The sequence below is a fragment of the Meriones unguiculatus genome, chromosome 3 (assembly GCF_030254825.1).
Source record: "Meriones unguiculatus strain TT.TT164.6M chromosome 3, Bangor_MerUng_6.1, whole genome shotgun sequence".
NCBI lineage: Eukaryota > Metazoa > Chordata > Mammalia > Rodentia > Muridae > Meriones > Meriones unguiculatus.
The window spans coordinates 143,914,087-143,986,175 of record NC_083351.1 but is presented as its reverse complement, the minus strand read 5'-3'; positions in this window follow the sequence as shown (position 1 = coordinate 143,986,175).

The window sequence follows — 72,089 nt, the reverse complement described above, 5'->3', positions numbered from 1 at the left end:
CCTTGACAGGGGGAAGTGATCAAAGAGCTGGATTCTGAGTCCATGTCAGAGACAGTCCCTGCTCTCTTTTACTAGTGAACCCACATTGAGAATGAGCTGCCCATGGACTACATTTGAACAAGGGGTCAAGCTCCAGGTCCTTTCCATGCATGGTTCTTGGTGGATTCATCAACTTCTGTAGGACATCATGAGCCCAGATTTTTTATTTTATTTATTTATTTATTTATTTGGCTCTGTTGGTCTCCTCATGGAGCTCCTATCGCCTCAAGGTCTTTCTAACTCCCTATTCTTCCATAAGATTCTCTGTGCTCTGACCAAAGTTTGGCTATGAGTCTTAGCATCTGGCTTTGATACCTTTATAAATCGAATCTTTCAGAGGCCCGTTGTGGAAGGCTCTTGTCTTGCTCCCTGTCTTCTCCTATTTCTGATGTCTATCTTGTTTGCCCTTCTGAATGAGGATTAAGCTTATTTGCTAAGATCCTTCTTGTTTATTTTAATTTATTTTTTTACTTTCTGTAGGACTACAGATTTTAGTATGTTTATCCTACATTATATATGGCTAATATCCACTTATATAAGTAATTATATACCATATGTGTCTTTCTGGTTCTGGGATACCTCACTCAGGATGATCTTTTCTAGTTTCCTCTATTTGCCTGAAAAATTCATGATGTCCTTATTTTAATTGCTGAGTAGTATTTCATTGTAAAAATGTACCAAGGACATATTAAAGATATCATCCATTACAACCAACTAAGATTCATCCCAGGAATGCAGGAATGGTTCAATATACAGTAACCCATCAATGTCATCTACCCTATAAACAAACTAAAAGAAAAAAAACTACATGATCATCTTCTTAAACGCTGAAAAAAAACTGACAAAATCCAACACCCATTCGTTTAAAGTTTTGGAAGATCAGATGTTCAAGGAACATGCCTAAACATAGTAAAAGCAAACTTATAGCCAACATCAAACTATGTGGAGAGAAATTTAAAATAATTCTGCAGAAATCAGGGAAAAGACAATGTTGCCCACTTTCTTCTTAGCTCTTCAACATTTTACATGAAGTCCTAACTGAAGCAATAAGAGAAATAAAGGAAATCAGGGAGGTACAAATCAGAAAGAAAGAAAGAAAGAAAGAAAGAAAGAAAGAAAGAAAGAAAGAAAGAAAGAAAGGAAAGAAAGAAAGAAAGGAAAGAAAAGTATCATTATTTTTAGATGATATGATAGTATACATAAGTGACCCCAAAAATTCTACCAGAGAACCCATTTACCCCTAAACACCTTTAGAAAATTGGCTAGTAGACTTGGAGAGAGGCATGGGAGGAGATGATAGAGGGAGGGTGGAATTGGGAAGGAATGAGGGAAGGGGTACAGCTGGGATACAAAATGAATAAACTAATTAATATAAAAATAAACATTTAATAAAATAAAAACAAAACAAAAAATGACTAAAATAATTGAAGCCCTCCTACATACAAAAGACAAATGAGATGGGAAAGAAATTAGGGAAACAACACCCTTCACAATAGCCACAAAAATCATAAAGTACCTTGGTGTGATTGTAACAAAGCAAGTGAAAGATTTGTGTGAAAAAAATACCTTCAAGTCTGAAGAATGACATTGAAGAAGAAATCAGAAGATGGAAAGATCTCCAATTCTCATGGATCTGTAGGATTAACATGGGGAAATGGCCATCCTAACAAAAGCAATCAACATGTTCAATGAAATCTCCATCAAAATACCAACACAATTCTTTACAGACCTTGAAAGAATGATTCTCAGTTTCATATGGGAAAACAGAAACACCCAGAATAGCCAAAACTATCATGGACAATCAATGAATTTCTGGAAGTATCTTCATCTCTGTAGAACAACAGGAATAAAAACAGAATGCTATTGGCATAGAAACAGACTGGCAGATCCATGGAAATGAATCAAAAATCCAGGAATAAACCCACACATCTAAGGACACTTGATTTTTGACAAAGAAACCAAATCCATACAATGAAAAAAATAGCATTTTCAACAAATGGTGATGGTTTAACTGGATGTCTCCATGTAGAAAAATGCAAATAGATCTATATTTATCATGTTGCACAAAACTAAAGTACAAGTGGATTAAAGACTTCAACATAAAAACCATACCCACCAAATCTGTTTGAAGAAAAAAGTAGGAATAACCTTGACCTCATTGGCACAGGATACAACTTCCTGAACAGAAAACCAACAGCATAGGCTCTAAGATCAACAATCAATAAATGGGACTTCATGAAACTGAAAAGCTTCTGTAAAGCAAAGGACACCATCATCAGAACAAAACAACAGCATACAGATTGGGAAAAGATGTTCACCAACCCTATATCTAACAGAGGGTTAAATCCAAAATACATAAAGAAATCAAGAAGTTAAACCCCAACAAACCAAGTAATCCAATTAAAAAAAATGGGGTACAGAGCTAAACAAACAGTTCTCAACAGAGGAATCTCGAAAGGCAGTGAAACACTTGAAATGCTCAATGTGCTCAGTCATCCAGGAAATGCAAATCAAAAGAACCCTGAGATTCTACCTTACACCCATCAAAATGGTTAAGATCAAAAACTGAAGGGACTACACATGGCTGGAGTGGTTGTGGAGAAAGGGGAACACTCCTCCATTGCTGGTGAGAATGTAAACTTGTACAACCACTTTGGAAATCCATGTGGCACTTCTTAGAAAATTAGGTGCAGTGCTACCTCAAGATCCAGCTACACCACTCCTAGGCATATACCCAAAGATACTCAACGATATAACTAAGATATTTGTTCACCTATGTTCATAGCAGCTTTATTCATAACAGACAGAATCTAGAAACAATCTAGATGCCCCTCAACTGAAGAATGGATACAGAAGTTGTACATAGTCTTCATAGGCTTCTTATATTCACTAGTTTCATCTTTTTTCTTCATTTTATCCTTTTTACAATTGAGGAACATTTTTTTTTTGTAGAATCAAAATTTCCATGACAAAATACAGTGAAAAGCTTTGTTTATTAGAATAGTAGACATGATGATGTGTTAAAACTTCATAAATTCAAACTTTTCTTGTTACTATTCAAAGTAAGTGGATATTCAAATTTCTGCTGTGGTATCTTATTTTCTGTATTTACATGTAGAAAAAGATGCTAAAATGCTAGATTAAATTTGAAATTAAAAATTTAAGGAAGTCATTTTTTTCCTAATGGAAAAAAGACGGGTAGTACTGCAAAAGTGGTGTGAACTAAAAAAAAATAATCCCAATGACTAATCCTATAAACCTCACCTTGGCATATGCATAGCTTTTTCTAAAATTATTAGCCCTGTTTAGTCTTTCTCTTGTGAGTTTGATAAATGATGAGGTAATGTATCTGGTGGCAGTGAACATGCAGAATTTTTTCTCAAGTTGTCTTTCCTGGCACAAAATTGTCCTCCATCATAGTAATTATTTATTGTTTTAATGTGAAACATTTTCCTTTCACAAGTTAGAAAGGTATTTTTCAATTATAATAGCATTCTTGTGACTAACAATACATATAAGAATATATATCAACCACAATTATTTCTAAGCATTTTTTGGTACATGTGGAATCATAAGAAACATAAACTTGAAAAGTATTTTTGTGGTTCACCAGGTCAGTTTGATATTGCTTTTATTACAATTCTTCTGTATACACACTTACATACTTATAATCATGCTTTGCTTGCAAGAGTTTTTTTAAATTTTGGTATTAGAAAAGACCAGGGCCAGATGGTTTCATTGCAGAATGTTACCAGGCCTTCAGAAAATAATTAATTCCAATAGTCTTCAATTATTCCATAAAATAGAAACACAAGGAATATTACCAAACTCACTCTATGAGGCTAGAGTAACCTTGATACTTAAACTACACAAAGAACTAACAAAGGAAGAGTATTTCAGACCAATTTCTCTTAAGAACGTTGACAAAAAAAAATTCACTATAATACTAGCAAACCAAATACCAGAACACATCAAAGATATCATCCACCATGACCAAGGAGGCTTCGTCACAGGCATGTAGGGGGTGTTCAATACACAGAAATCCATCAGTGTAATCCACCATATAAACAAAGTTAAAAAAAAACAACAATAACAACAACAACAAAAAATGTGATCATCTCCTTAGATGAAAACAGAAAATCCAAAACCTATTCATGTTTAAAGTCTTGGAGAGATCAGGGATACAAGGCACATACCTAAACATAGAAATGGCAATATAGAGTAAGCATATAGACAACACCAAACTAAACAGAAACTTAAATCAATTCCACTGAAATCAAGGAAGAGGCAAAGCAGCCCACTCTCTCTGTATCTCTTCCACATAGTACTTGAAATTCTAGCAAGAGCAATAAGAGAAATGAAGGAAATCAAGTGGACAATTGGAAAGGAAGAAATCAAAGTATCACTATTTGCAGATATAATAGAACACAAAAGTGACCCCCAAATAATAGCAAATATCTTCTACACCGGATAAACACCGTCAGCAAAGTGGCTGGATACAAAATTAAGACAAATGGGATGGACATCAGATGTAGAAGAAAACAAGTAACAGGACAGGAGCCTACCACAGAGGGCCCCTGAAAGACTCTACCTAGCAGTGTACCAAAGCAGATACTGAGACTCATAACCAAACGTTTGGCAGGGTGCAGGGAATCATATGAAAGAAGGAGGAGTTAATATGACATGGAGAGGACAGGAGCTCCACAAGGACCAACTATATCTGGCCACAGGGGTCTTTTCTGAGACTGTTTCTCCAACCAAGGACCATGAATGGATACAAACTAGAACCCCTGCTCAGATGTAGCCCGTGGAAGCTCAGTATCCAAGTGGGTACCCTAACAAGGGAAACAGGGACTATTTCTGATATGAACTCAATGGCGAGGTCTTTGAACTGCCCCCCCCCCCGAGTGAGGAGCAGCCCATCTAGGTCACAGAGAAGGACTTTGCAACTAGTCCTGAAGATACCTAATAAACTAGGGTCAGATGAAAGGGGAGGAGGTCCTCCCCTATCAGTGGACTTGGAAAGGGGCAAGGAGGAGATAAGAGAGGGAAGGTGGGATTGAGAGAGAATGAGGGATCAGGATACAGCTGGTATACAACATTAATAAACTGTAACTAATATTAAAAAATTAAAATTAAAAAAGTTAACTCAAAAAAGACAGTAGTCCTGGATATACCACAGACAAAAGGGCCAAGAAAGAAATTAGGGAAACAACACCCTTCAAAATAGCCACAAAAAACATAAAGTACCTTGGTGTAACCAAACAAGGGAAAGTGTGAATAAAAAACTTGAAGTCTCTGAAGAAAGAAATTGAAGAAAAAATCAAAAGATAGAAAGATCCCCCATGCTCATGGATCAGGATTAACGCAGTGAAAATGGCCATCCTGCCACAAGCAATCTACATATTCAATGCAATTCCCATCGAAATACCAATACAATTATTTACAGACCTTGAAAGCAAAATTCTCAACTTCATATGGAAAACAAAACAAAACAAACAAACTAACTAACTAACTAACTAACTGCCAAAACTATCCAGACAACAGTTTGTCTGGAGGTATCTCCATCCCTGATCTCAGGCTGTACTAAAGAGCAATAGTAATAAAAACTGCATGGTACTGGCATAGAAACAGAATGGTGGATCAATCAAATTGAATAGAAGGTCCAGAAATAACTACAAACACCTAGAGATATTTGATTTTTGACAAAGAAGCCAAAACCATACAATGGAAAAAAGACAGCATATTCAACAAATGGTGATGGTCTAAATGGATCTCTAAATGTAAAAAAAAAAATACAAATAGAACCACGTAACCATGTTTATAACCCTGAACAAAACTAAGTCCATGTGAATCAAAGACTTTAACACAAACCAGACACACTAAATCTGTTAGAAGAAAAAATGGGGAAGAACCTGTAATTCATTGGCACAGGAGACAATTTTCTGAACAGAACACAAACAGCACAAGCTCTAAGATCAACAATTAATAAATAGGATGTCATGAAACTGAAAAGCTTCTGTAAAGCAGCAGCCTACAGATTGAGAAAGGATCTTCACCAACCCTGTATCTGACAGAGGGCTAATATCCAGTATATATAAAGAAACTTAAGAAGTTAAACAGCAACAAATCAAGTAATCCAATTAAAAGATGGGGTACAGTGATAAACAGATTTTTCTGTAGAGCAATATAAAACAGCACAGAAACACTTAAAGAAATTATCCAGGTCCTTAGCCATCATGGAGATGCAAATGAAAATGACACTAAGATTTCACCTTACACCCATCAGAATGGCTAATATCAAAAACTCAAGTGACAATACATATCTGAGGTTGTAGAGAAAGAGAAACCCTCCTCCATTGCTGGTGGGAATGTAAAGTTGTACAGCCTCTTGGAAATCAATCTGGTGCTTTCTCGGACAATTAGGAATAGTGCTACCTCAAGATCCAGTTATACCACTGCTAGGCATATATCCAAATATGCTCAAGTACACATCAAGAACATTTGCTCAACCATGTACATGGCAGCTTTATTTGCAATAGCCAGAAGCTGGAAACAACCCAGATGTCCTTCAGCTGAGGAATGGATACAGTAATTATGGTACATTTACACAGTGGAATATTACTCAGTAATTAAAACCAAGGAAATCATGAAGTTTGCAGACAAATGGTGGGAACTGGAAAAGATCATGCTGCATGAGCTATCCCAGGAGCAGAAAGATGCAGAGGGTATATACTCACTTGTAAGTAGATAGAAGATATGTAACTAGGATAAACCTACAAAAATCTGTACACCTAAAGAAGCTGAGCTAGAAGGAGGACCCTGGGTAAGATGATCAATCCTCACTCAGAAAGGCAAATGGGATGGACATTGGAAGAAGTAGAAAACAGGAAACAAGACCAATTCTACCACAGAGGGCCTCTGAAAGACTCCACCCACCATTGTATCAAAGTAGATGCTGAGACTCATAAATAAACTTTGGGCAGAGTATAGGGAATCTGATGAAAAGAAGGGGACTCTTTTGCCTGCTCCCCTGCTCCTTGATCACTTCCCCCTGCTGGGGTGGCCTTGCCAGAAGAAGACAATTCAGGAAGTCCTAATAAGATGTGATAGTCTGGGGTCAGATGTGATAGTTGGGGTCAGAAATGAAGAAGACTCCCCCTTTCTTGGGGGAGGGAAATGGGGGAAAGAGGGAGGGACAGTGGGACAAGGATTAAATGAGAGAGGGGGCTATGACTGGAATGTAAAAAAGATAAATTAAAATTTAATAAAAAGTATATGAGAAAGAAAGAAAAGCAAGTAAGCAAGCAAGCAAGGATAAAATAACCCCTAATTTCCATTTGTCTATCCCTTGTTCAAAATTTGCCAAGACGGGGAGCATGTGTCCTAGGTAGAATATACTAGAATAACAATGTGACAGGTAGAGTGGCTTCCTTAGCAGGTGGGTGTAGTGGCGGTGGTCACCTTTGAAGGAAGCTTTGAGATAGCCTTTCATGAGCATGTGTTCAGGGACAGACGTTTTACTGTAAAAATACATATATAATATATATATAACATATTATATAATAATGTATATAATATATAATATTATATTTATATATATGAACACCTCAGATCTCAAAAAAACACAAATAAAACTTTTGCATTCTAATTCTAAGCCAAGTAGATGGCTTAGCTGGTAAAGAGGTGTATCACACAAGACTAGAGGGCTGGTTGGAACCTCCGGATTAAAGGTGAAAGAAAGAACTCCACATAATTGTCCTTTGACCTCCACATGTATACTAATACTCATGCTGTCTCTCTCTCTCTTTCTCTCTCTCTCTCTCTCTGTGTCTCTCTCCTTTCTCTCTGTCTCCCTCTATCTCTCAATATTAATATGTAAGAATAAATTAAAAAACAAATTTTAGTAATGTAATAATATTGAGGCCATTTTGGATATTTGTTGTTGTTATCCAAAAATAAAATAACTATGTTAGACCCGGGATTGGCTGCTTCATTTGATTTTGTTACTTGGGCATGATGGGCTTTAGAAAACTTTTAGTTTTCTAAGGAAAATACCATTAAACATCATTGCTCAGTAAGAGGAAAATATGTAATCCCAGCCATATATTCAAGGCTCTTATGATTAAGCAGAATACTAATGCAGACTTTTTAGAGGGATGTGAAGTACGCATTCCCAAATGATTGTACAGCACAGGTGAGCTGTGCAGGCTGTATCTCCACTAGGATGTCAACAGGTCAATCAATCATTAATTAGCTTTTTATCCTAACAGAGTTCTTTTTTGTTGACAGACATCTCAGGAGAGTCCAATCTCAATTTGACAGAATGCCAAGTATCCAAATAGATTGTTTATCTGAATCCAATACTCAAAGGTTTCTCGGTTGATATACAGAAAACATTTTGAACACTATAGTTAGTATGGGTATTCTGTCTCATTCTAGCAAAGAAAGCCTGTCAATCAAAAGTAATTTAGAATATTATTTAGTATGTGGAAGTTTTTATTGTTTATCTAGATTTTCTTTTATTCTCCAGACACAAAATGTGAAGGTAGAGATGCCAGTAGGTCCTATTATGGTAAATTTTCATGAAGCTTAGTTTCAACTTTTTCAAATCACTTTTGATTTTAATTTTAATGCTTCAGAATTATTTTCTAATTGACGTATAGCAAGAAGTGACATACCACTTAATAATTATCGTGATTATCATGCATCTAGGATAGAATTAATTTTCTCTGCTTTGCTGGGTAGACAATGTGAGGAATTCAAGGCATGCTATTATTGCCCTTGGTGAATATATAGAGTCAAGCCCAACACTGTCCAGCCTCTTTGGTGAGTTCCAGGCAAGTGAGAGATTCTATTTCAATAAAATAAAATAAAAGATAGCACCTGAGAACTGATCTGAAGGTTGTTCTCTGAACTCCAAATACAGATGCATACTTCCACCATCCACATAATTCACATATGTACATCTGAACACACACAAACATGCAATACAATCAATAGATTTTTCCTGCTTCAATTTACCCATCAGAAAAATATCAGCATAATAATAATATTCATTTTATTTATTCCCAGAGAATTTCCTTCAAATATATAATTATGAGACTACAAAGAAATGAACATATGCATGAAAAGAAAATAATCTACAAAAGAGCAAGGTCATTGTAAACAGGGTTGAATTGGAAGGTAATAAAAAGCTCAGTGCCAACATCTTAAAAAAATCATGATCACCTGAAAGTAGACTGTACGTTCAATGCACATCCCATCTGTCTTTCTAAACGAGGATTGATCATCTTGCCCCACGTCCGCTCAATTGATTATCTTTTTTAGGTGTATAGATTTCATTATGTTTATCATATCTTATAGGTCTATATAAGTGAGTATATCCCATGTTTGTCTTTCTCCTTCTGGGATATTTCACTCAGAATGATCTTTTCTAGATCCCACCATTTGCCTGCAAATTTCATGATTTCCTCCTTTTTGATTGCTGAGTAGTATTCCATTGTGTAAAAATACCACAATTTCTGTACCCATTCCTCCATTGATGGACATCTGGGTTGTATTGAACTTATGACAGGAGTCTACTGAGCGCATCTGAAAGACTCTAACTAGCAGTGTTTTCAAAGCAAAGACTCCTGACCAAACCTTTGGCAGAGTACAGGGAATCATAAGAAAGAAGGGGAGTTAGTCTGATGGGGAAAGGATAGGAGCTCCACAAGGACCAAATATATCTGGGCACAGGGTCTTTTCTGAGACTGACATTCAACCAAGGACCATGTATGGATATAACCTAGAACATCCACTCAGATGTAGCCTGTGGTAGCTCAGTAACCAATTGGTTTCCCAAAGTGAGGGGAACAAGGACTATTTCTAACAGGAACTTAATGACTGGCTCTTTGGCCTCCCCACCCCCGAAGGGAGGAGCAGTCCTGTTAGGCCACAGAGGAGGGCTTTGCAGCCTGTCCTGAAGATACCTGATAAAACAGGATCAGATGAATGGGGAGGAGGTCCCCCCCTATCAGTGGACTGGGAAAGGGGGGGCAAGGTGGAGATGAGGGAGGGAGGGAGGGACTGGGAGGGAATGAGGGATCGGGACATGGCTGGGATACAGAGTTAATAAAACATAACTGATAAAAAAAATTTAAAAAAGAGAAAGGAGAATCATAGACACTGAAAACACAATATAAGAAATGAATTTATTGATCAAAGGAAACATTAAATTAAAATAAAAAAATCTGACATAAAAAAAAGAAACTAGACTGTAAGGTACTGGTCATTTACAATGACCAACACTAAGACTTAACTACTCAGATAAGTATTCTCCAATAATTCTTTTGTTATTAAGAGAAAATTTTTATTCCAATATCAATAGGGAAAAGTTTTATCTTTTTTTATGTTGATTAGAATTAGTGAGAATATGTCCTGAACAATGATAAAAATCCACACTAACCAAGAAAAACATTCGAAATGAGCTACCATAATTCCCAAATTATGCATTCAGTTGGACGACTTATGCCTCACATCTGGAAATGTTGGTTTTTAAAAGTGTGCCATTCTTTGATGCCAGAAAAAAGTTCAAATCTTTCCCCAGTACTCCATCCTTAGCATGAAACTATCATGACAATCTGAAGCCAATTTCATTCTTTTGCTCTCTTAAGGCATTTTTAAATCAGTTCAAAAAAGTTTGGCTGGCTCTCCCCAGAAATCCTCAAATTGATATTTTTATACTCCCTTGGTATATCTATTGTATTGATTCTTGACATTCAAACAATTTTTGATAGTAATCCATCCTGTCTCTGCTGTGGTTTCATCACAAGTGCTTTTTTCCAAATGTTGGAAAGGACTTTACTGAAGAATTTTATAAAAAGTTACATTCCCAAGCCCTTCCCCAAACACAATAGATCTGAAGTCTATATTACACAAAACAATTATGTCAATATTTAATGTAAAATAAAGTAGAACATTATTGCAGAAATGCTTCTTTGTATAAATCTGTTTCTATAAAACTTTGTTTGACTTAACTTATTTCATTGGATAGATGTTGGAAGGAAACTTTATTTATAAAACTAATTTCACTTTTGTTAGAATAAGAACTTAATATTTAAAGATAAATTTGATCAAAATTAGCTAGAATCACATACTTATTTCAACATTTGTCATTGTTGTATTTACTCTTCTATTACTGTGAAGAGACACCATGATCAAAGCAACTCTTTTATAAAAGAAAGCATTTATTTGGGTCTTGCTTACAATTTTAAATGATCACCATGGTGGAAAGCAGCCAAGCATGATGCTAGAGCAGTATCTAAAAGCTCTACCTCCTGGTTCACAGGGAGAGGGTGAGAGTGAAACTACTGTGGACTTTTGAATCCTCAAAGCCCACAGACAGTGACACACCTCAGCCAAAAATGCTACAGTTATTAATTCTTCCCAAACAGTTTCACTGTATTGGGACTCAGCATTCAAACGTAGAAACCTGTGGGGACCACTCTCATTCAATCCACTACAGTTATGTTCATGATTGCATATAAGGAATTATTACGGATAGTTTTAACTGAAGTATCTGTTATCCCTAGCACAATACACCTATACTGAAATGGGGACTATGATTTGTGTTTCTTACTCAATACATATCCTCTATCTGTTACAATGTGGTAGTTCACGTAATAAAAATATTTAAAAGAAGGGAGAGAGAGAAGAAGGGACGAAAGAAGAGTAAGGAAAAAAAGGGAGTCAATAAGCAAAAAACAAACAAAAATTGGAAGAAGACAACACAAAAGAAATGAAGAAACAATATTGGTTTGTATGAGATTTATATGTTTTCAACAGAATTCTGAAATTTCACTAAATCTCTACTCTCATTTTAATCTGAAATGTCCCTACAGATTAATGTTTTGAATGTTCAGTTCCATGTTTTTGGTATTATTTCAAAAGCTGAGAAGCTTTTATGAAGCGAGGCTTAGCTGACAACATGTCACCAAGGGAAAGACTTTGAAAGGTTTTCACATTTCCTTTTTTTGTGAATTCTCAGTTTAGCACTGTACCACATATTTTATTGGATTATTTGATTTGTTGAAGTTTCATTTCTTAAATTCATTTTATATTTTAGATATTAGCCCTCTGTCTGATATAGGTTTGGTGAACATTGGTTTCGTAATCTGTGGGTTGCTATTTTGTTCTATTGACAGTGTCCTTTGACTTACAGAAGCTTCTCAGTTTCAAGAGATCCCCTTTGTTAATTGTGGATCTCAGAGATTGTGCTCTGGGAGTTCTGTTCAGGAAAATGTCTCCAATGTCAATGAGTTCTAAACTTTCCCCAACTTTATCTTCTAATAGATTTAGAGTGTCTTGGTTTATATCAAGGTCTCTGATCCACTTGGACTTGAATTTTGTACAGGGTAATTAAAATAGGTCTATTTGCATTTTCTATGTGCAGACATCCAGTTAGACAAGCACTATTTGTTGATGATGCTTTCTTTTTTCCATAGTATGGTTTTGGCTTCTTTGTTGAAAATCAAGTGCCTGTAAGAGTGTGGGTTTATTTTTTAGGTCTGCATGTCAGTTCCATTCATCAACCTCTCTGTTTCTATGCCCATACCATGCAGCTTGTATTAATATTGCTCTGTAGTATAGCTTGAAATCAGGGATATTGATACAGACAGAAGTTCTTTTATTGTACAGAAATGTTTTGGCTATCCCGGGTCTTTTATTCGCCCATATAAAGTTAATGTTTGCTTTTTAAGGTCTGTAAATATTTGTGTTAGAATTTTGATGGGAATTACATTGATATGTAGATGGATTTTGGCAGAATGGCCATATGTACTATGTTAATCTTACTGATCCAAGAGCATGGGAGATCTTTCAATCTTCTAAAATCTTCAATTTCTTCCCTGAAAGACTTGAAATTCTTGTCAAACAGGTCTTTCACTTGCTTGGTTAGAGTTACAATGCCTAATATCTTTAGCCATCAGAGAAATGCAATTCAAACTACTAAGATTCCATCTTACAACAGTCAGAATGGTTAAGATCAAAAACTCATGTGACAACACATGCAGGATGTAGAGAAAGGGGAATACTCCTCTATTGCTGGTGGGATTGAATTTGTACAACCTCTATGGGAAATCATATGGCACATTCTCAGAAAATTGGAAAGAGTTCTACCTCAAGACACAGCTATACCATTTCTGGGCATATACCCAAAAGGTGTTCCACCATAAAACAAAGACATTTGCTCAACTGTTCATAGTGGCTTTATTTGTAATAAGCAGAAACTGGAAACAACTTAGATATCTTTCAACCAAAGAATGGACATTGAAACTGTGGTACATTTACTCAATGGAATACTACTCAGCTATTAAAAACAAGGAAATCATGAAATTTGCAGGCAAATTGTGGGAATTAGAGAAGATAATCCTTAGTGAGGTAACCCAGATCTAGAATGATGTTCATGGTATGTACTGACTTATAAGCAGATATTAGACCATATGACCACACTACAATCCACAGACCCAAAGAATCTAAGTGAGAGGAGGGCCCAAGTGAGGTGCTGGAATTTCACTCAGAAGGGGAAATAGACTGGACAGCAGAAGTGGATGAAGGTGGGAACTGGGCAGGAGAAGGAATGGGGAGGGAAACAAGGGTGGTCGTCAGCTGTGGGGAGGACTTGGGTGGGAGGTGAGAGAGCTGGGAACAAGAAGGGAAACTGAGGGGGACATCTCTTTCTCAAGCTGGAGGCCTGCAACAGGGTAGGCTGTTGGGAGGAAATGGGTGTGACTGTACCTGAAACTCCTCACAGGGGAGGGAAGCATGCAGACTAAAGTGACCACCTCTTAACCAGGCAGGATTAATGGAAGGAGGGGAACAACAACCTACCGAAAAAGCCTGTGATCTCAAAATTACCCTGACTACAAGAAGTGCAGGGATAATAAGGGAACAAAGATTGAGGGAAAGACCAATCAATAATTGGTCCAACCTGGCACCAACCCCACAGTAGAGATCCAGCCCCTGACACTGAGAATGATACTCTGTTATGCTTGCAGACAGTAGTTTAACTTGACTGTCTTCTGGGAGGCTCCAGCCAGCAGTGGATCAGGACAAATGCTGGGACTTGCAACCAGGCATGGGACTGAGTTCCAGTGATCCTATGGAAGTGTTGGAGGAAAGATGGAAGGACCAGGAGGGGACAGGAATCCCACAAAAAGACCAACAGCGACAACTAACCCAGTCCCATGGGGATTTCCAGAGACTGAAACATCAGCTAAGGAGCATGCACAATCTGGACTAGGCCCCCTGTACACATGTAGCCTATGGGTGGCTTGGTTTCATATGGGTTTCTTGGTGAGTAGGGGGCGAGGGGCTGTTTCTAAAATGGACTCTATCGCCTGCTTTTGGATCACTTCCTCCTGGCAGGGCTGCCTTGCCTGGTGTCAAGAGATGAAAATATACTCAGTCCTGGTGAGACTTGATGTCCTGGGGAAGGTTGATAGAGGGGAGAGGGGAGCTCACCTTATCTGGAGGGAAAGGTTGAAGGGGAGAGGGATGGACTGGGAGGGGAGGAGAGGGGGCATTGTTGGTGTGTAAATTAAATTTAAAAACTTAAATTAAATCTCTGTTTTCTTGTCCATGCTATGTGAATTGGAACCACCTCAATCTACTCATCCTATACCATCCTGCAATGCAGAATGATGTGTATTGGAAACCATAAGCAAAAGTAAACCCTTTATCTTTTATTTTGCTTTCTGTCCCAATGGTCAAAGGCAACTAAACTTGGGCTGAGGTAACCAAAACATTAAATCTGGATCAAGAAGAGGTTTTTATGCTATCTTAAACCTGACCTTCAGAACTGATTTGCACAGAAAATTGGAAGTGTTTGCAGTGTTGGTGACAGATGAGTTGTGCTGTTGTAAGTGGAGCTAAGTGGTCTACTCCAACATCTGTTCAAATTATCAGTTTCATAAGAGAGAAAAAAATGGTAAAGATTTTCCTTATGAGATGTTGTATGGAAGCAAGGGCTCTGTGGAGATTTGAGCTGGAGGAGGTTCATTCTTGTCATACTCTGGCAAAAAAAAAAAAAAAAAAAACATGTCATGTGTCATGTTTGCCTAAGTACAGAAGAAAATTTGAGTGAGGCTAGCAACGAAATGATTTACTTGTAGACAATTTCAAGACAATGTAATTTGCAAGCTGTGGTGTTGTTAATGCTGATGTATTGCAGAAAGATTTGCAGTACAAGTCAAGGCCAAAACAGCAATAGAGAAAAATTTTTAAATGATAAGTTAGGTAAGGAAGAGATGGTGAGCATAATACAGACAAAGCAAGTTCAGGCAAAGCAGTTATGTTTGGTGAAGAGATTACTATTGTTAAAGACAGTCAACATTTTACTGGGTGTACGAAAAAAAGAATGCTCCTTTAGAGTGGGGTTTCACCCAAGGAAGGCTCTCGCTATAAGAATGAAAATTAATTTCATATATTTTAATTTATAAAGATAATGCCTGAAAAGAGATTGCTTCCACGATACCCCACTGGAAAAACATCACATATGGATATGTCTTCTCATGTTCAGCCATTAAGAGCCACAGGTCACTGCAGATGTGGTGCAAAGGCACTCACTCATCTACTTCTTGAGCTAACAGTATATCTTGGCGTAATCTACATGGTGTTGGCTTTGTGTAGTGAATAATACAAGAGATACAGAGTCATAGAAAATTATACCATGTCTCCAGAAAAATACACCGGAGACAAAGTAATGTACAATAGAGTCAGATTCCTTTCCTAAAGCCTTGTACATGAGGGCGATGCCTAAGACATAGTGGAGACCACAGGATATCAAGATGCCAGAAATGTGGTGTTTCTAATGGAGAAAACTCTAGGCGGTGAGTAGTGTCCCAAGGGAAAGACCATGTGTATTTGAAATGACAGGGTCACAGGGACAATGCTTCTGATGCCTCCTATATAATTCTGATAATATTAGCACATTTCTCATATGTGTGACATTCAGTTATAGGATTCAATAACTCTGCTAGGTTTTGGGTATGCTTTTTTATTCCTGGTCTTTCTTTGTTATTTTCCTGTTCTTTTTTTTTAAAATTTTTACTAAAAACAGATGATTTGATCATATAATAATACATCCTAATCACAGTTTCCCCTTCCTGCCCTCCTCCAAACACTCTCCTACCTCCTCTCTCTCTAGATCCATTCCCTTTCGATTTCTCTTCAGAAAAGAGTGGGCCTCCAATAGAAAACAAAGAGGGGAAAACAAGATACAAGACGACAAGGAGAAAGCCCTCCTATTAGGCTGAACAAGGCAACCCAATATGAGGAAAGAGTCGCAAGAGCAGTCAAGAATAAGAAAAATATCTGCTCCCACTGTTAAGATTCTCAGAAAAAAATAGGAATAGCACTTCCTCGAGATCCAGCCATACCACTCCTAGGCATATATCCAAAAGAGGCTCAAGTACACAATAAAGACATTTGCTCAACCATGTTTATAGCAGCTTTATTTGTAATAGCCAGAAGCTATACCCAGATGCCCCTCAACAGAAGAATGAATACAGAAATTGTGGTACATCTATACAACAAAATATTACTCAGCAATGAAAAATAAGGAAATCATGAAATTTGCAAGTAAATGGTGGGAACTGGAAAAGATCATCCTGAGTGAGCTATTCCAGAAGCAGAAAGACACACATGGTATATACTCACTCATATAGACATATAATATAGGATAAACCTACTAACATCTGTACATCTAAAGAAACTAATCAAGAGAGAGGACCCTGACTAAAATGCTCAATTCCTATCCTGAAAGGAAAAGAGGATGGACATCAGAACAAGAAGAAAATGGGAAACAAGTTAGGAACCTGCCACAGAGGGCCTCTGAAAGGCTCTGCCCTGCAGACTATCAAAGCAGATGCTGAGACTTAGGGACAACCGTTGGGCAGAGTGCATAGAATCTTATGAAAGAAGAGGGAAATAGTAAGATCTGGAGAGGACAGGAATTCCACAAGGAGAGCAACAGAACCAGAAAATTTGAACACAGTGGTCTTTCCAGAGACTCATACTCTAACCAAGTACCCTGCATGGAGATAACCTAGAACCCCTGCACAGATGTAGCCCATGGGAGTTCAGTGTCCAAGTTGGTTCCATAGTAATGGGAAGAGGGACTGCCTCTGACATGAACTGATTGGCCTGCTCTTTGATCACCTTCCCCTGAGCTGGGAGCAGCCTTACCAGGCCACAGAAGATGACAATGCCGCCACTCCTGAGGAGATTTGATAGACCAAGATCAGAAGGAAGGAGAGGAGGACCTCCCCTTCCAGTGGACTTGGAGAGAGGCATGCACGAAAAAAGGGAGGGAAGGTGGGATTAGGAGGGGAGGAGGGAGGGGTTTGTGGGGGGATACAAAATGAATAAAGTGTAACTAATAAAAGTTAATAAAATATCTCAGTAGAAAAAAAAAAGAATCCCACAAAAACACCAATATTTTTAATCTGGCAAACACCAAGAATTTTAAAACACCAAGAATTTTAATCTGGCAACATTGATGCTCTGGCAAGGGATCACATTCAAAGAACTTCTAGGTTGATGTGATATGGCTGGAATGCACACATGGCCTTAGTACATACATTTAATCCAAAGCAATGAAGTTAAGTTTAGTTTATAGAAGGAAGCAGCCGTATTTGAATGTGATGTCTAATTGAGGGGCAGACAAAGTTATGAATCAGAAAGATTTGTCAGAATAGGAAATGCCCAACTCTTATGGGACTAGCACAGGAAAAAGAGGCTATTTTAAAAAGCTCTGAGACAGGGAGAGCAACAGTTCAGTTAGTTGAGTTGATTTCAGTCAGTCAGTTAGTTTAGAGTTAGTGAGGAGTCAGTTGTGAAGCAGTCAAGTGGAGTTGACTTCCTGATAGTTCAGTTCATGGAATTCAGAGGCATTCTCAGCAGAAAAGTTCTACAGAAAGAGGTTGCAGAGAGAAAACAAGCTAGACACAGATGAAGACAGTACAAGCCAGAGAATGAGAAGGAACTTGAAGACTAGAACATATTGCCAAAGTTAGTTTGAGGCCAAGTGGAGCAATTAAGTCAGAAGAATAGAAAAGCCACTTTGAATCAGTGAGCTTGGAAAGAAGTTTTGAAACAGAACAGCTGAGTTGACTCAGACAATCAGATTTCAGAAAGAATGAGAAAAGGTGAATATATTCAACATTAAGCCTCTGAGAGGAAAGTTAGATCAAACTAATAAAAGATGCATTTACACCAAGATAAACTGCCAAAAATGTACCCAAAGGACCTGGTGTGACCATCCAGGCCCTGTGCTTGATGCTTTACTCTCTGTGAGCCCACGTGAGCCTCTCTCAGTTACTTCAGTGGACAAGGGTTTCCTGATTTCTCCCATACCCTCTGACGCTTACAATCTTTTTCTGCCCCAAAGGCATGTCTATAATGACCTCCCTTCTTCCTTACAACACCTATGATAGATTCCATTCCATGCCAATAACTCCATCAGCTGGAAATGAAACATTTATTATATATGTCTTTGGAAGGAATCCTAATGCTTAACTGAAAATCATAACGGGAATATCATACCAAAACCTTACACATAAAATTCCTTATTATTGGATAACTTCTGAATTCTTATAGTAAGACAAAATAACGATAAGACTAAGCTCATTTGCCAAAGAAAACTGTCAGCTTTATACCCAAAGTAAGTTCTCAAATACTTAGTTAAATGAGCTGCAATAATAACATCATGATGGTTTAAGGGTCTATCTATTGGTTTTATAGCCTGGCAAGTTAGAAAACTTCCCAAAAGCTTTTTGAAGGTGGTTAAGGGGTGCCATGTAATTTAGAAATGGCAACAGTAATTACTCTGTAGAGAGATGTATATAGTATTGAATTTAATCTTCACCTTCTAGGCCAGGGCTTCTTAAGGAAGAATATTTTAGTCAATATTAATCCTTAAGAATCTCTCCTAGTAAAAATTGAAAAAAAAAATGTAACCCTACAATATTTTCATTATAAGCCACAGCATGAAGTCCTTCCACCTCCATTCTCATAGTCAGGGGTATCTGAAGAAAGGAATAGTCCAGACAAATCATGACAGGAAATAGAATGCAAGAATGAATCTATTTCAAATGGAGCACTCAGAATGAATCATCACTATTTACTTTTGTACTTGTCTCTTTGGATAACTCAAATAAAATCCCAGAATTAGAAAATGGCTTTGATTGTTACTTATGGATTCACATATGGATTTTCACTAGTCCATTTGCTTATTCTAGGTTACTACAACACACCATATAATGTGCTTAATTACCAGAAATTCCCAGAGCTGGGAAATTCTCTACTACTGTCTGTGAAAAATTTAGCCGTGGACTCAGAGTACATGGATTTGAATTCTGATTCAGACTCTTTTGTTCCAAGTAACCTTGAACTTTTCCTTTTTGCAATTACCTTGTGAGAATGAGATAGCAAAAAGACCTGAACATTACCACAAAACTGAGGGAGGCAGATATGTCCCTAAATTACAGGTCAAATTGATGCTTTTTTGGTGAGTTTAGTTTGTAAAGAGGTGTTTCTTATCACCAAATATCCAGATAAAACAATGAGATACCAAAATACACTATATCAGAATGGTTATTAATGCAGAAAATAGACATTTTGGGCAGTGATATGATAAAAACAAAGCCTTGTAAGTTGTTCAGTAAAAGGTAACAGCACAAAGATCATAAAAAATGTACAGACATTTATGAAATATTTAAAATACAACTGTCATGTAAATGTCCATATTCATTTCTAGAATATTTCCAAGAGAATTTATATAATTGTTGGATATTCTATATACATTATAGCATTTTTTCCGTTAATCACTCCCACTAATAAAGCTTTATTTGATAAACTTTTAGCAAAAGAAATGCTAAACCCCATATCTTGTTGATAACATTCCCTCCCAAATTCCCACAAAGCAATTCCCATAATATGAAAACTAACCAACAGGGAGGAAGAGGCTCCTGGTCAGTACCATAGTGATTTATTCACGTCTTGTGGCTAAATTGTGTGGTATCTTCAACAACAGGGCCTTAGCATGAAGAAGGAAGTAAATTAAGTGCAATTATCTTAGCCTGCATTGTTTAGGAGGAACTTTGTGAATAAAATAATGACTTAGAGGACAAAATATGCTTTTGATGGTTTAAATGAGAATGACCCCCATAGGATTACATATTTTATGCTTCATTCCCAGTTGGTACAAGTGCTTAGGAAGGATTAAGATGTGTAGATTTTTGGGAGAGCTTAAAACCTGAGCTTTTAGGTTTCAAAAGTCCATGTTGATCCCATTTAGTACTTTTATTTTCCCTCTCTGACCGTTGGTTGTTGTATCAATATGTAAGCTCTCATTACTGCTCCAGTGCCATGCCTTTTTGCCAGCTGGCATGCTCCGTACCATGATGGTCATGGACTCATCCTCTGTAGCCGTGAGCCTGATTCAATACTTTCTTATAAAAGTTGCCTTAGTCATGGTATCACTTCACACCAATAGTAAAGCAACTAAGAGAGAACTCATTGCCCCAGCTGTGGTATAAAGATGATGGTACTTGAAAATTTTTTATTGGATCTAAAAGCTCCCCAAGTGAGAAGCTCATGGCGGATACTATAAATCTGGCAAAGAACCCAATGTTTGTTAGCTCACAGGTCTTACTACTGTTGTGATACTAAATTAACATACTGTCAAAATGTACTCTAAATTCATATCTGTAAACCTATAGATTGGTGATAATCTGAGATTTCATTAGAGATGTATTACTGTACAGTGAAAGGTATCTAATGCAGAAAATCACAGCTAATCAAAGGCACAGAGAGTAAATATCAGTGGTATGCACACCCACAAATGGGACGTCTGCATCAACCCCTCCTCCACACCGTACATGAGGCTCCTCTAGAAGAGAAACTAGTAAGATTGTAATATTCAGAAATTGGGGATGAACATAATGAATCACAGTTTTCTGGACATGACAGGGCTGTTGTTGTCACAAACTCACAACAACTTTGGTTGCCTGCATAATACTATTCAAGATCAAGCTAGTCAACATTCAATCATGAATGGGGAATCAGCTAATATAAGTCCTCACAATTTAGTAAACAGGTATTAACATTGGCTTCTGGATGAAGAAGACTCAGTTTTCTTTGTTGTGATCCCTGATAGTCTTATCACACTGTTATTTGTAACTCCACACTTCTCAAAATATGGTCACAAATTTGAACCCCTTTATGTCTCTGAGTTCAAGGTCATCCTGAGCTAAAGACTTAGTTTTGGTACAACCATGACTACACATGGAAACCAGTGTCTAATTTTTCACACACACCTCTCCCCCCCATAAAAAGAAAGAAAAAGAAAAAGAAGTTGAAGGAATGGTTAAGAAAGAAAGTTGAACCTGGATCCCAAAAGAGCTAGTGGGAACATTGGGAATACTTAATGCAATCAAAATATATTGTATGAAATTGTAAGTAAATAAAATTATCATATTTAAAATCATCCTGTGTTTCAGTTAATACTTTCCTTGAGATTATTAAAAATGCCACTTTATAGTTTCTGAAAATAAATCCAGTTTAAAAAATTTTTTTCTATTGCTATATCTGTATGTTTTTTTTTGTTTCAGGTTGTAATGAGTTACATCATTTACCTGCTTCCCTTTTCTTCCCTCAACCCCTTCCATGTACCTTCTTGTTGGTTTTCACACATACACACACACAAGAAAGAAAGAAACAACCGAACAAAAGAGAAAGGAAAGGACAGAATAGAAGAAAATGCGGTATTAAAATTAATATACAAGGACAGAAGATAAAATGCCACAAAAAGAAATATTGTTTAAGGAAGGGCTTTAGAGAGGAGAGTCTGGTTATGTCAGGACAGTTGTTTACACAGCACATTTGTGTGTGTGTGTGAGAGAGAGATTCCTAAATATATAGATACAACATTTTGAGTCTATATGATGTTACTTGAATGTATGTTTTCAGGGATGACCATTTGGTATTGGATAACTGATTAGTATGCTCTCTTTCTCTACGTCTCAGCATCTCGGTTTAGAAGTTGAAAATTTCACAACTGGAGTTCTTTGTTTAGGGTCAAGACCCCCTGAGCTTTCCTTTTATGTCAGAATGTCTGTTGGTGTCCTTCAGGGCATGTTTAGGCCATCATATTGGTGAGACTTCATGTGTATAGCTTCTTAAATGAATATTGCCATGAGTATTAAGAGACATTTCAAATCTCCACTTATGTAACTTAGGCATGAAATTGGGGAAGAACCACTCAACTTTTCTATGACTATCTTTTTCTCTCAATAAAGTTAAAGACAGGCAGAACTCCAAATGTGATGCTTCTAACTGCTTCATACACTATTCTAATACAACAAATTTGAAACCTTTATTGATCCTTTATCATTAATTAGCATTTTATGCTTAGAATTTTCTACACAATCATGTCAACATCTATTGATATTTTGCTCGAAGATGTAGAAAAATATGGCACACAGCAGGAGCTTGGAAATATCTATATGCCTATTTCCTTTGTTCTCCTGAAATTCCCTAGGGCACAGACCATTTTTAGCAAAGAGTTCATAACGCTGAGGTCTGAAATTTTTATTATATTGCAGAATTAGAATATCTGCAATCTACAGTGTTTATTTATACTTATGCAACCCAGTCTCCTGAAACAGATACAAAATTCCCATGGAGTTCTGCTCCAGGACAAAGTGCAAATGATTTTAGGCTTAAGCAAAACTTGCTGTGTGGTGCACCATGTGAATATTGGTTCTGCTTCTTTCGCTCCCTTCAGCCAAAGTTATCTGGGGTGTGTATCTTTGCTGATTCAGTTCACATAAGGAAATAAAATATAAAGAAAGTCAGTTTATTCTATCAGCAAGTTTTACATTTGCCAGAGTGTGCCTAAGAATGTTCAGCAAAATTTCACAACGGGTTTAATGTTGCATGGGCAATTAAAAGAAAGGAAGAGAGAAAAGGAAAGCATGGAAGGAGATGTGGAATTAGAATTAATATTAAAAGGCAGGAGATAAAAATGAGTGCCAAGAGAAAGGATACCTAAGAAACACAGTCACAGAGGAGGGTTAGCTTATCTTTAGGACTGTTACTTATACAAGAGAGAGTGGAAGGATTGTAGAAGTCAGAGGAAATGGAGGATACCAGTAGAACACATCAAGCTAAATCAGTTAAGCAGGACACATAGGGCCTCATAGCGACTGAAGCAGCAAGCACAGGGCTTGCATGGGGCTGTACCGGGTCCTCTGCAAATATGCTATGTTAGCTTGCTGTTTTTTGTGTGACTCCTAACTGTGGGAGCAGATGTGTCTCTGACTCTGTTGCCTGATCTTGGGAATCTTTCCCTCCTGTTGGAATACCTTTGGTGTGATGGCTGGTACTTTGTCTTATTTTATTTTGTTTTGTCGTGTTTGGTTGTTGTCTCTTAGACTCCTGTTATTTTCTGATGAAAGTCAGTGAGGGAGTAGATCCAGGGGAGAGGTTATGAGTCAGGGGAGGTTAGGAAGAGTGGAGGGAGGGGAATCTAGTCAAGATATATGGTATGAGGGAAGGAAAAAAAGACCTCCCCACCCCCATACAGCCTGCTGCTGTAGGCTCAGGGTTTAATGGCCCCATAGCTGAGAGCTCAGTAAGCTAGAACCTAGAGCAATTATTGTATACTAACTAGAGAAGCCCCCCCTTTTTTTGGAAATGTAGCCTGATTATAAAGCACATATTCATGGCAGAGATTTTTACAGTTGCAATACTTTTGATATATTACAATAATAACATAAGGTTCTAATACAGATATTATCTGATTTAAATTATTGGCAGTTCTTTAGCTAATAAAATATAGTCTTGATTCCAACTCTTTTTCTGGATGTCCACAAATTAGAAAGGGGGCTGGATCCCTTCATCTTTATCCCTTGTTAGCAGAAATTATAATCCTAAATTTGATAGGATTATAAAAATGATTGTAAAAATCCTCACATTGTTTCTACAACTTTATATGATTATATAAGAACTTTTATATGTTTACAAATGGGTTCAAATAAAAAGTATTAAAGTTCTATAGAACTATAAATGAAAATGTGAATTAAAAGACAAAGGACGTTTTATAAAAAAAGGGAGAAACCCAACAAGGTAAATGGTTTGTGCAAAGTCATGTAGACACATTTCTTTGGTATCACAGTTAATTTTCAACTTCAGTTATAAAAAATATAAAGTGTGATAGTCATAATAGGTAGTGATATTACAATGAAAATTCCTCAAAAACATAAAAGTCTTTTTTTCTGGAACTCACAATATCTTTTTTTTTTCTACAATATCCGAGTACTCAAACATCCATGGCTTAGTATAACATCATTATTAGTAAATACTCTATCAGGCTATTTAATCTTCAGGGACATCAAATTGAGGTCTGATGTCTTTAGCAATTAGGAAGAGAATAGAGAAAGATGGACATCTTCTAGAGCTGTGACATAAGTTCAAATATAGAATGCAACACTTAATTGCCTCATTTTGTATCACAGCTAGCACACAAGACATTAATCTAAGAGCTATAGAGAACCCAAGCTGCTGTTTAGCTGTATTATAATTTTCTTTACCTTGCACTTTTATCTATTTGATGGGTAGATATCAAGGGACATATTCACATAATTGCACATGGCGGCCACAGCGACTATTTATCTATTTCAATTTCATCGTTTTCTGTACACATTGCTAGAGTATAGCTAGACTATAGTTTCTAGATTGACTTGTTTTTAAGCAAAAGTGAATTTGAGCTTTAACAATGTAATGTAGTTGAAGATAATATGCTTCACTTCCAGTAATTACCCAGAATAGTACTCCCTTATGTGAATAAACGTTTGTCTTTTGTCCCTTTGTTGTTGGACAGATGAAAATGTTCAATGTGTTCATATAAGAAGAGAAAAGGAGGTAAGTTACCTGAATCCCATTTGAATATAAATACATACTTTGGAGTTGATTACTTATAATCATTGTAATACATTATATAGTACCTAACTTGTGAGAATCACACATGATGTCTACTGAAAGGATGTATTGAACTTAAAATAAATGACAACTGTTTTAGTGTTATTCATGGAATACACAGCCAATGCAGATAAATGTACTAGTTCTTACATACAGTGTCTGTATTCTTGGAGTTGAGCTGTACTCCTGCTCATCTTGATGCTGAGACATATGCTTCACAATAACAGATGGTCCCAATGGGAGTAAGTTGTTCAGTGAAAAAAATCACTAGCAAGGTTTTGAAATTCCAGTTAACGTCTTATGTGCTGTGTCATAACTTGTATATATCATAACCTTTCAGTATCCAAGTCCAAGTGTTTTTATTTCTATAGGGATATCATTCACTATAACACTCTTAGTAATAGGAACAAATGAACAAATGTTGTCTCTTTCTGCCATAAAATGGGAGCCAAGAAGAATCTCAAATTTTAAATTACTCTCAATGGAAGAACACGAGCACCAGTTCTACAGATAGTGTAATCAAAATTCTTTCTTGCTGGATGCTAAATTACATCTTGAATTTAAACATTCATTTTGCATAATAGAAGACATTTATTTGCCAGCTCTTGCCCTGAATGCGGATCCTGTCCTTCCTTGGCCTTAGAGGCCTTTCAAAATTATTAAGAGATATGCACTGCATTAAGTTAAAAGCAACATTTCATATCTGGTCAATTAATCAACTGATACTTAAAGTTGAATGGCTGATATTTAAACTGTCATTAGTTATAGTTTTACCCAGAACATAGAAATTATGATGTATCATGATTCCATCCAATTCTAATTCAACCTCTAATTCAAACACCATCTAAAGTCTGAGTGAGTCAAAACCAATTAGACTTTAGGATCTTCATCTTTAGAGTTGGGAATTATTTTTCCCCTAAAACCTCCATGTATGTTCTTGTAATTTTCAATACATCTCAGTTTGTTTGTTTATTCACTCTAACATGTGAGATCATATCAAAGTGATTTTCTTGAAGCCTAAATAAAAAGATTTACTCATAACCACCATGTTACTAGAGGAAATTTAAGTTCCATTTGATGATATCTTTGTTATTTTGAGAAGTTGGTATACGATGACAGCACAATGAAAGAAAAAAATCATGAAAATCCAATTAATTATCACTTCTGAGACCTTGAATCAGAGACTAGTGTTGAGGAACTGTATTGCCCTGAACTCTCAGAGTTCTGACGCAGGTGTCCTCTATTTTGACACTTGTGGGCTCAGGTCTTCGAAGGATCAAACTTAGTTTTGAGCTCTATCATGTTTTCCTTAGCTTCAGTGTTCTCCAAACACACAGGAGAATGTTTTCTTTCAGCCTCATTGAGAGTAACTGGTGGATGCTAGACATTTCTTCAGGCAATTGCAGCAATGTGTATCTGGGATAACACAGAGGGACCACTGTATGTCTTTTAGAGAATGCTAATTATACTCCTGTGAGAGGATAATTACCATCACAGACATCCAATCTCTGCGCTTTAAAGGAGTTTTTGGAGGTACAGAAAGTTCATATCTTTTTGGATTCATGAGTATCTTCAGGGAGAGGCAATTCTATATGTCTCAAGAGAGTTAGCAATACCCCAAGACAGCTGCTAAACTTACAATGTCCTCCTTATATTTATCTCATGATTATTTTGGTTGTTCTCAGACTATAAACCAGCTGCTGTGCTGTGTCAAAGCACAGGGCCTTTAAACCAACTCAACGAACAAGTTTTATGTAGGACAAACAATGACCTTAATTAGTTTGCTTAATGCAAAATCAATTTCTCTTTATATGAAATAAAATGCAAATAGCAATTTCATAAACTGTAAATGGTGGATGATTCTAAAAAAAATGTATGTTTCCTTGACATATGTCTTTATGAACCCCATAGTAATGACTGATGAACAACTGAAGGAAATTTAAGGTATTTTCAACTTTAAATGATACTGACCTCAAATTTTCTGGTTCTGTTGCTCTCCTTGTGGAGTTCCTGTCCTCTCTAGATCTTACTATCTCCCACTTCTTTCATAAGATTCCATGCACTCTGCCCAACAGTTGGCCATAAGTCTCAGCATCTGCTTTGATAGTCTGGAGGGCAGAACCTTTCAGAGGCCCTTTGTGGAAGGTTCCTACCTTGTTTCTTGTTTTCTTCTTCTTCTTATGTCCATCCTCTTTGTCTTTCCGGATGAGGATTGAGCATTTTAGCCAGGGTCCTCTCTCTTGCTTAGTTTCTTTAGATGTACACATTTTAGTAAGTTTATCCTATATTATATGTCTATATGAGTGAGTATATACCGTGTGTGTCTTTCTGCTTCTGGGACAGCTCACTCAGGATGATCCTTTCCAGGTCCCACCAATTACCTGCAAATTTCATAATTTCCTTATTTTTCATTGCTGAGTAATATTCCATTGTGTAGATGTACCACAATTTCTGTATCCATTCTTCAGTTGAGGGATATTTGGGTTGTTTCCAGCTTCTGGTTATTACAAATAAAGCTGCTACAAACATTGTTGAGCCCCCAACCAAGTATGATGCATAGGGATAACCTAGAACCCCTGCACAGATGTAGCCCATGGCAGTTCAGTGTTCAAGTGGGTTCCATAGTAATAGGAAGAGGGACTACCTCTGACATAAGCTGATTGGCCTACACTTTGATCACCTCCCCCTAAGGGGGGAGCAACCTTATCAGGCCACAGAAGATGACAATGCAGCCACTCCTGATGAGATCTGATAGGCTAGGATCAGAAGGAAGGAGAGGGGGGCCTCCCCTATTAGTGAACTTGGGGAGGGGCATGCGTGAAGAAGGGGGAGGGAAGGTAGGATTAGGAGGGGAGGAGGAGAGGTTTATGGGGGGATACAAAGTGAATAAAGTAATAAATAAATAAATAAAAGTTAAATATATATATATATAATAAAATACATACCTAGATATAAAAAATGATATTGACCTATATAGGTCAAATGTTTTGTATAACATTCAGCACATTTAACGTTGTAATATTGATGTCATCTGACAAAGAGAAGAGAGAAAATAGCTATTAGTTCATTCTAGGTTCAAAGTGGTAAATCAGAAAAGATATACCCACTCACTCAGAAATACCTAACATAGATTAAAACTTATACTTTGAGAAACATGTACAATGCAATAACTAAACAGCCTCTCAAGAAGCCATGTGGGATTTTCATATGTTTCCCATCTCATTACATCTTACCCTGCCAAATTTGATCATTATCACAGCCTGTGTCATCATTTTAGAATTGTGATACGCTGAGACAAAATATTTACCGTAGTAGTACCTACACATTTCCTATGGAGAGATTATGTATTTCATTTATATTGATCACTTTAAATACAGATGGAAAGAACTATTAGATTTTCCCAAGGATTAACTTTAACACCAAAATGAACATCAGATTTAGTTCTTCTCAATTTAGAGAAAAACACACTCAAATAAAAGTATTTGGCTAGAGAGCAATGAACTTTATTATTCATGTATTCCACCCATATTTCATACATCTCTATCCGATGTATGAAAATAGCTTGAGAATCCTTATATTCTCAATATCTTAAATAAACTCTTGAAAAGAATCTTGCTTTTGTGAAAGTGATACAAAAAAGTACATAACAAAAAGGGGGAACTGTAGAGAGCTGCGGAATGCTATGCCTTAAAGATGGAGCTGGTTTCCGCCTTCCACCTTCCCGATGGTGAGTGCTCTCTGTCACGAACAATTCCACATTTGACTAAGGCTGAGGATCTGGCTTGCTTCCATGTATGTGGACCTATCTGCATTGCCCACGTGGCACGCCTGGGTTGGCTACCCAGAGGCTATTTAAGCTGTGGGCTTTCCCCAGGGTCAGATGATTGTTCAAGGTTCCTGAATAGACTGCATTGAAAAAAATAAAAAAATAGAATTAAATTAAATTAAAAAAAAGTATGAAAAGTCATTTTCCAAATGCCTTTTAAAAAAGTTCTTTTTTTTCTTTGTGTTTTTCTTTTCTTTTTCATTGATATATTTATTTACTTTTCATCTGCATCAGAGTTTATAATTCCTCATTTCCTCCCAGTCCCTCTGTCTCCCTACACCACTATGGCCCTTCCCTTTCTTTTCAGAGAAGGAGAGACCTCCCATGGTTAGCAACACAGCTTGGCATATCAAGTTGTAATGAGACTGGGTATATCTTCTTCTGTTGTGGCTAGACAAGGCCTTCCAGTTAGGGGAAAGAAATTCAAAGGCAGGCAACAGAGTCAGGGACATCCCATTTGTCTTTCTAGGTGAGGACTAATTATCTTACCCCTGGTCCTCTTTCTTGTTTATCTTCTTTAGGTATACAGATTTTCGTATGTTTATCCTATATTATGGGTCTAGTACCCACTTATAAGTGAGTATATACCGTGTGTGTCTTTCTGCTCCTGAGATAAAGCATAATGATGGTTTTTAATATACTGATTTGCTCATTTTAAAATATTGAATCCTTGGGTAATAGCTATCTTCCAGCTTTCAGTCAACTATTCATCGCTGTGTGTCAAAGACCATGATTTGTGGCTTCTTGATACATAAAATCAGACTTTGTCAAATTGGGATGGATTCAGCAAGATAGTATTTAGAGATTGCCTGTGCTTGCTTACTGGACTAAGATGGCTTTGTGGTACACAGTGACATTCTTCCTACAAATATCTGGCAGTTTACTAATTCTTTTACCTTGGTATTTTATGGTTCTTCTCTTCTGTGATCCTTAACAAGATTCACCATGGATCTTACATTTCATTAGTGACTTTTCAACTTGTGAAACCTGATTTTCCTCTCATGTATTAAGTGTCTCCAAAGTCAGTGTTAGAGGGCATTACACTAGAGTGTGAGCGTGAGGCTTAGTTTTTTTGTGAGCCTTTGATGTATCTAGGTTACATGTCCTATTTTGTATATAATTCTTCTGGAATACTGACAAGGATATAATTAAACCAAACAGGAGTGGTCGCTGAATAAAAACACTCTTATGATCCCTTTATCCATGCTAAGCTACAGAACTGATATGACAAACATTTTTAAGACAGAAACCTAAATTTAAAACTTGAATCAAAAGGTAAACTCTGATATGATAGAAAATCAGGTAGTGAGCTATATCTTACAAAGGTCTGTACATAGTCCCAAGTTAAAAAATAATATGATTGTAGCAAAAGCATAAAAAAATTGAAATCCAGAGGAATGTGTGTATATGTATGCACACAGACATGTGTGTGTGTGTACATTTGTGTGTAAAGAGTAGAGAATTGTTCGTTATGGAGCTGAGACAAAATTCTGGGTGATTACAGTATCAAGCAGATCAATTCCAACAGAAGGTGGTTTCTGCAGTTCTCTGATGGGAAGCAGTTCCAAAATGGATGCTGGGATAGTCAAAAAGTTAAACTCAGCAGCAAGATAAGACACATTTTCCTAAGGCCCGGCTGGAATCACTAACCAGGTAATCCTTATAGTATTACTGCGATCTGATTCTCTTTCCACCATAGGATGATCCACTCTTATTTCCTAAAGACATTCGCTTACGCTTAAAAGAGATTTCTTTTACATTTTTAGTCCATTAATTCATCCTTTTAGCAGAGAATTTAATAATAATTGTCAACTAAAAGTTTCTTCTAAAATTTTGGTAAGAAAGTTTTCAAATTATGAATGTACTTTATTTACTAGATTTGAACCTAGACAGTCTAAAATTATATATATATTTCTAAATATTTAACAAATTTCTCCAGAAAGATGGCAGAAGCTGGACAAGATTAAAAAGAGGTAGGTAAAATCATTAGAATAGATTAGGCACAAGTGCAGAGTGGAGGGAAGATGAATTACACTATCATTGAAAGGATGAACTGAAAGTACATCTAATGCAGACAGTGCTTCATAAGCAAAACCCAAAAAAGTATTTTCTAGATTGTATTTTATCAATGGGGGTCTGTAAATTCCATCAACCTATATAAAAATTACCCCTCTTAGGACCTCCCCTATCAGTGGACTTGGGCATGGGCATGCATGAGAAGAAGGGAGTGGGAGGGAAGGAGGGAGGGGCTTATGGGGGGCTACAAAGTAAATAAAGTGTAATTGATAAAAATAAAAATTAAAAGAAATGACTCTTTTATTGCAGCAGATTGTATAGCTCATTGACTATTAAAGCCTACATCCACTGCCATTGCCAGCTTTAATAATAGTAATTGTCATTTAACATGTTTTGATATGTCTGAAAAAAAAATTCTTTACTCTTCAAAGCTTTTGACTATGCAATGAGATACCCTACAGAGTTATATGCTCTATTCGGTAGAGCAGTAGCATGGCTTGACTGGCCACAGCCTTTTGTCTACTCTGGGAAAATATTTTAAATTTCCATGTTCTTTCTATGAAAACAGAGAAAACTTACAAAGGATGTTAATAGAAAAATTATCTACTATGTCATAAGTTATTTAAGGTCTCCATTGATTAGTGATTAGAATAAGAGCTCAGATATAATAATGTACTAAGTTACACTCAAGAAAACTTTAGGACTTAATTTTGTTAATGACAAATATTAAATTCTCTATTATTGTTTTTTGGATGAAAGCATGATTACAATATAGTTGATCTAATAATTTTGGAGACAAAAAGAACTCCCTAAAGCAAATCTTAGTAAAACGAGTACAACTTTATGTTAACATACAGTATACTGAGGCTTCGTAACTGTTTTAGTTATGATTTCTACTGTGATAAAACACCATATTGTGAATGAGTATGATACAGACAGGAGTTTATTTGATTTGTAGATTACAGTCTATCATCAGGTGAAGTAAATGCAGGAGCAAGGCAAGAACCTGGAACCATGGACAAAAGTAGAGGACATAGAAGAACAATGCTCACTGGCCGGTTGGCCATGGCTTGCAGAGTGACCTTTCTTTGCAATCTGCATCCACATGCCTAAGGATGGCACTAAGCAAAATGGGCTTTTAATTACTACCACTATTTTATTTGGGGGCTACAGCTCTTTTTTTAATTTTTAAAATTGTTATTTTTTTATTTTTATTATTTTTTTTATTTTTTGAATATTAATTATATATTATTAACTCTGAATCCCAGCTGTATCCTGCTCCCTCATTCCCTCCCAATCCCACCCTCCTACCCTCATCTCCTCCTTACCCATTTCCAAATCCACTGATAGGGGAGGACCTCCTCCCCTTTTATCTGACCTTGGTTTATCAGATATTTCAAGGAATGGCTGCAATGTCCTCTTCTGTGGCCTAGCAGGGCTGCTCCTCCCTCGGGGTGTGGGGAGGAGGGACACAAAGAGCCTGCCATTGAGTTCATGTCAGAAATAGTCCCTGTTCCCCTTACTAAGGTACCCACTTGGATACTGAGCTACAATGGACTACATCTGAGCAGAGGTTCTAGGTTATATCCATACATGGTCTTGGTTGGAGAAACAGTTTCATAAAAGACCCATGTGTCCTGATATATTTGGTCCTTGTGGAGCTCCTGTCCTCTCCAGGTCATATTAACTCCCCCTTCTTTCTTATCATTCCCTACACTCTGCAGAAGGTTTGGTTATGAGTCTCAATATCTGCTTTGAGAGACTGCTAGGTAGAGTCTTTCAGAGGCCCTCTGTGGTAGGCTCCTGTCCTGTTCCTTGTTTTCTCCTACATCCAATGTCCATCCAATCTGTCTTTCTAAGTGAGGATTGATCATCTTACCCCAGGTCCTCTTTCTTGTTTATCTTCTTTAGATGTATAGATTTCAGTATGTTTATCCTATCTTATAGGTCTTTATCAGTGAGTATATACCATATGTGTCTTTCTGCTTTTGGGATACCTCACACAGGATGATCTTTTCTAGGTCCCACCATTTGCCTGCAAAGTTCATGATTTCCTTGTTTTTAATTACTGAGTAGTATTCCACTGTGTAAAAGTACCACAATTTCTGTATCCATTCCTCAACTGAGGGACATCTGGGTTGTTTCCAGGATCTGGCTATTATGAATAAAGCTGCTACAAACATGTTTGAGCAAATGTCCTTGTTGTGTACTTGAGCATCTTTTGGATATATGCTTAGGAGTGGTATAGCTGGGTTTTTTTTTTTTAATGATAATTTTTTATTAATTATTTTTATTTTCATTAATTACAGTTTATTCACTTTGTATCCCCCCTGTACCTCCCTCCTTCCTCTCCTCCTAATCCCACCCTCCCTCTTACCCACCTGTGTCCTTCTCCCAGTCCACTGATAAGGGAGGTCCTCCTCTCCTTCCCTCTGACCCTAGTCTATCAGGTCTCATCAGGACTGGCTGCATTGTCTTCCTCTGTGGCCTGGTAAGGCTGCTCCCCACTCAGGGGGAAGTGACCAAAGAACAGGCCAATCAATTCCTGTCAGAGATAGTCCCTGTGCCCATTACTATGGAGGCCACTTGGACACTGAACTGCTATAGACTACCTCCGTGCAGGGGTTCCAGGCCATCTCCATGAGTAGACCTTGGCTGGAGTATCAGTCTCAGAAAAGACCCCAGTGCCCAGACTTTTTGGATCTTCTTGTGGAGCTCCTGTCCTCTCCAGGTCTTACTATCTCTCACTTCTTTCACAAGATTCCCTGCACTTTGCCCAAAGTTTAGCTATTAGTCTCAGCATCTGCCTTGATAACCTGCAGAGTAGAGCCTTTCAGAGGCCTTCTGTGGTAGGCTTCTGTCCTGTTTCCTGTTTTCTCCCTCCTCCAATGTTCATCCCTTTGCCTTTCTGAATGGAGACTGAACATCTTAGCCAGAGTCCTCCTTCCTGATTAGCTTCCTTAGCTGTACAGATTTTAGTATATTTATCCTGTATTATATGTCTAATATATACTTATGAGTGAGTATATATCCTGTGTGTATTTCTGCTTCTGGGATAGCTCACTCAGGATGATCTTTTCCAGTTTTCCCACCATTTACCTGAAAATTTCATGATTTCCTTTTTTTTTCATAGCTGAGTAATATTCTGTTTTGTAGATGTACCACAATTTCTGCATCCATTCCTCAACTGAGGGGCATATGAGCTGTTTCCAGCTTCTGGCTATTACAAATAAAGCTGCTACAAACATGTTTGAGCAGATGTCCTTGTTGTATACTTGACCATCTTTTGGATATATGCCTAGCACTGGTATAGCTGGATCTTGAGGAAGAGCTATTCCTAATTGTCTGAGATAGTGCCAGATTTATTTCCAAAGTGGCTGTATAATTTACTGTCCCACCAACAGTGGAGGAGGGTTTCCCTTTCTTCACAACCTCTCCAGTATGTGTTGCCACTTGAGTTATTCATCTTAGCCATTCTGATGGGTGTAAGGTGAAATCTCAGGGTCGTTTTGATTTGCATTTTCCTGATGACCAAGGATGTTGAGCATTTCTTTAAGTGTTTCTCTGTCATTTGATATTCCTCTATTGAGAATTCTCCGTGTAGATCTGTACCGCATTTTTTAATTGAATTACTTGATTTGTTGCTGCTTAACTTTTTGAGTTCTTTATATGTACTGGATATTAGCCCTCTGACAGATATATGGTTGGTGAAGATCCTTTCCTAATCTGTAGGCAGTCATTTTGTTTTGACTACAGTGTCCTTCGCTTTACAGAAGCTTTTCAGTTTCATGAGATCTCATTTATTGATTGTTGCTCTTAGAGCCTGTGCTGTTGGTGTTCTGTGCAGGAAGTTGTCACCTGTGACAATGAGTTCAAGGCTCTTCCCTACTTTTTCTTCTAACAGATTTAGTGTGTATGGTTTTATATTGAGGTCTTTGATCACTTGGACTTTATTTTTGTGCAGGGTGATAAGTATGGACCTATTTGTGTTTTTCTACATGTAGACATCCAGTAAGACCAGCACCATTTGTTGAAGATGCTATCTTTTTTCCATTGTATGGTTGTGGCAACTTTGTCAAAGATCAGGTGTCCATAAGTGTGTGGGTTTATTACTGTGTCTTCTGTTCGGTACCATTGATCCACTATTCTGTTTCTATGCCAGTACCATGCAGTTTTTATTACTGTTGCTTTATAGTACAGCTTGAGATCAGGGATGAAGATATCTCCAGAAGATCTTGTTTTGTAGAGGATTTTTTTTTCTCAATGCAGTTTATTCAGGAACCTTGAACAATCATCGGACCCTGGGGAAAGCCAGCCCACAGCTTAAATAGCCTCTGGGTAGCCAACCCAGGAGTGCCACATGGGCAATGCAGATAGGTCCACATACATGGAAGCAAGCCAGATCCTCAGCCTTAGCCAAATGTGGAGTTGTTTGTGACAGAGAGCACTTACCATCGGGAAGGTGGAAGGCGGAAACCAGCTCCATCTTTAAGGCGCGGCATTACGCAGCTCTCTACAGTTCCCCCTTTTTGTTTTAGACGCATCAGGCAAGAGTAGAGGTCTGATCTCTGATATTAGAAATAAATTGGGACTTTGTACCGATGTTCATTTAGGTGTCATCCACCCAAAGTAGCTGGGTCTTGAGGAAGCACTATTCCTAGTTGTCTGAGAAAGTGCCAGAATGCTTTCCAGGGTGGTTGTACAAGTTTGCATTCCCACCAGCAATGGAGAAGGGTTCCCCTTTCTCTACAACCTCTCCAGCATGTGTTGTCACTTGAGTTTTTGATCTTAGCCATTATGATGGGTGTCAGATGAAATCTCAGAGTCCTTTTGACTTGCATCTCTCTGGTGGCTAATGATGTTGACCATTTCTTTAAGTGTTTCTCTGTCATTCTATATTCCTCTACTGAGATTTCTTTGTTTAGTTCTATACTCCATATTTTAATAAGATTTCTTGATTTGTTGCTTTTTAACTTTTTGAGTTCTTTATATATTCTGGATATTAGTCCTCTGTCAAATATAAGTTTGGTGAAGATCCTTTCCCAATCTGTAGGCTGTCGTTTTGTTCTTACAACAGTGTCTTTTGCTTTACAGAAGCTTTTCAGTTTCAAGAGGTCCCATTTATTGATGGAGGCTACAGTTCTGTTTCATTTGTCTATTTTATTTTAATTTATGTTTGGTAAGCCATATATATATATATGCATATATATATATAATTTACAATATATATATAATTTATCAATTTCTCTTATATTTTCAAGTTTGGTAGAGTACAGGTTTTTGAAAGTATGATCTCATAATTTTCTAAATTACCTCAGTATCTGTTGTAAGGTGCCTCTTTTAATTTCTGATTTTATTAATTTGGATCTTCTCTCTTTATGTTTTAGCTAATTTAGCTAAATATTTGTCAATATTGTTGATTTTCTCAAAGGCCAACTGTTTAATTCATTGATTTTTTTAAAAAGATTAATTCATTTAAGTCCTGAGTTAGATTGTTTCTTGCTGTTTTAAAACATCATTAAAGATGAAATATGCAGCAGTTATATTTTAGACTGAGAAATTTATTCAACCATTATTGAAAAGGTAAGTGTCAATAAATTTCCATTAGAAATGAAAAAGGTTATATGGTCAATGAAAAAAGCTTATATGGTCTAGTATCTTAGAAAAAATAATACTAATTCATACACCTTAGTACTAGATTCTTTTTATGAGTAATTTTACTTAACTTTCTAAATATTATTACCAAATTAACATTACTAATAGTAACATTCCAATGATGAGAAAACTGAACCTCAGAGAAATATATATATATATATATATATATATATATATATATCCAGACATCAAACACCAAAAAAACAAAATAATTCAATTTAAAAATGGAGTGCAGAGATAAACAGAGAATTTTCATCTAAGGAATCATGAATGTCTGAGAAACACTTAAAGAAATGTTCAACGCCATTAGTCATCAGGGAAATGTAAATCAAAATGACTCTGAGATTCCATCTTATACCTGTCAGAATGGCTAAGTTCAAAAATTCAAGTGATAGCATATGCTGGCAAGAATGTGAAGAAATGGGAATAATCTTCCCTTGCTGGTGGGAGTGTAAACTTGTACAACCTATTTGTAAATCAATCTAGAGATTTCTAAGAAAATTGGGAATAACTTTACTGCAAGACCTAACTATAGTACTCCTGGGCTTATACACAAAAAAAGTTCCACCATGCCACAGGGACGCTTGCTCAGCTGTGTTCATAGCAGCAATATTCATAAAAAACAGAAACTGGAAACAACCCAGATGTCCCTCAAACAAAGAACTGACAAAGAAAACTGGTACATTTACACAATAGAATATTATTCAGCTATTAGGATCAAAGAAATCATGAAATTTGCAGGTAAATGGATAGAACTAGAAAAACCATCATGAGTGAGGTAACCCAGATCCAAAAGGCACACATTGTATGTACTCACTTACAAGCCATATAGGATAACCATAATACAATTCACACACTATAGAAGCTAGGTAACAAGAGGGGCCCAAGGGAAGAAACTTGAATTTCACTCAGAAGGGGAAACACAATAGGCAGTAGAATACATCTGAGCAAAGGTGTCTTTTCTGAGACTGATTCTCCAGGCAAGGACCCTGCATAGATATAACCTAGAACCCCTGCTCAGACGTAGCCCATGGCAGCTCAGTATCCAAATGGGTTTCCCTAGTAAGGGAAACAGGGACTATGCCTGACATGAACTCATTGGTTGGCTCTTTGACCTTCCCCACCGCTGAGAGAGGAGCAGCCTTGCTGGCCACAGAGGAGGACATTGCAGCCAGTCCGGATGAGACCTGATAAACTAGGGTCAGATGGAAGAAGAGGAAGACCTCCCCTATCAGTGGACTTAGAGAGGGGCAGGGAGTAGATGAGAGAGGGAAGGTGGGGTTATGAGGGAATGAGGGAGTGGGCTACAGCTGGGATACAAAGTAAATAACTTGTAATTACTATAGAAAATAAAAATTATACAAAATGAAAGATACAGAATAGAATAGGAGAGGAAGTAGAGAGGAGAACAAGGGTGGGGAACCAAGGTGGGAGGCAGATGTGGGCAGAACAGGGGGTAGAAGGACAGAAGGATTTCAGGGAGAAGAGAACACGTGGGAGGGGGCAGTTCTAAGACAAGCTGGAGACTTACAGCAGGGTAAGCTCCAGGGAAGATATGGAAGAGACTCTCGCTGAGACCCCAAGCAGTGGGGGGAATGGAGACTGTAGAGGCCACGTTCTAACTTGACAGGGCTCCTAGAGGAGGGAGGTGGAACACCAACCCACCCACAAAAACATCCACCCAAAATTTTACCTTGCCTACAAAATGTGCAGGGGATAAATATAAGGAAGAGATGGAGGGAATGGCCAACCAAATCCTGGCCCACTCCATGGGAGACAGCCAACTGTTGACACTAACAAGGACACTTGGCTATGTTTGCAGATGGGAGACTGGCAGAGCTGTCTGCCCAGCTATTTGTATACATATATCTTTGTGTTGAAGAAAAGAATACAGCATGGATATATGGAGCTTCAAGGGGTGTGTGTGTGTGTAAGTTTCCTTTAAAGTTCCAGGGTGGAATTATATGCACTAATAATATAATGCATGGTGACTTTAAGAAGATTGATATTATATTTCTCATGTTATAACTTAATTTATCTTGGTTATAAGTTCCTTTGGGATCTGTAGGAGAAAACGACTAGGAGTAGCCACACTTTAGTAAATATATCAACCTTCCAAACAGAACCTTAAATCCAGTATTTCTAAAATCAAATTGTCTGCCATTTGTTATCCACAGAAGCATAACAATGACACAAATTACATTTTATAGCTTTTCTCTGCTTATAAATACCACAGACTGTGTGACTCTATGAAGTCAAGCTTTTTCTCTTGCAACACACTGTGAATCACAAAATCAACCTTTACCTATGAAAATCTTCAAATATTCTTTAAACAAAATGGGTATTTATTACTGTTTCAGAAATACAATGTTTTCAAAGTATGTTATAGATATTACCACATATGGGTTAATGAAATTAATGTAGAGCTTCCATAACCAATGTCTACAAGAGATTGAAAAACCTTTTGAGGGAAAACAAAAAGACGTAAATTCAATATAATGAGGATTTTAGTTTATAATTAATGTTTCTTGTAATGATTTTTCTACAATATCTTCAATGTTCAAGAGCTATTATTTTATGTCATGTAAAAATAAAGATAAGAATGATGAGACAGACAACTTCCTGAACAGAACATCAACAGCATAGGCTCTAAAAGCAACAATCAATAAATGGGACCTCTTGAAACTGAAAAGCTTCTGTAAAGCAAAGGACACTGTCATCAGAGCAAAGTGACTGCCTACAGATTGGGAAAGAATCTTCACCAACCCTATATCAGACAGAGGACAAATATCCATTATATATAAGGAACTCAAGAAGTTAAACAGCAACAAATCAAGTAATCCAATTAAAAAATGGAGTACAGAGCCAAACAGAGAATTCTCAATAGAGGAATATCGAATGGCTGAGAAACACTTAAAGAAATGGTCAACGTCCTTAGTCATAAGGGAAATGCAAATCAAACGACCCTAAAATTTCACCTTACACACATCAGAATGGCTAAGATCAAAAACTCAAGTGACAACACATGCTGGAGAGGTTGTGGAGAAAAGGGGAACCCCCCTCCACTGCTGGTGGGAATGTAATCTTGTTCAACCACCTGGAAAGCATTCTGGCACTTCCTCAGACAACTAGGAATAGTGTTTCCTCAAGATCCAGCTATACCATTCCTAGGCATATACCCAAAAGATACTCAAGTACACAACAAGTACTTTTGCTCAACCATGTTGGTAGCAGCCTTATTTGTAATAGCCAGAAGCTGGAAACAGCCCAGATGCCCCTCTGTGGAGGAATGGATACAGAAATTGTGGTACATCTATACAATGGAATATTACTCAGCAATAAAAAAACAAGGAAATCATGAAATTTGCAGGTAAATAGTGGGATCTGGAAAGGATCATCCTGAGTGAGCTGTCCCAGAAACAGAAAGACACACCTGGTATATACTCACTTATATAGAGATTTAATATAGGATAAACCTACTAAAATCTGTACACCTAAAGAAACTAATCAAGAGGGAGGATTCTTGCTAAAATGCTCATTTCCTATCCAGAAAGGCAAAGAGGCTGGACATCAGAAGAAGGAGAAAAGAGGGAACAAGTCAGGAACCTGACACAGAGGACCTCTGAAAGGCTCTGCCCTGCAGACTATCAATGCAGATGCTGAGACTTATGGGCAACCTTTGGGCAGAGTACATGGAATCTTAGGAAAGAAGTGGGAAATAATAGTAAGGGCTGGAGAGGACAGGAACTCCACAAGGAGAGCAACAGAACCAAAAATTCTGAGCACAGGGGTCTTTCCTGAGACTGATACTCCAACCAAGGACCATGCATGGAGATAACCTAAGACCCCTGCACAGATGTAGCCCATGGCAGTTCAGTATCCAAGTGGGTTCCATTGTAATGGGAACAGGGACTGTCTCTGACATGAACTGATTGGCCTGCTCTTTAATTACCTCCCCCCAAGGGGGAAGCAGCATTACCAGGCCACAGAAGAAGACAATGCAGCCACTCCTGATGAGACCTAATTGACTAGGATCAGAAGGAAGGAAAAGAAGTCCTCCCCTATCAGTGGACTTGGGGAGGCAGAGGGTGGAGGAAGGGAGTGATTGTATGCCACAGGGGGTATACAAAGTGAATAAAGTGTAATTAATAAAGAATTAAAAAAAAGAAAATGACAGAACAATAAATAGCACATGTTTTCTCCCACTTTTCTTGACTGGATTTTATATTGGAACATGAAATCGTGTATGTTTATGTGATGTGAAAGTAGAAGTGAAATTGTGGAAAATAAATGACAGGCATGGCTGGGAGATAGAGGGGAGAAAGGAAGGAAGGGATACACAGGAGTTCATGAGCAATGTCTTGTGGGGAGGTACAGAGGGAGAAAGAACTGTCAATTGCCCTTTGTGTCCACACCCCAAATCTACAGACAACACTATGAATTAAAATTATTAAAAAAAAAAAAAATACAGCATGATGAGACTGAAGTCCTTCTAAGTCAACTGATCACTAAATTATTCATATGAATGTTTATAAATATTACATCAAAATAATCTTCATAATCATTCTCAAGAAGAAATAAGTAGTGTAGATGAGAATGCACACTATGAGTCAGTAACAGATATGAACTTATTGACCTTTATCAGCTATACTTTATTCCAATTAGAATAGATTTTGTTATGAGTTCAGGGCATTTGCTAAAAGTATAATAAATATAATTCACATAATAAATATAATTCACAAACACATATAAAATAATTCTGAGGCGATATTTTTAACCTTGATTCAAAACCCGAAATTATCTTTGTAACTTTTTTTTAAATGTATATGTAAGTAGACTTGGAAAGGGATAGGGAGAGGATGAGGGAGAGAGGGTGGGATTGGGGAGGGAATGAGGAAGCGGGATATAGCTGGGATACAAAGTTAATAAAATGTAACTAATACTAAAAAATACAAATTTAATTAAAAAAAGAACAGACAAAAATAAGATGAAATAAAACTGCAGTAAAAAAATCCTGAAAAAAAAAAAAAAAAACCTTGAAGTTAAATGATATTTTGCTTTGGTTTTGTTTAGGCACTGCGTATAGAAGAAGAATGGATTGACTTCTAAAAATTGGTTTACAGTGTTCATCTTTGTTTAACAGTGTAAAGATTGTATTCCAATGCTTAAATAATGTTCAGTGAGTGGATATGAAACATCCAATTACTGTTCTTCACTCATACTCGTTACTCTGTAGTGGAACTTAGTTATATTAAGACTTAGCACGATATGCACTGTACACTCAAAACTTTCACTTTGCAGCTCTTCTCTGAAAATAATACAAACCTTCTTCACTGACTGATGTGAAGATTGAAAGTAGTAGATCATGCAAATACGAATCTTTAATAAAACACAGAATTTAGCAAGGTGATATTGAGCATCCTAATGTCCATCAGAACAACTGACCAAATATGTTGCTAGCTGTTTGTTCTCCATCAGGATTATATAAAGGGAGTAGACTGACATAATGGAACCAAAATAAAAGCTTAAAAAGGACTATATATTAAAGTATTGATCAAAGGTTCACAGCTGGTTTTCTTTCTTATAATACATATCTTATTTTTTAGGAACATTCATTTATTTAATTTCTTTTTTTTTTAATTTTATTTTTTCTTATCAGTTACATTTTATTAACTCTGTATCCCAGTTGTATCCTGCTCCCTCATTCCCTCCCAATCCCACACTCCCTCCCTCATCTCCACTCTGCCCCTTTCCAAGTCCACTGATAGGGGAGGACCTCCTCCCCATTCATCTGATCCTGTTTTATCAGGTATCTTCAGGACTGGCTGCAAAGTCCTCCTCTGTGGCATAGCAGGACTGTTCCTCCCTTGGGCAGTGGGGAGGTCAAAGAGCCAGCCATTGAATTCCTTTTGGAAATAGTCTTTGTTCCCTTTACTATGGGAAATCAATTGGTTACTGAGCTACCATGGGCTACATCTGAGCAGAGATTCTAGATTATATCCATACATGGTCCTTGGTGGAGTGTCAGTCTCAGAAAAGACCCTGTGCCCAGATATATTTGGTCCTTGTGGAGCTCCTATCCTTTCCCCATCATACTAACACCCCTTCTTTCATATAATTCCCTGTACTCTGCCAAAGGTTTGGTTATGAGTCTTTGTATCTGCTTTGAAAACACTGCTAGTTAGAGTCTTTCAAATGCCTTCAGTAGACTCCTATCATACATTCAATGCACATCCCATCTGTCTTTCTAAACGACGATTGATCATCTTACCCCATGTCCACTCTCTTGATTATCTTTTTTAGGTGTATAGATTTCATTATGTTTATCATATCTTAAAGGTCTATACAAGCGAGTATATACCGTGTTTGTCTTTGTCCTTCTGGGATATTTCACTCAGAATGATCTTTTCTAGATCCCACCATTTGCCTGCAAATTTCATGATTTCCTCCTTTTTGATTGCTGAGTAGTATTCCATTGTGTAAAAATACCACGATGTCTGTATCCATTCCTCCATTGATGGACATCTGGGTGGTTTCCAGGTGCTGGCTATTACAAATAAAGCTGATATAAACATGGTTGAGCAAGTATCCCTTTTCTGTACTTGAGCAAAGTTTGGGTATATGCCTAGCCATGGTATAGCTGGGTCTTGAGGAAGCATTATTCCTAATTGTCTGAGAAAGCGCCAGATAGATTTCCAAAGTGGTTGTACCAGTTTACATTCCCACCAGCTGTGGAGGAGAGTTCCCCTTTCTCCACAACCTCTCCAGCATGTGTTGTCACTTGAGTTTTTCATCTTGGCCATTCTGATGGGTGTGAGGTGAAATCTCAGGGTCGTTTTGATTTGCATTTCCCTAATGGCTAATGAGGTTGAGCATTTCTTTAAGTGTTTCTCTGCCATTCGATATTCCTCTGTCGAGAATTCTCTGTTTAGCTCTGTTCCCCATTTTTTAATTGGAATACTTGGTTTGCTGCTTTTCAGCTTCTTTAGTTCTTTGTATATACTGGATATTAGTCCTCTGTCAGATAAAGGGTTAGTGAAGATTCTTTCCCAATCTGTAGGCAGTCATTTTGTTTTGTTTTAATGACAGTGTCCTTTGCTTTACAGAAGCTTTTCAGTTTCATGAGGTCCCATTTATTGATTGTTGCTCTTAGAGCCTGTGTTGTTGGTGATCTCTTCAGGAAGTTGTCTCCTGTGCCAATGAGTTCTAGGCTGTTCCCCACTTTTTCTTCTAACCGATTTAGAGTATCTGGTTTTAATGTTGAGGTCTTTGATCCACTTGGAAATTAGTTTTGTGCAGGGTGATAAATATGGATTTATTTTCATTTTTCTGCATGTAGACATCCAGTTAGACCAGCACCATTTGTTGAAGATGCTGTCTTTTTTCCATTGAAAGGTTTTGGGTTCTTTGTCAAAGATCGAGTATTCATAGGTGTGTGGGTTTATTTCTGGGTCTTCTATTCGGTTCCATTGATCCTCCTTTCTGTTTTTATGCCAATACCATGCAGTTTTTATTAATATTGCTCTATAGTACAGCTTGAGATCGGGGATGGAGATACCTCCAGATGATCTGTTGTTTTAAAGGATTGTTTTGGAGATTCTGGGTTTTTTGTTTTTCCATATGAAGCTGAGAATCTTTTTTATCAAGGTCTGTAAAGAATTGAGTTGGTATTTTGATGGGAATTGCATTGAATCTGTAGATTGTTTTTGGCAGGATGGCCATTTTCTCAATGTTAATCCTACCAATCCATGAGCACCGGAGATCTTTCCATCTTCTGATACCTTCTTCAATTTCTTTCTTCAGAGACTTGAAGTTTTTCTCAAACAGGTCTTTCACTTGCTTGGTTAGTGTCACCCCAAGGTACTTTATGTTATTAGTGGCTATTGTGAAGGGTGTTGTTTCCCTAATTTCTTTCTCAGCCATTTTGTCTTTGGTATACAGGAGGGCTTCGGATTTTGAGATGATTTTGTATCCTGCCACTTTGCTGAAGGTGTTTTTAAGCTGGAGGGGTTCTCTGGTTGAATTTTTGGGGTCACTCATATGCACTATCATATCATCTGCGAATAGTGACACTTTGACATCTTCCTTTCCGATTTGTATCCCCTTGATCTCATTTAGTTGTCTTATTGGCTAGGTCTTCAAGTACTATGTTGAAGAGGTATGGAGAGAGTGGGCAGCCTTGTCTTGTCCCTGATTTCAGTGGGATTGATTTAAGCTTCTCTCCATTGAGTTTGATGTTGGCTATAGGCTTGCTGTATATTGCCTTTACTATGTTTAGATATGTGCCTTGTATCCCTGATCTCTCCAAGACTTTAAATATGAATGGGTGTTGGACTTTGTCAAATGTTTTTTCAGCATCTAAGGAGATGATCATGTGGTTTTTCTCCTTCAGTTTGTTTAGGTGGTGGATTACATTGATGGATTTCCATATGTTGAACCACCCTTGCATGCCTGGGATGAAGCCTACTTGGTCATGGTGGATGTTATCTTTGATGTGTTCTTGGATTCAGTTTGCAAGTATTTTATTGAGTATTTTTGCGTCAATGTTCATAAGAGAGATAGGCCTGAACTTCTCTTTTTTTGTTGGATCTTTGTGTGGTTTAGGTATCAAGGTGACTGTGGCTTCATAGAATGAATTTGGTAGTGTTCCTTCTGTTTCTACTTTGAGGAATACCTTGAGGAGAATTGGAGTTAGCACTTCTTTGAAGGTCTTGTAGAATTCTGTGCTGAAACCATCTGCCCAGGGCTATTTTTGGGGGGGAGGCTGTGAATGACTGCTTCAATTTCCTTGGGGGATATAGGGCTATTCAGTCTTTCTATCTGATCTTGACTTAATGTTGGAAGATGGAATCTATCAAGAAAATTGCCCATTTCATTTAGGTTTTCAAATTTTGTGGCATATAGGGTTTTGTAGTATGACCTAATGATTGTTTGAATTTCCTCAGTGTCTGTAGTTATGTCACCCTTTTCATGTCTGACTTTGCTGATTTGAATAGATTCTCTCTGCTTTTTAGTTAGTTTGGCTAAGGGTCTGTCTATCTTGTTGATTTTCTCAAAGAACCAGCTTTTTGTTTCATTGATTCTTTGGATAGTTTTATTTGTTTCTAGTTGATTGATTTCAGCCCTTAGTTTGATTATTTCCAGCCGTCTGCTCCTTTTGGGTGTATCTGCTTCTTTTTGTTCTAGGGTTTTCAGTTGGGCCATTAAGTTGTTTGTATGTGATGTTACGAATTTCTTCTTGCAGGCACTTAGTGCTATAAATTTTCCTCTGAGCACTGCTTTCAGTGTGTCCCATAAATTTGGGTATGTTGTGCCTTCCTTTTCATTGAATTCTAGGAAGTCTTTAATTCCTTTCTTTATTTCTTCCTTAACCCAGCTGTCATTGAGTAACAAGTTGTTCAGTTTCCATGTGCGTCTCAGCTTTTTGTTATTTCTGTTGTTGTTGAGGTCCAGCTTTAGTCCATGGTGGTCAGATAGAATCCAAGGGATTATTTCAATCTTTTTGTATCTGTTGAGGCTTGCTTTATGACCAACTATATGGTATATTTTGGAGAAGTTTCCATGTGGTGCTGAAAAGAACATATACTCTTTTGAGTTTGGATGAAAAGATCTGTAGACATCTATTAGGTCCATTTGATTTAGGGACTCTGTAAGTGTTTTTATTTCCCTATTTGTTTTCTATCTAGTTGATCTGTCCCTTGGTGAGAGTGGAGTGTTGAAGTCTCCCACTATTAAGGTATTAGGATCAATGTGTGATTTAAGCTTTAATATTGTTTCATTTATAAATGTAGGTGCTCTTGTATTTGGGGCATAGATATTCAAGATTGTGATGTCCTCTTGGTGGATTTTTCCTTTGATGAGAATATAGTGGCACTCCTTATCCTTTTTGATTAACTTGGGTTGAAAGTCTATTTTTTTAGATATTAAGATGGCTACTCCAGCTTGTTTTCTGAAACCATTTGCTTGAAAAACATTTTTCCAGCCCTTTACTCTGAGGTAGTGTTTATCTTTGTTGCATAGGTGTGTTTCTTGGATGCAGCAGAATGTTGGATCCTGTTTCCACAACCATTCTGTTAGTCTGTGTCTTTTTATTGGGGGATTGAGTCAGTTGATGTTGATAGAAACTAGTGACCAACAATTGTTACTTACTTTAGATGTGGGGTTGGTGGTGTCACTGAGTTTCATTGCTTGTATTCTTTTGGATTTTTTGTTGTGTAGTTATCTATTTGCTCTGTTTCCTTAGATGTAGTTGTTTTCTTTGGTTTGGAGTTTCCCTTCTAGTAACTTCTGTAGAGTTGGGTTACTATGTAGATATTGTTTAAATTTGGTTTTGTCATGGAATATTTTGAATTCTCTGTCTATGTTGATTGAAAGTTTTGCTGGGTATAGTAGTCTGGGTTGGAATCTGTGGTCCCTTAAGGACTGTATGATTTCTGACCAGGCCCTTCTGGCTTTCATAGTTTCTGTTGAGAAATCTGGTGTGATTCTGATAGGTCTACCGTCATATGTTACTTGGCCTTTTTTCCTTGCTGCTTTTAGAATTTTTTCTTTGTTCTGTAGGTTCAGTGTTTTGACTATGATGTGAATTTCTTTTCTGGTCTAGTCTACTTGGTGTTCTGTAGGCCTCTTGTATGTTTATGGCCATCTCCTTCTTTAAGTTGGGAAAGTTTTCTTCTATAATTTTCTTGAAAATATTTTCCGGACCTTTGAGCCTGATGTCTTCTTTTTCTTCTACTCCTATTATTCTTAGGTTTTGTCTTTTCATGGTGTCCTTGATTTCTTGGATGTTTTGTGTTTGGAACTTTTCTGATTTTATTTTTTCTTTGAGAGACGTGTCAATTTCCACAAGTGTATCTTCGGCTCCTGAGATTCTTTCTTCCATCTCTTGTATTCTGTTGGTGATGCTTACCTTTGTAGTTCCTGATCTTTTCTCTATGTTCTCCAGCTCCAGGTTTTTCTCTATTTCTGTTTTCTTTATTGATTCTAATTCTGTTTTCATGTCTTGCACCATTTCCTTCATCTGTTTGAATGTGGAGTCCTGCTTTTCAATGACAGCTTCTATTTTTTGTCTGTTTCCTCTCTATGTATCACTAATTGTGCCTCTACTTCTTTGGCTATAATTGCCTGTATTTCTATGAGAGCTTTGTTTATTTCTTCTTTGTTTGCCTCAATTTCAATGGTCATTTCTCTAAGAGCTCTGTTTCTTTCGTCTTTGTTCGTCTCAATTTCTTTGGCAATTTCTCTGAGGGCTTTGTTCATTTCATCTTTATGTGCCTCTAATAGCTGGAGAAACATAGTTTTGAGGTCGTTTTCTTGTATATCTAGTGAATTGAAGGGTCCATTGGTTTGTGGGGTTGCTGGTGATGTCATTATGTCCTGATTTTTGTTGGGTGTGTTCCTACATTTGCCTCTAGCCATCTGGTTATTTATAACCCTCGCTGTTTGTTCCTCGAGTTTGTAGTTCGGGCTATGATCCTCTCTTTCTGTTTTCTGGACTGTTTTTTCAGGAAGATGGGAGAGGTTCACTGGTTTGGGAGTGTGCGTTGTGGTTTCAGTTTTGCCTAAGTGAGGAATGTGATGCTGGCGCTATTCGCGTGCGCTTTTAGGGGGCACAGTGTGCATGCGCAGATTCTATGACTATTGCAGTGGCCTGCAGGCCACTATTATGCAGTCTGTCTGAGATCCAGGGATTATTTGCCTGGATTACACTGGTGGACCCACAAGGCAGAGGCTTCAACATTGGGGTCACTATCCTAAGAATCCCTATGATGCCCACACTAGGGGTGTGGGTGGCAGGGATCTTGTCTGGTTGCTTCTGTGGAGAGGCCCTGGGTCTGAGGCAAACTCTTCCTAGAAGGCTCACTCACTCTCTTGCAGGACCAGTTGGAATGCACAGAGGTTCCCCTTGCTCTCTACTCTCTGATTTGGTCCTGCAGGTGAAAATGCGTGGATAGGCTAACAGTCAGCTCTGTGGCACTGTGGCCACAGGACTCGGTGTCCACCTTTCCTGTGTGCTGCCTCTCTGTCCTTTCCCTCTGCCAGGAGGGGTTATGTTGATTGGTCCCGGGGTAGCACAGAAAAGAGTTAGGTTGAGTGTTCTCAGTCCCAGATCCCGGGCCCCGATCTCTCTGCCTGGAGCAGCCTGGTGGTAGAACCTATGTTTGCTGATTCCGAGAGAGTACCAGGTAGGGTTGAGTGTCCTCAGATCCAGAGCTTGGGTTTCTCTGCCAGGGTCTGCTGGGTGAGCTGGACAGGGGGTACTGTGTCCTGTGGCAGGCTGCCTCTCTGTCCTTCCTCACTGACCTTCCCCTCTGCTAGGGCAAGCTCATGGTGGTGCTCTCAGGGGAGTGCCAGAAGGGGTTGGGACTTTTCAGTCCTGATCCTGAGCCGGGGTTTCTCTGCCAGGGGTCAGGGGGCCGCCAGTGTTAGGACTTGGTGCTAGACCTTATTGCACTGGACCCGGGAGAGTCTTAGGACATGTTGAATGACCACAATCCCAGATCCCAAGCTGAAGTTTGTTTGCTAGGAACAGCCACAGCAATGGGGTCTGGGCACTGTGAAGCCACTGTATGCCTCTCTATCCCTTTGCTCCGCTGCGGCAGGGTTGTGGCAGCATTTGGGGAGTGCCCGAAAGGATTGGGTTTTCTCAGCCCCAATCCCGGGTTTTGCTTTTTTTGTTTTGTTTTGTTTGATTTTTGTTTTGTTTTGGTTTGTTTGTTTTGTTTTTTTTGTTGTTGTTGTTTTTGTTTTGTTTTGTTTTGTTTTGTTTTGTTTTGGTGGGAGCTACAGCTCTCGCTGGGGCTGGGGTACAGACAATGTGGTCTCTGGCAGATTCTGCTGGACGCCTCCTGCCTCCTCTGAAGAGGGAGTAGGGTTTTGGGTGCTGGGAAGTGCCTGGGGATCACCTCTCGGGGTGTCTCCTCCCAGAGGAGTCTGCCGTGACCTGATTCTAGATGGACTCAGATCATGGTTAGTCTCTTTCTTCTTGGAAGTCTACATAACTCTGTTCTGGGTTGATCAGCCCCTTCACTCACCAATTTCCACATTGTGGGTCCTCTCCCCTTCAGCTAAGCTGAACACTAGCCCCTGCAGCCATCTTGGAACCCATAATACACATCTTATGTATAATATGAAGATGTTTTTTCTTGCCATGTATTATTTGTAAGATACTGCTAATAGAATTGTCTTTAAAAAAAGTTGAGGTGCAGCTGAATTAGTAATAATTTTATCTTTGAATAAAATTAAGATTATATCAAAATGTTTTCTTATTATTTTCTAATTTATTGATTTCAGCCCTGAGTTTGATTATTTTCTAACAGAAATATACTATATTTATAAAAGAAATATAATAAGAAAATCTTCACAGCTTAATTACCATAGCATATTTTATGGTAAAAATTATCTTACTTCTCATTTGAAGCCTAAAGGGATAAATACCCAACAACTGAAATCAAGAACAAAGATGTCTATTATTTTCTACAACTGTTACATTTCTTCCTATTAGAAAAATGGTTTCATATACAGATGAAAAGTTTAAATATCTTTTACTAGTAGTTTTATGATATACTGCATTATTTACAACTCTTTCACATCATTTCTGAAGTTGGGTCCTATTATTTTTCTGTTCAAGAACTTGAAAAGCAAGGGACAGGAGGGAGGCATCCATGATTTTTCATATTTAAAGTGATCAATAGTTAGTCTTTAATAGAGTTTGGGTTCAAATATCAATTTGGTAACCTTTCATCTTTCCTATAAAAACCTTCACTTCTTTACAAAACAGAAAAAATGAGAAATAGTAATTGATGAATTAGATGTCAGAAAAGCTGACATAGAAATTCTAACATGTGCAGTGAAATCCATACAACCAAAATGTATTTTTCCACAAGCATGGTTTTATATGAGCAGGTCCCTCTTTTTTTAAGAAAACAATCTTGGTGATCCAAAGATCCTATAATTCTATGGCTCTTCACCCTTCATGTATTTATCATCTTCATCCACCTTATGGAGCTAGGAGAAAGAAGTAGGAAGGAATCCTATCCTGTCTACATGTAAGATATGTGTCTCAATGCTTCCCAAAATTTCAGTGCACACTCCACTGACAATGACTTTACTTACGACCATTCTTATTTAGAAGATGTATTCCAGCTGTGCGCAGAGGAAGAAAAATGAAAATGATGTGGAAGAACATTTAAGAACTTTCGTAAAACAGAAACACCATAAGTTGACTTAACATTTGATTCAAAGTGTTTGTAAAATTTAATGAAACGTAAAAGTTTATATTGCAAAATGTTTCATATAGAAACCTATAACAATTTCTAATGACAAAACCCTTTTATATTACTAGGTGCTTTAGGCATTCTGTAGAATACAAAAATCTTGAATAACGCTTTAGGTAGTGCTAAGTACTTTTAACTTTGTATGGCTTTATTAGAGAAAATTGAACATGACTTTGGAGAACGGCATCTTCATGATTCTGATTTCCTCTGAACACAGTGAGCCAAGTTGATTTTATTTTACATTTAGTTTTTTGCTGTAACCCTACTATATTTTTATACTCATTAATTCATTCATCCTTTCATTTATATTAAAAATGGATTGTTCTCTCATACAATACATCTTGACCACAGTTTCCCTTCCCTTCCCTCCCCCAGCACTTTCCCCACCTCTCCTCTACTCTAGAGCCCTTCCCTCCATTTTCTCTTTAGAAAAGAGCAGTCTTCCTAGAGAAAACAAGCAAACAAGACAAAATAGAGTACAATAAGACAAGGCTAAAGCCCTCATTTAGAGCGTGGGCAAGACAACCCAATAGGAGCAAAAGGGACCCAAGAATAGGCAAAAAGAGTCAGAGATACAGCTGCTGTCATAAAGCACCAAGCTAAGAGCCATAACATATATGGAGAAGACTTAGTGCAGACCCATACAGGCCTTGTGCTTGCCACTTCAGTCTCTGTGGTTCCACAAAACCCTTGTTTAATTGACTCAGTGAGCTGTGTTCTGTTCTGCTGCTATCCTCCATCCTCTCTGACTTCTACAATCTTTCCTCCCCCTCTGTCACAGGGTTCCTCAAGCTCGAAGGGGAGGGACCCAATGAAGACCTCAAACTTAGACTCCTCACAAAATGTTTTTGAACCCTTTTTCTTCTGCTTTCTGAGGAAGCCTCACTGATGACGACTGAACAAGGTGCTAATCTATGGGTGTAGTAGAATATCATTAGGAATCATTTCTTTCTTTTTTTTTTAATTTTTTTCAGACCTGTTGTGTTTGGTTCTACCATAGGTCTCTGGGATATCCAGATTCTAGTTCTTGGTCATCCAGGAACTGTCCAATACGGGCTCCCTTTTGTGGCATTGGCCTCAAGTTAAACCAAACTTTGGGTGGTCACTACCATAAGTCCTGAATTACCATTACTCCAGAACACCTTGCCGGCAGGACAGACTGTAGGTGGAAAGCTTTGTGGCTAGGTTGGTGTCCAGGTTTCTCTTTCTATTATTATTTTTTTTCAATTCTTGGAATGAACAGCAACAATCCCTACTTCATTGGTGTATTAGGTATAATTATGGGATGTACTTATGGGTCTGTGGATAGGTACAGTTGATCTCTATTCTCAACTTGATGGATCATTAATACATAGCTTTGACCACACTTTTTTTGTTTTAGTTCTTTCTTTCTTGTTTCAGTTGATACTTAAATATAGCATACTCACATTGTATAATCTTCCTGAAGGTTAAGGGAACACATAAAATACCCAAGTTCTTTACTAATTTCAAGGTTTTTTAATTCCTTTTTTTTTTCTACCCCATACTTCATTCTTTTTCCTTTCATACTGTTTATGGGTATTTTAAGTTATAATGTTTACTATAACTCTGACCTGGACTAATAGAGAAAGTCTGAGCTCCAGCAATACAACTAGACAATAATTAGAGATTAAATTTCTGGTTCTTAAATGTGTCAAATTAATGCATCTTCTTTCTTCTCCAATTTCCTTACACAGGTAGCAAAATAATTGTTTCTGATTTATTTAATGTATACAACAGGTTAGAAAATACTACTAGTATCACTACTTGTGATACTAGTTACAAGTAGTGATACCAGTATACACTGAAATTGAATAAAACAAAGATGAAAAGGGTGATACATGTCATTTTACTTGTGACTAATAAGAAATGATGCTTAGCCTCTGCTTACACAAAGTCAGCACAGCTTCTACAGGGCCAGAAGTAAAACTAAACTCCCCTAAACCTTCAGAAGTGCTGTTGCTCTGAGTACTGTTAGCTCCCTCAAACGGAAATTTGATTGATCAGTGGGGGAAAAGCATGGGATTATGTACAGAAATTGTATTTGATAGAATGTACTTAGCAATATAAACCTGAACTGTTTTCTTCTCTGAAAGTATGTAGTTTTAAGAATCCAGTAAGAATTTATGGCATTGGAACCAAATAAATCCAATAACAAGTCATTAAGAATAAGTTAAGCATGTCTTCAAGTGTTTCCGTGCATCTTCTTCCTTGTTATCTTTTGCTCTCTCTCAGCCCTACCCTATCCTTCTCTCTTCACTTTAAGTAGACGTTAGTCTCCATTTTGAGGATTATTATCTGTGTAAGTCTATGTACATGGGCACGTGTTCTTTAATTATATGTAAACTTTGTTGAAGTATATTAATTTATAAATATAAGTTCTGAGTAAAAATAACAAATTATCTAAAATATTCAGTATTTTGGCACTAAGATTTTTCAATTCTTTTGTGCATATATGGGCTTTACTACTTTTTTTTTTTACTATTATTTCACTCTTTTTGTTGAAAATATACTTGATCACGTTTATCCACTTACATGTATATAGGCATTGGGGTTTAGATATTACAGAAACAGCATCTATTAAACTCTTGTTTTCTGTAAAATGTACCTTTAACTGCTAAAATTTCAGGGTCCTGAGTATCAAAATGTTTAGTTTTCATTTTTACTGCAAAAACTATACACTCTATGCAAAATATCATTAAAAGAAAATGAGTTCTATCATAAATAGGCTTGAGAAATTTAATAAACTATATAGAAATAATTTAAAATGAATCTATATGTTCAATAAAGAACATATATTTAATGAGGTTTAAATGGAAAAAAAAAAAAAAAAAAACACTTGAGATCAGGGATGGCTGTCCCTCCAGGAGATCTTTTATTTTAGAGGATTGCTTAAGAGCAAGCATGGTGTGACTTGAGCCCACATATTACCAGGATAGCGGTTCTGAGTGAGTCATCCAGGTGACTCTAGGACTCTCTGCAGGCTTGGACAGTGCTGCTGCTCCTGGCTTGTGGATCCAACTTTGGAAAACTTCATTCCTCTCAGCACGATGTGACATTGAATGCCATGTGGTCACTGAGTGCGGCTACATAAAAAGGGACATGCACATGGTAACTGCTGACCTGCCAGGCTCCTGTTACAGCTCATCACTGGAATCCAGAAGAGGAATGCCTTGAACGCCCCTTTCTTGACTTCTTTGGATAACTCTAGATCCTTAGCACGCAGGAGTCTGTGATGGTCTCTTTCAGCACCTGACTCTATAGCGTACCATAGGGACCCGGCTCAGGATCCACACAGGTTTCTCCTCCAGGGATCACTACCTCTGGTCTCAGGCTCCAGTGTTTGTTTTAATAGTGAAAAACTAAGTAATTCAGAGATACTAAAATAGATTCTGAATATTATTCAAATCCTATCAATCCGTGAGTTTAAAATTTAGAATCAAATAAATTTCACTGAAAGGTGAAAAAAAAAAGATATAAATAATGTCATTCTCAGTTTGGAAAGGCCCTGGATTCCTGAGAAGATGGCAGGAGGGAGAGGGGCTGACAGAGAAGCGGAGAATGGGATTCAATTTCTTTCAGGGACAATTAGAGTGCTTTAGGGTGAGACCCAAGTGCACCAAGCTGGGGTTTTATTCCACAGAGTGTTACAGTTTGGCTCTTTAAGCATGAGACCACCAGTGGCAATGGAAGCTCAATCCTTCCAAAGCCTACGGCAGATACCAAAGTGTTACAGCTCTTGATTAAGCTACTGTGTTCAACACTGCAGAGCTGCAGCCAAAGCCCATGCCTGGTGAGCTTGCAGCCAAGCACACGCCTGGCAAGGCCTAGGCCCAGCGGGCTAGAAGGAAGTGCTGGTGAGACAAGGCCTGGGAGAGGATAAATGATGAATATGAGATGGTCTTGAAGTGAGAAAGCATGAACCTTTATTCTTGTGAAATCAAGGGCAATATAAGCCCCAGGCAGAGGGAGGGATTTCCAGGGTAAATGTGCTTGATTCACTGGGGGTCAGAGATATGTAATGGTCTTATCACAAGAAGGAAAATGAAATACTTAATTATCCAAAGGGTGAGGAGGAAATCTCCAAGTACAGTTGAAAGTCACTGATTAAGACTAAGATCTCCTTAGCAGACTGGGTCCTTTCTAGGCATTTCTAGATGCTTGCTAGAGCAGTTTCCTTATCAAGGAAGGGTCTGGCCTATAGTTTGCCTTGAGGGCTATGACACCTCCTTACAAGACCTGGGTCACCCAGTTCAGGGAAGACTTTAGAACTCTGATGAACAAAGGAAGTCTATCACAATGGAATGAGCACAAATAAATGGCTATCAAGAGAGGATCAACTTCAACCTAATCCAACACAGCCCCACAAAATCAGGCTTCTATTTTGGTCGTATTATAACCCTGTCTCCTCCAAGTGAACAACTGTGATTTAAAAACACTAATGTCTCCTTTGATATTAAATAACAGACAACAGTCTTTGTCAAACAGAAGGAAACAACCAAAGCAAGTGCTAAAATGTCTCTGATTGCCTGCCTTGAGGGAGTTTATAAGATGTGGCACAGGTAAGGAAAGTAGAAGTAGATTCCAGTTATTGGAAAGAGAGATTTAGGACTGGGGAGGACAAGGTTGATAGAGTTTACAGAACAGTGTGCTGGAGAGGCTAGAGTTACACAAAGAAAGTATTCCAAAGCCGCAGTGAGTGTTTTTACTCCATTGTAAAAGTTAAGGTTTGCATATAAACAAACTGAATAGAATCTAATGGTAAAGCAAGAGGCCAGCTGTAACACAGAACAAAGAACGCCTGCCCAGATTCACTAAACACGATAACAAACATAGTAAATGTTCCAAAGGGGGCAAGATTAAGTACACTGAAGGAAATTGCCTCAGTAGTACTCCTGAGGTCTCACAAAAGAAAAATCTGAACAAAATCAAAATCTGAACAGAATAAATTATTTTCAGCTGTTAATATACAGAAGCAAAATATCATTCAAGAATGTTAAAAGGAGTAAGATGTATCTACCATCCATCCGTCAGAGCAAAATTCCCAGTGTGGTGTCCAATAACATTCATCAAGCGTACAACTGAAGCAGTTAAACATAACACAGAATAAGTGGAAAAGAAAAACCAATGGGTCAAAACTACACAGTTGTAGATTTCACAAACATATTAAGACAATTAATTTAACTTATGTGCCTTATGCTCAAGAAGTCAAGTCATAAGAAATATGAAAAAGAACCAAATAACAATTTTAGAGAGGGAAACTGTGAAGTTTGAGATAAAAAGAAACGTCTGAGGTTAGCAATTGATGAAAACATTTGTCAGAAGAAAAAAAAATCAATGAAGGTAAGAATGACACAATATAAACTATAAAGAGAAAACAATTTAAGGAAATCAATAGAAGCACAAGAAGCCATGAAACAACTTGAAATAGCTCAATATGCATCTTAGGCCCTGAGTCTACCAAGAAAGGTGAGGAAGGAGCTGTGATTGAAGAAACAATGACCAAAAAGACACAAGTCGAATAAGGCACAAAAGCCATGAAACTTAGAACACAAAATAATTATGAGCTTTCCACCAGACATTTCACAATAGGAGAGAAAGAAAGATGAGAGAGAGAGAGAGAGAGAGAAAAAGAGAGAGAGAGAGAGAGAGAGAGAGAGAGAGAGGTTGAGAGAGAGAGATCTCCTGAAACTTAAGCTGCTTTTTATTGTGAGATACAATGTGGACGCAGAAAATCAAATCCAGGTCCTCTAGAATAACAGTCAGTAATGCTAACCACCAGACCACCTGCCCAATTTGCAGTATTTCATTTACTAATCATTAATGTGGGAGGGCTATGCCCACCAAGGGCTGTGAGGATCTGGGCACATGATTCAGTGTTACCTAGAAAGAAGCTCATCAGTTCACGGGGAGGAGTCTAGTTAAAAACATCCTCATGAGTCTTTGCTTTGAAAACACTGCTAGTTAGAGTCTTTCAGATGCGCTCAGTAGACTCCTGTCTTACAATCAATGCTCATCCCATCTGTCTTTCTAAATGAGGATTGATCATCTTACCACATGTGCGCTCAATTGATTATCTTTTTTAGGTGTATAGATTTCATTATGTTTATCATATCTTATGAGACTCTACTAGCAGTGTTTTCAAAGCAAAGACTCATGACCAAACCTTTGGCAGAGTACAGGGAATCATAAGAAAGAAGGGGAGTTAGTCTGATGGGGAAAGGATAGGAGCTCCACAAAGACCAAATATATCTGGGCACAGGGTCTTTCTGAGTCTGACATTCAACCAAGGACCATGTATGGATATAACCTAGAACCTCCACTCAGATGTAGCCTGTGGTAGCTCAGTAACCAATTGGTTTCCCAAAGTGAGGGGAACAGGGACTATTTCTATCAGGAACTCAATGACTGGCACTTTGGTCTCCCCACCCCCGAAGGGAGGAGCAGTCCTGTTAGGCCACAGAGGAGGGCTTTGCAGCCAGTCCTGAAGATACCTGATAAAACAGGATTAGATGAATGGGGAGGAGGTCCCCCCTATCAGTGGACTTGGAAAGGGGCACGGTGGAGATGAGGGAGGGAGGGAGGGACTGGGAGGGAATGAGGGATCGGGACATGGCTGGGATACAGAGTTAATAAAATGTAACTGATAAAAAAAAATAAAATAAATAAATAAATAAATAAATAAATGAAAAAACATCCTCATGGACTTCACTTTAATTCTTCCCTCCAGATTTCTGCATTAGATCCCGACTTCCTTCAATGACAGATTGTGATAGGAAAATGCAACCAAATAACCCATTTTTCTGCCCAAGTTATTTCTGGCCAGTATTTTATCATAATTACAGAAGAATAAACTAGAAAAATAAAGTAAATAAAATGGTTTCTCCTGAGTTGTAAAACCCTTAACAGAGCTCTATTGCTTTTTAAAAATGGCCAATATCACTCTATAGAAGTTTAATTTTATTTAACAGATGTTCTACAGATCTTGAATACAAGACATTTAACCTGAGTAAAGAACTGTAGTATTACCATGTTTGTAGCAGCTTTATTTGTAATAGCTAGAACCTGGAAACAACTGAGATATCCATCAACGGAGGAATGGATAAAGAAATTGTGGTATTTTTACACAATGGAATACTACTCAACAATCAAAAGTGAGGAAATCATGAAATTTGCAGGCAAATGGTGGGATCTAGAAGAGATCATTTTGAATGAAGTATCCCAGAAGGAGAAAGACAAATATGGTATATATTCGCTTATATAGACCTACAAGATATGATAAACATAATGAAATCTATACACCTAAAGAAGATAATCAAGAAAGCAGAGATGGGGTAAGATGATCAATCCTCATTTAGAAAGACAAATGGGATGTGCATTGAACATATGACAGGAGTATTCTGAAGGCATCTGAAAGACTCTACCTAGCAGTGTTTCAAAGTAGATACTAAGACTCATAACCAAACCTTCTGCAGAGTACAGGGAATCATATGAAAGAAGGGGAGTTAGTATGATGTGGAAAGGATAGGAGCTCCACAAGGACCAAATATATCTGGGCACGGGGTATTTTCTGAGACTGGCACTCAACCAAAGACCATGAGTGGATATAACCTAGAACCTCTGCTTGGATGTGGCCCATGATAGCTCAGTAACTCAAGTTACATTTAAGTCATAGGCCCCTCCTTCATCTCCTCCAAGTCCCACTGTCCCTCTTACATCCTCCTGTTCCTATTCCTCAGAAAAGGGGAGCCCCCTACCTAGGCACCCCAACTCATCTATTCACATGAAGACTGAGTTTGTCTTCCTTGTGGCCTGGTAGGGCGGTCCAGCCAGGGGGAAGCGATCAAAACACAGGCAATATAGTCCACGTGAAATATCCACACACCCCCTAACTAGTGGGTCCACATGATGCATAAGATTTCCATCAGCTACTTATAAGTAGAGGACCTCAGTCCAGACCATGCATTCTCCTTGCGTGGTGCATCAGAATCCATAGGCCCTTATGGGTCCTGGTTGATTGGCTCTGTTGTGCTTGTAGAGCTTTTGGCAGCTCTAGGTCCATTTACCTTTCCCCCCTCTTTTCCAGTAGACTCCCTATGCTTCACTTAATGTTGGCCTGTGAGTCTCAGTTTGTGTTTCAAGCCATAGTCTCAATCAAAACACCAGAAAGTCAAATTTGAAAAGATTAGAAGCTAATCCTACAAAACACCTAACATTACTGGTCAAAATCATCATAATTATGACACCAAGATTAGTTTGAGAAAGCATCCTAATGTAGAAAGACTTAAGAAAACCATACATCTATACACTATGTGGTGTCCAGATAGTAACCTAGGACAGAAAGAGAATACCATGGAGAAATAAGCACATTTTAATAAATTTAATTGATAACAATGAACAAACAAATAGTTTGCTATTTCAACAAGCAGACAAAATTAATGTAAGGTTTTAATGATAAGGACATTAGGCTTGGGGTATATGAAAACTCTCTTCAGTACATTTTCAAATTTTCCATCAGCTTAACGGCTTTAAAGTCTACTTTAAATGGCATTAGAATAATTGGAAGTATTTTGACTAAGACCTCAATTAGTCACTTGAGATGATAGTAGGCTACATGAAACGTGCCTTAACATTGGACTGATGGAATTCAATTTCACCTCTGTTAACAGGTAGAGTCATTAATCAACATAATTTGTATCCCTTAAAGGTATAGTATCCTTTTATATACACACAGAGGATGATAATATTCTTGTAAAGTTTCAAAGAACTTTAAATGAAATCAGATACCTGAATCATCCAAAATCAGACCTGTCACTGAAAGCTGAACTTTTATGATCAAGGACTCAACACTATCAAAAGGAATCCAGACTTGGATCTAGTTCCTCCACATCCCCTTGATTTTATAATATACTAGTTGTGTCTCAAATGTCAACAATTAGCTTTTAGAGCAGATCAGTTATATCTACTTATTTTCTGTTCTGTCCCTCAGCTAGAAAATCCTTCTTGGATTCCATGCATAGTCATTGTGAGGCCCTCCTCTGAAGTAAAAAAAAAAAAAAAAGCCAGCAAAACAAAAGTATTTCTGCCTACCTTAATGAGCAGGTGAGTGGTCTTTATTCGCAACTTTCTGAAGAACAGATTGCTAAATTCAATTGAACATAACATACTCATTAGGCATATTTATTATAATTAGTAAATATTCAAAGCTTAATATGACACATTTCCTTGTAATATGTATAATAATTAGACATCTAATAATTGTAAACAATGCTGCAACAATGCCTGTTTACTTCTTTTGTTGTTTAGATGCAAGTTTTATCATTTATATCATTAAATCTAAACAAAGACGAATTTGTCTATTGAAACACTTCAGAAATATTATGATAGCAGAAGCTCTCTGCTACTTTTCTTTTTTATATAATGAAACATCATGACCAAAAACAACATATGGAAGAAAGTTTATTTTGATGTACAGTTCCACAGGAAAGGTCCATGGACACAGGGACAATCATAGGAGCAGGAAGTCAGAGCAGAAAACTAGGGAATCCTTAGACATAAACCAGAGATGAACAGGAATTGAGATGAAGCCATAGACTCTCCAAGTATGCCTCCAGTGACTTATTTCCTCAACCTATCTTCCATCCAGCAAATATTCCTCAACCTCCCCAAACAGTACCACCAGTCAAGAACCGAATGTTCAAATACCATGTGATTTTCAAATACATTACATATAGTTCTCAAAGAACTATATTTTTAGTTCTCTTAGGTCACACTATGACAGTGTGAGGGATTAAATGTCAACAGAGTCATAGGCTCTGAGAGAATTCTACATAAGGCAGCAAGGAGGTAAACCACAAGAAGACAAGAGAGACAAGTGAATGAACATTTACAGCCTAGGAGACTGTGTGCCACATGGAAATTTCACCATTGAATTATCTTAGTTTCTTTCTGGGTATGCCCAATAAGTAGGTTAAATCTACACACCTCAGCAAGTCAATGTGACATCACAGGTTCAGGGGCTGGTAAGTAGTGCTTCAACTATTGATTCATTAAGCAAAATCTATAATGGCCTTTTGAAATAACTTATTTTTTTAAGAGGTGTTTGTTTTGTTTTGTTCTTGAAGTAAGAGACACGTCACTTTGATTAGAAGAAAGAGCAAAAAAAGTATTAGTATATAAAATGAAAAGATTATGAGTTGTTAAATTATTAAAAACATTTCAATTATTTATGTTGGTTACTCAACACACACATCAGATATATGATTTCAAAACATATATCTTGAACCATGGACTAAAAACTTTGAAACCGGGGCTGGAGAGATGGCTCAGAGGTTTAAGAGTACTGACTGTTCTTCCAGAGGTCCTGAATTCAATTCCCAGCAACCACATAGTGGCTCACAACAATCTACAATGAGATCTAGTGCTCTCTTCTAGAGTGCAGGTACACATGCAGACAAAATATTGTATATATAATAAATAAATAAATAAGTATTAAAAAAAACTTTGAAACAATGGTCACATACATAAATTTGCAAAATGTAACCTTTCAGCAGCTGTTACCTCTGAAGATACTACCGCGAACAGTTTGAGTTTGTGCGGGTAGATATGTGTCAGAACTTATGAAGAATTTCATGAAGTTTCTTCCCACTGAGAACTATGAAGTTACTTTTACTGTTTTTCTTGCCTATGAGTTGCATTGTAGTTTTTTGTTTTTTTTTTTTTTTTTTTTAAATCCCAAGCTGAAAAGCACCAGGGAAGATGCTCGGAGAAAAAAAAAATCTATTTTTGGTCTTTAGCTCATTCTGACGTGAACGCAAAGATCCGCTGAAGCTGTAACACCTGGGAGTTCCCTGTGCTCAGTAAACAGGGCTGGTGTATAGCAAGAACTGTGCTTGAAGCTCTAAAATTCAGCAAAGGAGAAATGTATCGCTGCAAAAGAAACAAAGAAACACTCTACATGAAAAATGAATTCTCTGGACAGTCAACAAAGCAAGTAAAGAAAAGAGAAAAAAATAGAAGGAAGGAAAGAAACAAAGAGGAGAAGGAGAAATCCATTGGCTACTATGGGTAGCATTTATCATAGATAGTCTCATATGCATCATCTCATTTTGTTTTTGTGCATTTTCCATACTTGAAACATTTCTGAACCTTAGCCTCCTCATCGTTTAACCCATGAAAGATGCATTAAAGACTCACCTCACAGGATGAGGAAGCAGATAAAGGGAAGAGTGCTTTTCTAGAATCCTTGGTTTCAGTCTTGAGTACCAAAAAAACAACAAGAACAATAATAACAAAATCAGGTAAAGATAAATTTTGGGATTCGGAAATTACTCAGTAAATAGAGTGCATGCCTAGTGTACATGAGGCCCCGAGTTCTGGCCCCAGCACAGCACCATAATCTAGGCACTGCCATGCATGTCTGCAATCACAGCACGTGGACACTGAACACAGGAAAATCTGAAGCTCAAGGGCATCTTCAGTGACATCACAGTACAGGGCTAGCTTGAGGTACATTATGTCCTCTCAATAACCAAAACAAAGGAAAACTATCAATGGCACAATCCAAGCCAGGTGCTGGAACTGAGCATATGCACAGTAAGCTGCAGCTACTGTGAGTGTTAGTTGCCATAAGGATTGTTCTCAGGTCCTTTTAAAAACATGTTTTTTTTTAAATTTTCCCATTAATAAGAATAAAAACTAATCTGTAAACTGTATTATTTTCTTCTTAAAAGGAGGTCATTGGTCATTAGCATCCTGTCCTTACTAAGTGCTTATTTTTCTGGCTTTAAAATTCAACTGGCTTTAGAATAGAGCACTTTCAAATCATCAGGATGGCCACTGCTTACAGCACTGTGCCATACACAGCACTTGTCTCAAGCATGAAGCCAGGGACCTTCAAAGACTAAATGGTGAGTGAGAATAGTGGGAGGCAGTCACGCCTCCGGGCACAAAGCTACAGCACATGAAATCCAATATGGATTTTACACTAGGGGTTCTACTTCTACTGTATTTCAAATTTCCTTTGAAAGCTCAGAGAAAGACATGATCCACACCCTGAAAACTTAGAAAATGCAGTAATAACGCTCTTCTCAGCATTGAACGTGACCCACAACTATCTATGAAAGTCTCTGCTTTAGAAAGGAGTTTAGGAATCAAACTGATGCAGAAAAGTGGCAACTGTAGGACCAACTGCATTGGTCCATGACCATGCAAATGCCAGGTGTGAATTCTCTACAATGGAATAAACTTTAAATCCAATTAGGCAAATATTGTCTAACCCCCAGATACAAGTGCCACTATTGACGGATTAGGGTCATTTTGGCTGTTAATTGCTTTGGTCCATAGGTTTCACAACTAGGTCCACTGGTTTTCTCCCTAGGCACTTTGCACCTTTGGATACTATGAGTTCTAGTCCCCAGGAGCACTTACGCATTGTTTTTCCAAATCCCATGTAAGAAGCTTGTGGTGTGATTTTTAAATTTCTTACACTCAAAATGTTTCACGGATTACTTTCTTACATTAGGAAAATTATATTTTTATATTTATTGCTATCTTAGATTTTCTTTATTTGTTCAAAGGGTTAGACGTTAGGCTTGTTATGAGATGAAATGAGTTTAGTAATAAGAAAATGAATGTATTCCTTAGTCTTGACATTCCATCATGTTTAGGTAAGTATTTTTGTATTTGAAAAAAAAATGTGCACATTTAATTTCTAGGTTTTATGGCAAGATAAACAGAACTGCAGATTAAATCCATGAGATGAGTCTTTCCTCCAACTCTCAATTCTGTTCTAACTTCTGTTGCCTAAAACCTATTCACAAATGAGTAAAGTGGACATCCAACTAATTCCAGGACTGCATGGTATGGTATTAACAATCACATGAGGTGATGTTTTCTTAGAGAACAGCTGTTGCCTGTGTGACAGACATGTGTTCACATGCGATTTTATTATTGCTTTCACATCCAGTAAGTTTGTCTTTCTGCATTGAATAAAGAAGGACTAAATACTTAATAATTTTATGTAGCACAGGATTAGATTGAAGTATACCCTGCAAAATTAAATATGAATTAACCTATAACCATCCTCAAAATTTCCTTTATCACCAGTTTTCTAATTTGTAAAGCTTGTTTTCTGGGCTTCTATTTAGAATGAGTGGATGAGCAAGCATAAACCTTCTTACATGTGAAAGGGTTCTGGGAACATTAATACCAGCCTCCCAAGGAAGAATCAAGGACATGATGATTAGAGGTGAGAATATGTACTAATATTTCATTGTCTTTTATATGTATGTATAGTAAACCTAACTAGCTGATTAACATCTCAATTGATTTTAATCCAAGAATTAAAAGAACAGCTTTATTCATAAGAACCGGAATCTGGCAACAACCCACATGTCCCTCAACTGAGGAATAGATAAAGAAATTATGGTACATTTACACAATGGAATACTACTCAACAATTAAAACAAGGAAATCATGAAATTTGTTGATAAATTATGGGAATTAGAAAAGATCATCCTGAGTGAGGTATCCCAGAAGCAGAAAGATACACATGATATATACTCACTTATAAGTGAACATTAGACATATACTATAAGATAAACATACTTAAATCTGTACACCTAAAGAAGCTAAGCAAGGAGGACGATCCTGAGATGCTCAGTCCTCAGTCAGAAAGGCAAACAGGATAGATATCAGAAGAGGGAAGAAATAGGATACAGGACAGGAGCTTACCACAGAGGGCCTCTGAAAGACTGTACCCAGCAGTGTATCAAAACAGATGCTTAGACTCCTTGCCAAACTTGGGGTGGAGTGCAGGGAATTTTATGAAAGAAGCAGGGGGTGGAGGAGATGAAAGACTTGGAGGGAGCAGAAGTTCTACAAGGAGAGCAATGGAAAATGTCTGAGCCCAGGGGTCTTTTCTGGGACTGATACTCCAACAAAAGACCATGCATGGAGATACCCTAGAACCCCTGCACAGATGTAGATAATGGCAGCACAGTTCCCAAGTGGGTGCCCTAGTAAGTGGAACAGGGGCTGTCTCTGAAATGAACTCAGTGGCTGGTTCTTTGATCACCTCTGTCTGAACTGGTAGCAGCCTTACCAGGCCAGAAAGGAAGACAATGCAGCCAGTCCTGATGAGACCTGATAGGCTATGGTCAGAGGAAAGCAGAGGCCCTCCCCTATCAGTGCACTTGGGGATGGACATGGGAGGAGAAGAGGGAGGGAGGTTGAGGTTGGGAAGGGTTCTAGGGAGGGGGCTACAACTGGGATACAAAGTGAATAAATTGTAATAAATAATTTAAGCACATGGTATATACTCACTCATATAAACATATAATATAGGATAAACCTACTTAAATCTGTACACCTAAAGAAACTAATGAAGAGGGAGGACTCTTGCTAAAATGCTCAATTCCTATCCAGAAAAACAAAGAGGATGGATATCAGAAGAAGGAGAAAAGAGGGAACAAGTCAGGAACCTGACACAGAGGACCTCTGAAAGGCTCTGCCCTGCAGAGTATCAAAGCAGATGCTGAGACTTATGAGCAAAATTTGGGCAGAGTCCAGGGAATCTTAGGAAAGAAGTGGGAAACAGTAAGATCTGGAGAGGACAGGAACTCCACAAGGACAGGAACTCCAAAAAAATCTGAGCACAGGGGTCTTTCCTGAGACTGCTATTCCAACCAAGGAGTATGCATGGAGATAACATAAGACCCCTGCACAGATGTAGCCCATGGCAGTTCAATGTCCAAGTGGGTTCCATTGTAATAGGAACAGGGACTGTCTCCGACATGAACTGATTGGCCTGCTCTTTAATATCCCCCCCCCCCCTGAGGGGGAAGCAACATTACCAGGCCACAGAAGAAGACAATGCAGCCACTCCTGATGAGACCTAATTGACTAGGATCAGAAGGAAGGAAAAGAAGACCTCCACTATCAGTGTACTTGGGGAGGGGCATGCATTCAGAGGGTGGAGGAAGGGAGGGATTGGGACTGGAGTAGGGAGGGAACCACAGGGGGGATACAAAGTAAATAAAGTGTAATTAATAAAGAATTTAAAAATAATAATAATAAATAAAATTAAAAACACATATGTCACTAAATGACAAAAGGGAATAACTGGCTAAACTTTGATTATTGTAGAAGACTTTCTCCTCTATAGAAAATAAGGTTACAATATAACCTAGCTTTATAAATTTGCTGAACGATTTCCTAATTTAAATTACTTGTGTTTAATCACAAATGTCTTCCTTCAATTTTGCCTAGTAATCTTTTTATTCATGTTACGCATATCATTACCACAAATAACTTTCAATTAGAGAGACAAACCATCAACACTGTAGGCTCAACAAAATAGCTATGTAAAATAACAAAGAGGAAGACAGCTGTGAGAATTGTTCCCAAAGTTCCCAATAGAATGTGTAGGATAGGTACATAGAAAGAAAATAGTCAATATCCTTTCCAAATAAAAGACTAGTCTCAGCACATTTTCTTATCTATAATTCTCCACATTTCTTCTCCTCAGAGTCAGTCTTTTCTAGCCCTTTTTCATCTTTTAAAGTTCAAATGCAAAGTCTCTACAGTGGTCAAGCCTGTCCAAATGCTTTGCCATCTCCAAATTGAATCGTGAAAGTGACCCTGTACTTCAATAGAAATAAATGTCCCAACTTCTATTGCTCTCATTTTTTTCAACAATTCCATATTGCTTTTGTGTTACAGCCATTCTTAGAAATAACATTATAAATGTCTAAAAAGAGGGAGATAGAAGGAAGATATAGGGATGGCTCATGCTGTTCTTCAAATTTTTATTTTCCTAATGAATAATGACAACACAACTATTACCAAGAACTTTGAAGGTGCAAGTCATTTATAGAAACACAATTTTCATTTAGTAATATACGGATCATAGTATAGAGTAGATAGAATGATATGGAAGTACTTGCACCTACACAACACCCTCGTACACACATACATGGAGAGACAGAGACACACACAAAAACTAAAAAAATGTAAATTTAAAAAAACATAACCCTTATTAATAAAGGCTATTTCATGTATTAAATGCTTTGCTGTGTATTTCCTGGAATCTTTGCATTTTTTCTGCTGGTGTAAAGACATTTTGGTGCTAATCTCATGATGCTTAAAGACTAAGCATGTGTCTCTGATTCTCGGATGGATGCTGAAAGGGTCCATATGACTTTTGGTATATAAAAAAAAAATAATGCAACTGATGGCCTTTACCACACAGCCTAGCATTCAGTATCATAGACAATGAAAGACGCCAGTCATTTCCAGAAAAATAATGGGCATTTCATGAACCAATTCCAGGCCCTAGTGAAAAACTCAACAATTCCTGGACCATGCTGTCTAATATAATAAAGAAAATGAGTGTAAATTCAATGTGTGTTCTCTAAGCACATACATTTATTACTGTTACTATATTGTTCTCTTTCCCCTTTCTCTCCCTGCTCTGTTCTGGCCTGCCCTCTTTCAGTGGAGAGCCTAGAGATGATTTTAACACAAATGGTGCATCTGAACAAGAGCCCAGACAATGCATTTCCTAAGCTATTGAAAATAGAACAGGTAACAATAATGTCAACAAACAGAATATTGAGATAATGACCTCTGCTATGTGTGACACTCTTTGAGTGTAAATCGTCAGTCTTAGCGATGGACAACAACTGATCAAAGTGAAGTCATCACAGTACTCAAAATGTGGGCTGTGTAAGTTCCCAGACCTAATGATTAGACCAAACAGCTCATCCATCCAAACAGCTCCCGAGGTTAGGACAATTCTCAGTTCTGAGGACTTTTCCTCAGATTGAAAAGCTTTTGACTGAAGTAATTGAGAAAGTCAAGGGCACAAGGCATGTCTTATTGTTTGGTTTCCTGCTGTTGCATCCATACAGATGATGGCTAAAGAAATAGAAACATATTCTCTCTTCTTCTGATAAAAATTGAAATTTTTATTTATAGAAACTTTTCAAATAAGGTAAAAATTATCACAATCTTTTCTAACAAACTAGAACATTCATGATTCTTCTTTTTTTTTTTTTTCAATGCAGTTTATTCAGGAACATTGAACAATCCTCGGACCCCGGGGAAAGCCAGCCCACAGCTTAAATAGCCTCTGGGTAGCCAACCCAGGCGTGCCACGGGGGCAATGCAGATAGGTCCACATACATGGAAGCAAGCCACGGAATGCTATGCCTTAAAGATGGAGCTGGTTTCTGCCTTCCACCTTCCCGATGGTGAGTGCTCTCTGTCACGAACAAATCCACATTTGGCTAAGGCCGAGGATCTGGCTTGCTTTCATGATTCTTCTTGAAGGGGCAACTGACCATAAGCTAGAAAGAAAATGAACACATCTGTCTAAATGCTACTGCATTGGAAAGCAGATGTTCTGTAATACTTAAATTCAGGAATGAGAGTAAAGCATTTCTAGGTTTTTTTTTTTTTTTTTAATTAAACACTCAGATTTTCACATGAAACATTTTCTAACATTACATACTAGGAATATGTTCAAATGCTTCACTATTTGAGTGCTGGCCAAGCCTTCATGAAGTTCCAGCTTCAGTACTCAGTACTTATGAACCCAAAAAACTGAAAACAGAAGTCAATAGTTTACTCTATCCATATAACAAAAATGAGGTTATATCTATGTATGCATATATACACACCTATATATTTTATTGCTGTGTTGTTTCATTCTTTTGTTATCTTGCTCCTCACTGTACTATAGTATATAAATTCTTATTCATTTTCACAAAAATATCTGAAAGAGTATTTTATCTATTCTAGATCATTTGTAGAAATTCCACATGCATTATCTAGTTGAGACATACATAGTACATACAATAATAGACGTTTTTAGTCTGGATTGTTAAATACATATATGTAATTAGCAACCAAATAATTTAGGATGAAAAGCGTATCTTATTAAGTGAAGAGTGGAGAAAAGTAAGCCCATTCAGCTAACACAATCCATTTTAATTACATAACATTCTCTGTGTGTGAAAAAAAAATGGCAACCATCGTAAGCATAGCATTCTGGACATCCAAGATACTGCAGGAGAAATCTAAAGGGCACAGTCATCTGTGAAAACGGGAGGCAGAGCGTGTATTTTTCCATGTAAAGACTCCATTATTATATATCATATCATCATTTGAATTTTAAGTAAACAGATATTAAGTGGATGAATAACCATTCGATGGACAAAAGCAAAAAAAGACAGAGATGTTGGATTTGAAAGACCAACTGAAAAAAAAAAGTTAGAATTAGTTTAGCAGGCATGTGTTATCTTACATACCCAAAAGAAAATATTAAAACCCTACTCCAATATAGTAAAAAATAGTTTTAATCCTCTGAGAGAGGGGGTGTCATAGAGTGTTGGATAGTTGGAAAGAAATTAAGCCACTATTCTTTAATGAGACAGTCTTTAAGTACTGCATGACAATAAAGCTTTTAATCCCTCTGAATAGAAAAATATTAATCTACTCTTATGAAAGCAAGACACTATAAAATACTATACCTCAAAGACTAAGCAAAACAGAAAATATTCTATTAGACCCATCAAAGTAGTAAACATTGGAAAATCACTGTCTAGGAGAACTAAATAGGAAAAAGACTGTCATGAAACTTAAGAAACTCCTCTGACATTTCAGCACTCAGGAGGCATCAGGTAAAAGTATCCCAGCACTGACACTCCACAAAGTTATGAGGACAGAAGAAGTAAGCAACAATTCATCAACTTGGGGACTATTTAATTAAGGAAAGAACAAATACACCATAGGAATAATAGAAGAAGAAATTTTTACAGAGATTATGCATTTTGCTTGAAATGCTATGAAATGCCAAACACCTGAAAAAAATTACTGTGATTCAAAATTACTAATACTCATTAGTATTAGTCTCAAAACATATGGGTATACTGTGTAGAGAAAGACAGCATCATGCCTGTTCTGAAATCATGCCTACAAGTACATTTTTAATTTTTTTATATTTTTAATATTAGTTACAGTTTGTTAACTCTGTATCCCTGATGCATCCCACTCCCTCTTTCCCTCCCAATCCCACCCTTCCACCCTCATCTCCTCCCTGCCCCTTTCCAAGTCCACTGATAAGGGAGAACCTCCTTCCCTTCCATCTGATACTGGTTTATCAGGTGTCTTCAGGACTGGCTGCCATGTCCTCCTGTGTGGCCTAGCAAGGCTGCTCCTCCCTTGGCTTGAGGGGGAGATCAAAGAGCCCGCCATTGAGTTCATCTCAGAAACAGTCCCGGATCCCTTTATTAGGGTACTCACTTGGATACTGAGGTACCAAGGGCTACATCTGAGAATGTATGGATACAACCAAGTATTTTTTTTTTTAAGTATAGTTTTTGGGGTTTTTTTTTGTTTTTGTTTTTGTTTTTACATTCACTTTGTTTCCCCCACTGCAGCCCTCTCCTTCATCTCCTTCTACCCTCTTCTCCCCATATTTCCTTTCCCTAGTGCACTGATAGAGGAAGTCCTCCTCCCATACTGTCTGACCCTAGCCTATCAGATCCAATCAGGACTGCCTGGATCCTCTTCCACTGTGGGCTGGCAAGCTTGACCCACCAGGGAAAAGTGACTGTCAGAGACTGTCACTTTTCCTCTTATTGTGGAATCTACATAGACTGAGTTGTCTATGGGCTATGTCTGAGCAGGAGGTCTAGGTCCTCTCTCTGCATGGTCCTTGGTTGATGCATCGGTCTCTGCAGTATGAACTGGGCCCAGCATTTTTTTTTTTACTTTGTTGGTCTCCTTGTAGGAATCCTGTCCACTGAATGTCCTTCTATATCCCCCTTCATCCATAAGACTCCCTGTGCTCTGTCCAAAGTTTGGCTGTGAGTCTCTACATCTTCTTCCATACCTTGCCTCCATTGCTGGTGGGAATGTAAACTCTTACAACCACTTTGGAAATAAATCTGGTGCTTTCTCAGAAAACTGGGAATAGCACTACCTCAAGACCCAGGTGTACCACTGGGCTCATATCTGAAAGATGCTCAACTATACAACAAGAACATTTGCTCAACTATGTTCATAGTAGCTTTAGTTGTAATTTCTTGAATCTGAAAGAAACCTAGATGTTCCTCACCTTAAGAATGAATACAGATATTATAGTACATTTACACAATGGAATACTACTCAGCTACTAAAAACAAGGATATCATGAACTTTACAGGCAAATGGATGGAACTATAAAAGATCATCCTGAGTGAGGTAATCCAAAAGCAGAAAGACACACATAGTATATACTCAGTTGTAAATGGACATTAGCCATATAATATAGGATAAACATACTAAAATCCACAAACCTAAAGAAGCTAAACAAGGAGGACCCTAGACAAGATACTTAATTCTCATTCAAAAGGGAAAACAAAATAGACATAAGAAGTGGTGGAAGAGAGGGAACAGGATGGGAGCCTACCACAGATGTCCTCTAAAATACTGCAGCCAGCAGGCAATCGAAGCAGATATGAGTAATTTTCAAAACTTTAATTTGGTTCAAAATTAAAGATAATTAATTTGGATCCATTTCACTTGAGAAAGAAGCAGGAGGAAGAAAGGAAATAAAAGACCAGACCCCCAGGGGTCTCCACGTGCTGAAATAAACTCAGATTAAGTGATTGTTACTTTGATTGAGAATAATAATAATCTGAAACTTTAATAGATAAGTGATATAATCCAGATGCTATTAGAGAAGAAAGAGAAGTCTTAGAAGTTCTGGTTTAAACAAAAGACTAGGAAACATGGCAGAAATAATAATAAGTGGGGAGACAAAACAGAAAACTCATATGCAGAATAACAGACCCAGAAAAAAATACACATACAGGGTGATGAGAGTCCTAGGCAATGCTGCAGTCATAGGCAAAGCTCATTAAAACATGTGTTACATTGGGATCAAAGAAAAGGACTAACGAGAAAATTGCACAAAAGCAAAATACGGTGAAAGAAATGCTTAAAAAATAACTCTGTAGAGTTTCCCAAAAGTTCAAAAATTTTCACTCCATATACTGTAATAATCTGTGAATTCTCAATGTTTAAAACATCAATGCAAAACTTATTACTTATAAATATTAACACCAGTGTAGTTGTTTCATGAAAAGTAATTAGGTTACTATTCTCTAAAGAAAAAAAAAAGTGAATGGTAATGTATTAAATCAAAATAACAAAAGAAAATATTTCACAATCTAGGATTCTAT